Source organism: Scyliorhinus canicula, chromosome 13, assembly GCF_902713615.1.
Source record: "Scyliorhinus canicula chromosome 13, sScyCan1.1, whole genome shotgun sequence".
NCBI classification, from domain to species: Eukaryota; Metazoa; Chordata; class Chondrichthyes; order Carcharhiniformes; family Scyliorhinidae; genus Scyliorhinus; species Scyliorhinus canicula.
The window spans coordinates 5,358,691-5,430,291 of record NC_052158.1 but is presented as its reverse complement, the minus strand read 5'-3'; the positions used below and the strand labels follow the sequence as shown (position 1 = coordinate 5,430,291).

Below are 71,601 nucleotides of genomic sequence, written 5' to 3'. Positions count from 1 at the left end.
TATGTACAGTATCACACCTCCAGCACGTGGCTAAGAGCTAGTCTGGTTCAGTCAGACAGAGTAACCACATTTAGGTTCGCAGAGAGTCGAACTCATAGAGAACTGTGCTAACTGTGCTACTGGTTCAATAAATCAGATTGAACTCACTTCAGGGTCTGGAGTATCTTTTGGGGAAAGCTGCATCCAGTTGCAGCCTGTGTTATCCCAGAGTACATAACACATCAGTACCCTGACACTGCTGGTGCCACCCAGGCACCCTACCACTACCAGCCTGGCATTGCCAAGGTGCCCAGGTGGCACGGCCAACCTGATTCTCCACAGACAAACCTCTACCTTAATCCTCTCCCTGGATGTATAAAAGATATTCATCCAGAGTGAGTGCAATGTTTCCTCAAGACAATTGAGAAAATGGGCTTTGCTGACACTTTCAGGAAATGGATTGCAATCCAGGGCTTGTTCCCCAGGTCCACAGTGAAGACCAGCTGACTCCATCCCCCTCACCACTCCTCCTCCCTCAACAGGCAGACAAAGCCTCATTCCCAGGCTTCCTGTCCTAACCTTGGCCATGGACATGAGTCTGGTCCACAAGGTGGAGATGTATCAGGAGGATGAGGATTGTAGAGGAGGAAAGGTTCAGCTGGGAATGGCGGAGTTTCCACTTGCTGAAGTTTGTAAAGTATCGATGGGTTCTGGAGACAGAGCTCCATCTGAGAGTTCCTGTATTGGTGATGTTTAGGGAGCTGACAGTTTCAGCTGACCAAGCTGAGAATGATTTTTAGAAAGTGGATTAGTTGCATGAATCAGACTTTAATTCCAATCAGGACCATTTTTATCCTCATTTCTTTATAACAAAGCCCTTAAACATTCTCTCTGCCGACGGATTCTCCGTTGCGCCGGCAGCGCTCCCACGCCCGCGGGTTTCCCGGCGGTGTGGGGTGGCCACAATGGGCAATCCCATTGGCAGGTGGCAGAGACGGAGAATCCCGCTGCCGGTGAGGGCCGCCGCCCAGGAAAAGGGGGCTGGCGGGCCGGAGAATCCCGCCCGGTGTCTGTGATATTTATATGGATAATGATTCAAATATAAGATATAAATCAGGACAGAGGAACTTATCTGAGTTTTACCAGGGTTAATGACATCCAGCATTTCTCTCCACATGAGGAACGGTAAAGGGCTGTTGAATTTCCCGATGGACAGGACACCATCTGCTAGTGACAGCTTTTTACCCTCATCGCTAATCCTGTAAATATTAAAGAGTTGATTATAAATTGACCATAAACACTTTGCTGAGTAATTTTACCAACTTGCCCTGAGTTTCAGTAAAGTTCATGTCCTACCTCCTCTTCCCAGATGCTCCCTCCTGAAATAAACAAAACACAAATCTGAGTTGACAGAGACGGACTGTCTATATCCAGAAAGCAGAAATAACCCTCACATTGTTACAAGCTGCTGAGAATTGACAATTCCCATTGCTGCAGACATGGAATAGAAAGAGGATGTTCCACAAAGGATATTGAAGCACAGGAGAAAGTATCAAAAAGATTGACAGCAACTGAGAGGCTTCAACTAACAGCAAAGATTGATCAACTTTACTGTAGAAAAGAGAAGACCTGATAGAGATCTTTCAAATGATGAAAGGGGCCGGGTTTGAGAGATTCAGTGAAGATGTTTCCACTTGTAGAGAATCCAGAAATAGGGATAGAAACATAATCTAGTTACAAATAAACCCAATCGGGAGTTCAGGAGAAACTTCTTTCCCGAGAGAGTGATGAGAATGTGGACCTGACTATCACACGGGTTGGAATTTACTCCAGTCTGTCACAGCAGTGAGCATGGTGTCCGGACATAGGGAATCACACGGGAGGTCACGGATCAGTCTGTCGATGGCAGGAAAACCTCCCGGGATTAAGTCAGAGTCGGGAAGGGGTCAATGTACCGGACTAGGGGCAGGAAGTTAATTATTCTCATTAATGAGTCTGTGAAACCAGTTTAAACCTGATTTCAGCATCATTAACTGCTGCTTTTTCAATTCAGTTTAAACCCCATGGGTTGGATTTTATGAGGGTCCCACTTCCCGTGATCGGGAACGCCGTGACCCTGGGATTGAAAATGACTGTGTAAAGAGATTGAAGGGCGCTGAGCACTGACCCTCCAGCAGGATGGCTTCAGGAAATGTGTTTGTGATATTCCGATAAGAATCATCATTAAAAGGACAAGATCCAAGGGTCTGGCACTGCAGTCAAGAAGGAGGGTCAAGAACGGTCAACCTGGCTCCCGGGCCTACAATTCACACCAGAAGGAGCAGCCGGGTGGGGAATTGGAATTTATCAGCCAAATCCCAGGGGGATTGGGGCTGAGGTTTTCAAAATAACTTCAGGGTAACAACCAAATCCTGGGGGGATTTGGGTTTGAATTGAGGAAGGTTTGGGCTGAAATGTGGGGTTTTGTCTGTGGATTTTCAGGAGAGGCTTTTTAATAAGTTGTGGTGATTTGTGTGTTTATGTGGAAGCCGAGGTTAAATTGTGGAGGGATTTAAATCAGAAAAACCAATTAAATGCTGTGTAATGTTATTTACACTAGTTTAGAGCTCTTTGTATTCGGTGTTGGGAGTGTTTTTACTAAACAACAAGTTTGTGGTTGAGCCAATCCCCGTGTCTGTGTAATTTTGTTTGTTATAAAATCCTTGAGTCAAGAACCATCAGTCAGAGGAAACGGGAGTGTGAACCTCTGACAGTCCCTCAATCAGGTACACAGTGCAACTGAACAAGGGCATTCCCTCTATCCTCAATCCCACCACCTCTCGCTCACCCCCTCCCAGAATCTCATCAGTAATCCCAACAGGGTTTGATTTTCAGGCTTCCCGTATTGTGAGACCCCTGCTCATTGCTGGGGGAATACCAGAGACAGCAGGATGAGAACATTAATTGCCCTGTTAAGGGGCTGAATTGGTTACAGGAAGGCTATCCCACAAGACTTATCACCACGGACTTAATCTGTGTAGAGATGGAAAGACAACAGAAACTCCACACAGTGTCATTCCCCATGTCCCCTTCCACTCACCCCACACCCTGACTAAATGTACCCTGGGGAGGAACAGCATTAAATTCCACCCACCCAGGGAAAGCCAGGGATACATTTAAGGAGAAGCTGGATAAACACATGAGGGAGAAAGGAACAGAAGGATATATTGACAGGGAAATGAAGTAGGATGGGAGGAGGCTCATGTGGATCATGTTGTGACTGTGAACTTTCACTGAACTAAACTGAAATATAATCCCTCACCTTCAGAAATCTCACTCCGTCTTTTTGTTCCAACTGCTTTTCCAACTTTGAGAGTTTCTCCTCAATAGAATTTAAATTCTCCTGAATTTCACAAAGATTTTCCTCCATTGTTTTTAGAATTTGTTCCTCTTCTTCGCTGAGATCTCGGATTAAACGCTGCTCTTTCTCAGTGAGAATCTGGTGCATTTTAGTGAACTCGGATGTGATGTGGCTCTGCAGACTGACCGACTGTTTCTAAAAGAAGAAACATTAAAAATAATATGTTTCTGTCATAAAAACAACAAAATAATGAATTAAGTTTGGAAGCTCAGCACAGGGAGACTTTACCCTAATTTGGGAAATCTTCTGTTTCTGCTGCTGCTCCATTTCTAGAACCGTCGATTTCTTCTGTGTGAGAGAATCTAAGGAAGATTTCACCCCATCCTGGGATTGGGAGAGAAAATCAGAAAATAAAAGTGTTAGATCCTGAAAATGTGATCAAATAATCAGGGGATCAAATCTGTTCCCTTTTACCTTGCAGATTTCAACAGCTTCTTTAATCGGGATGAAGCGGTGTGATCTGTGTTTCTGTGAAACTACACAAATCACACAGATCAATTTCTTGTCAGTTTCACAAAACAGCTTCAGTTCTTCCTGATGTTCCTCACAGTAAAGTTTACTTTCCTTCTGTTTCCGATTCAGCTTTAATTTTCGAGCTTTCGCAGCCAGATTCACTAAGGCCCGATTGGCTCTGAGGATTCTTTCTGGAAACTCCTGTCGACATTCCGGGCAGGAGTTTCTCTCCTTCTTTTCCCAACGCTGGGTGATACAGGAGCGGCAGAAATTGTGTCCACACTCCAGTGAAACCGGATCAGTGAAGTAATCAAGACAAATGGGACAAATTGCATCCTCGGACAAACTTTCCTCCTGTTGTCTAGAAGCCATGTTCACACTCAGCACTTCCTGATTCAAACCACTTTCAGTTCCAATGTTCCTGCTCTGCTGCTGAACACATTCAGTTCAGTAATTCCCTCATGACGTTCACTGCAATCCTCAAGGAATTAATGTTATTTACTGCTCTAGCTACCACCCACTTTGAGACCTGGAGACAAAGCCAAAGCAGAATTAAGAATAAACATGGTGAGAGGGACCAACAGGGAATAATTGAAGGAAAATAATGCAGGCGCTGGAAATCCGAAATAGAAACAGAAAATGCTGGGAAAACGAATCCAATCTGGCAGCATCTGTGGGGAGAGAAAGAGAGTTAATGTTACAATTCTATATGACTCTTTTTCAGAGCTGATTATTCTCTGGGAATAATTGAACCCAGGCGATGAGAGTGAAGGTCTGTTAGTGGTGGGGGTGGGTGGAGAGAGGATGGGAGGAGGTGGGGATTTTGTCCTGTGAGTGACTGGCAGCCTGCTGCTCTCCTTCATTAACTTCTGTCTCAAAGCAGCCCCAGGCATGGATGGTCAATTGTGTTTTACTTTTGATGTACCATCAATTGAACACGAGATGAGTTGCTGGACAAAAGTATGGCTTTAATCAGCTAGATGTTAATCCTGCGGTCGATTACAGTATAAGGACGACCGCCGGAAGTACTGGGTATTTATACCCCGCCACCACTCAGCCTCTCGACCAATCGGGGAGCCGTCACATGACTGGTCTCAACCAACCGGTCAAGAGGCACATGACCGGTTGGTTGCAGGATGTGCAGGAGGCCGTGCAGGATGTTGGGGTGGCCGGAGCGGCCGTGCAGGGTAAGCCGGTGTTCTGCACCAATGGCAGGCAGCTATGCTAATCATACCACCACAACTTTGTGGGAAACACAAACTGAAACATATTGTCCAGCTCCTCCTGACCTGTCCCTTTACGTAAACCCCGCCTGACTCCAGCTCAAGTTAGATATTTGGTAGTTAGGGTGGTGTTTATTTATTATAAATATGTTTGACTGAAATTTATATTATATCACTGTGAAAATTAAGATTTATCTGATAAAAATCAGCTTTGCAGAATTACAAGGTTGTTTGAATTTTTTCCATGAATAATATTTGAATTGATTCACTTTCTTTTGGTGGAGTTTGTGGCTGCTGAGTACTGGGTGAGTGTGATTGTTGGGTTTTTATTCATTCATTGGATTTGGGTGATTCTCACATCACATTTATTGATGTTTAATTGCCCTTCTCGATGCAGTCAGTGAGTATCCAGAATTACCAAGCGGCCGTGCAGGATGTTGGGGTGGCCGGAGCGGCCGTGCAGGGTGCTGGGGTGGCCGGAGCGGCCGTGCAGGATGTTGGGGTGGCCGGAGTGGCCGTGCAGGGTGTTGGGGTGGCCGGAGCTGCCGTGCAGGGTGTTGGGGTGGCCGGAGCGGCCGTGCAGGGTGCTGGGGTGGCCGGAGCGGCCGTGCAGGGTGTTGGGGTGGCCGGAGCTGCCGTGCAGGGCGTTGGGGTGGCCGGAGCTGCCGTGCAGGGTGTTGGGGTGGCCGGAGCTGCCGTGCAGGGTGTTGGGATGGCCGGAGCTGCCGTGCAGGGTGTTGGGATGGCCGGAGCTGCCGTGCAGGGTGTTGGGGTGGCCGGAGCTGCCGTGCAGGGTGTTGGGGTGGCCGGAGCTGCCGTGCAGGGTGTTGGGGTAGCCGGAGCTGCCGTGCAGGGCGTTGGGATGGCCGGAGTGGCCGTGCAGGGTGTTGGATTGGCCGGAGCGGCCGCGCAGGGTGTTGGGGTGGCCGGTGCTGCCATGCAGGGTGTTGGATTGGCCGGAGCGGCCGCGCAGGGTGTTGGGGTGGCCGGAGCTGCCGTGAAGGATGTTGGGGTGGCCGGAGCGGATGTTGGGGTGGCCGGAGCTGCCGTGAAGGGTGTTGGGGTGGCCGTGCAGGGCGTTGGGTTGGCCGGTGCGGCCGCGCAGGGTGTTGGGGTGGCCGGAGTGGATGTTGGGGTGGCCGGAGCGGATGTTGGGGTAGCCGGAGCTGCCGTGCAGGGTGTTGGGGGGGCCGGAGTGGCCGTGCAGGGTGTTGGGGTGGCCGGAGCTGCCGTGCAGGGTGTTGGGATGGCCGGAGCTGCCGTGCAGGGTGTTGGGGTGGCCGGAGCGGCCGTGCAGGGTGTTGGGGTGGCCGGAGCGGCCGTGCAGGGTGTTGGGGTGGCCGGAGCTGCCGTGCAGGGTGCTGGGGTGGCCGGAGCGGATGTTGGGGTAGCCGGAGCTGCCGTGCAGGGTGTTGGGGGGGCCGGAGTGGCCGTGCAGGGTGTTGGGGTGGCCGGAGCTGCCGTGCAGGGTGTTGGGATGGCCGGAGCTGCCGTGCAGGGTGTTGGGGTGGCCGGAGCGGCCGTGCAGGGTGTTGGGGTGGCCGGAGCGGCCGTGCAGGGTGTTGGGGTAGCCGGAGCTGCCGTGCAGGGCGTTGGGGTGGCCGGAGCGGCCGTGCAGGGAGTTGGGGGGAATGGGGAGGGGGGGAGGGGCTGGCTACGTGGGGTGGGGGGGGGTGGAGGGGCGTTGGAGGGAATGGGGAGGGGAGGAGGCTGTGTGTGTGGGGGGGGGTTGCGGGGGGGTGCTGATTATTTGTTCATTTGTGTCAGAGTTTGCCGATGTTCAGTTTCTCAGAGGTTTGCTAGTTTAAACAATAAACATTCGTTCTGTTCTGGCTGTGCTGTGTTGGTAGATTGGCAGAGGTCAGGCAGAGGTCAGAGAGATCACCTGCTGCCCCTTTGCCTGAACAAGCTGATGCTGGAAAGGCAATGTCTGCCACAATGCCACATGGGAAGTTGCTCCTTGCTGATGATGTGGGATGATATTTGGTGATGGCCTGTTTGGAGGACTGGTGCCTGTTTTAGAGCTTCCGAAACCACATGTTGTTCTGCTGGTGAATTCCTGCCCGCAGCTGGTGTTTTGCATTGACTATCAGCTGGAGCTTCCCACTTCGTCACGGTTGATGTTGAGGGTTTTCATGCCTTTCCTGACAGCATTTTAAAATCTGAGCTTTGGATGCGTTGCTGGTCTCTGAGAGGGGGCTGCCTCCCCGTATCCATATTGATGTGGCTGCCGCTGGCTGACATCACATGCACATGTCTAAGCCAGTGACGGCTATTTTGCCTGATCAGTGCTGACATTCTTGCTGTGTTTGCCCTGGAATGGAGACCTTTATTGGCGACTTTGTATTCCCATGTGATGCCGAAGATGCATCATAGACACTGAAGTACCTTTGCAACCTCGATTTAAAGCTGGAACTAATGAATTACACAAACGTTTAGTAAGTCGGGAAGCAAAATGTGGAGCCAAGGTGATTCTTTGAGTTTTACTTCTGAACAAATAGTACACAATTGTAAATCAGGCATCCTGTAACTCTGTCTTTGCTACAATGTCAGAATGGCTGACAGCAGCCCTCCTGCCTCTGAGTCAGAAAATTGGGATTCAAACCCGACATAAGGGCTCAATTTTTGCCGGGATTTTCCCAATCCCTTAATTTAGGTGAAAATTCAATTTGACAATCTCGGCATAATAGTCAGTGAGTGCTCCACTGTCATTTGGGTCTGCTTTTAACCTCTGTTCAGGCAATATTTGAAGAAAACTTCACAAACACTAAATCCTGGTTATTCATCTCATTGCTGTTTGAAGAATCTGTCTGTGTGCAAGTTAATTGCCATATTTTCTGGCTTAATAGTGAATGACCTTCAGAGGTAATCCACTTTACAGATATCCTGAGGCTGCAAAGGTCATTATACAAACGTGTGGATGCTTTACCTTAACGTTAGCGTTAGCTTGAAGTTCTGGTTCTGTTCACGGTGGTTGGTCCTGTGCCCAGAGTAAGTGCGGGCACAGACACAATGGGTTCCAGAGGCCGTGGGCTGGATATGTGTGACGGACAGAGAGTGAGATTCCAGAGATCATGTTTGCACAGCCTGCTTGGTCTTGTGTGGACTGGCGGGTTTAACCCTGAGGGATCGATAGCTTGTACTTTGATGTGACTTGAAGAGTGTTTAGAGGTGCCTGGTATTTTAATGTCTCTAACGATCTGTTGATGTTTCCCTGTTGTTCCTATCCAAACTAAATCAAACTACAAAGTCATTTGAGTTGTAAGTTTGAATTAACAGGAATAGGCTGAATCTTTATCTTACATGTGTCAAATTTCGGATTTTTCTAACTGCTATGTCCAGTTTAACAGCTGCATTGTTTCACTTCCGCTCTTTCATATCCAGAGTGATTTACTTGGTAGCTGCTGGGCCAGTTTCCACATCTGATTAATGGCCAGTGAATTCTGCCACATTTTGCATGTGAGTGTGGCAGTATGACTAGGGACATTATGTTACCCTAGAATCGAGCTGCCATTGGTGCAGAAGACTCGCTGCCCATTGGCCCAGGCAAGTCATGTTCCTCTCTGCCGATTGGTTGTGGCAAGTCATGTGCCTCCCTGCCAATTGGCTGAGAGGTACGTAGTTCCACATACGAGGCGGAGTATAAGAACCCGTACCGGCTGGCAGCCGGCCATTCTCTCTGTACGTCTACTGCCGGGCACATATCTTGTGCATTAAAGCCTGTCGTTTGGAACTACTTCGCGTCTCGTGTCCGATTGATGGTGCATCAATTTAATGCACAAGATTTTTTGAAATGGAGCTTCGAATCAAGCCAGACTGCCTCCGAATCAGCCCGCACACCACAAATGCGTCAGCAACTTTTAAACACTGGCTGGCGTGTTTTAACAGCTACCTCAACACAGCAGAAAACCGCCAGATGAGGGAACAGAAACTCCACATCGTCCATTCGTGCGTGGGCACCGCTGTCTACACTCTCATTGAGGATGAGCCCGACTATGAGGCAGCTATGGACCTGCTGAAGGGACATTTCATCCGGCCCGTGAACCAGGTCTACGCACGGCACCTCCTGGAGACAGCAATTCCCCGGTGAGTCCCTCGACGAATCCTACCGGGCCCTCATTGTCCTGGGGGAGAAATTGCGCCTGCCCGCAAGTCTCTGCGGCCGAGCATACCGAACGTTTGATCAGAGACGCTTTCGTTGCGGGTATGCAATCGTCCCAAATAGGCCCGAGACTCCTGGAAAAAGACACTTTAAGCCTCGCTGAGGCAAGGACACTCGCATCCTCCTCAGATCTCGCTGACCGCAACGCCCGCGCGTATTCTCCTGACCGCGCGGCGGCCCCCTGGGCAGCGTGGAACATGACCCCCCTCACCTCCGCAGACTCGGACCCCCCCCCAGGCCTGCGCTGCGGGATGCCCCGATAAACCCACGGGGCCCCGCTGCTACTTTTGCGGCTAGGCCAAGCACCCCAGCCCACGCTGCCCGGCCCGAACCGCAACCTGCAAAAGCTGCGGCAAGAAGGGCCACTTTGTGGCCGTCTGTCAATCAAAATCGGTCGCTGCCGTCCCGAGCAGCGACCGCGGGTCCCCCCCCCCCGCGCTCCTCTAGGGCCCCGTGCGGCCCGCTGACCTCGCTGCCCCCACCCCCCACTGCCACGAGTGATCCCCGTACGCCGCCATTTTGGGCCCCCGCCGCCACGTGCGCGCCGTCAGGCAGCTGTACACGAACTCGATCAGTCTGGACCAGGTCGGGAAGATCTGTGGCATGAGCATCGTACGCTGACTTCTGTTGGGCCCGAGACTGCTGCATCCTCTGTATGACCAGGAAGTGGTCAAGGTCGGGAATGTGGAGGGCTGGAACCGTTGTTCGCAGAGAGCGGTTCATTAGCATCTGTGCTGGGGACAACCCAGTGGACAGCGGGGTAGCTCTGTATGCCAACAGCGCCAGGTTGAAGTCGGAGCCCGGGCCTGCAGCCTTACACAGTAATCGTTTGACAATGTGAACCCCTTTTTCGGCCTTCCCGTTTGACTGTGGGTACAGGGGGCTGGATGTGACGTGGCAAAAAATAGTACAGCCGGGCAAAGTCAGACCACTCCTGGCTGTAAAAACAGGGGCCGTTGTCACTCTTCACCTTGAGTGTTATCCCATGTCTGGCAAATGTTTCTTTGCACGCCCTAATCACCGCCGCCGACGTGATGTCAGATAGTCTCACCACCTCGGGGTAATTGGAAAAGTAGTCGACCAGGAGGACAGAGTCACACCCCTTGGCATGGAACAGGTCGACACTGACTTTGGGCCACGGGGAGGTTACCATCTCAGGTTGCTGAAGAGTTTCTTTAGGCTGAGCTGGCTGAAATCTTTGACATGTAGGGCAGTTGAGGACCGTGTTGGCAACGTCCTGGCTGATGCCCGGCCAGTAGACTGTCTCCCGAGCTCTGCGTCGACATTCCTCGACCCCCAGATGGCCCTCGTGGAGATGGCTGAGCACCATAGCTGGCATGCTCTGCGGAATCACGATTCTATCCAGCTCCATGAGGATGCCGTCCACCACCGTCAGATCGTCCTTGACATTGTAAAACTGGGGACACTGTCCCTTCTGCCAGCCATTCGTGAGGTGCTGCATCACCCGCTGGAGCAGTGGATCCCTGGCCGTGTCCTCACAAATATGAATGACCCTTTCATCAGAGGCTGGAAAGTTGGAGGCACAGAATTGAACCTGAGCGTCGATTTGACAGACGATGTCAGTTTGCTCACACGGTTTGGTGATAGGCCTGGAAAGGGCATCACAACAATGAGGTCCTTGCCTGAGGTGTAGACCAGATCAAAATCGTAGCAGCGGAGCTTGAGAACGATTTGTTACAGCCGTGGCTTCATGTCATTGAGGTATTTTTGGATGATGTGGACCAATGGCCTGTGGTCCGTCTCAACCGTGAATTTAGGGAGGCCATATACATAGTGGTGGAACTTATCGATGCCCGTTAGCAGGCCCAGGCATTCCTTCTCAATCTGAGCGTACCGTTGCTCAGTGGGTGTCATGGCTCTGGAGGATTATGCAACTGGGGCCCAGGAGGAGGAGTCATCCCGTTGGAGGAGCACTGCCCCAATGCCATCCTGGCTCGCGTCGGTGGATATTTTTGTCTCCTTGGTGGGGTTGAAAAATGCCAGCACCGGGGCTTTGGTGAGTTTCGCCCTCAGCTCACGCCATTCTTTCTCATGAGCAGGCGGCCACCGGAATTCAGTCAGTTTTCTGACGAGATGGCGGAGGGCTGTGGTGTGTGACGCCAAGTTGGGGATGAACTTCCCAAGGAAGTTGACCATCCCGAGAAAGCGGAAGACCGCCTTCTTGTCCTCTGGGGTCTTCATGGCTTTGATCGCTGAAACCTTGTCAGCATCCGGCTGCACGCCTTGCTGCGAGATGTGGTCGCCAAGGAATTTGATTTCTGATTGACCGAATGAGCATTTGGCCCTGTTGAGTCGGAGGCCATGCTCGTAAATCCTGTGGAATACCCGCTGTGTTGTTCCTCGTGTCTTAATAAAGCTCGTAGTCTCAAATGTGGAGAAGATGCTCTATTGTGAATTCGTTCTCTCTTCAGACCTTAACCTACGGCTACCTCAAGTGCTACTAGCTGGTGTGTCTGTGCCCTGCTACGAGTTCTGCCTTCTGTGAAGTGTGTCCTCACTTCCTGTCCCGGTCTATTTATATGGCTCTCCCGTGCTCCCTCTAGTGTTTGCTCAGTTGTATTGCATCTAGTTAACTTGTGATCACCACATCCCCCTTTTTCTCTTTACATATTTTCTGTACATCGTTAAAGAAAATTGTACATCCTGTCCCGGTGTATTTATAGCTCTCCCTCTAGTGTTTGCTCAATTGTATTGTATCTAGTCAATCTACGATCACCACATCCCCCTTTTTCTCTTTACATATTTTCTGTACATCGTTAAAGAAAATTATACAAAACAGTTACTTATGATATGCGTATCTATACAAGTGATGGTGCTATTGCATATTTTACAAAGCCAATGTATTTATGAGTCCAATCTTAATAAAACATTTATGAGTCCAAACTTGATGAATTTGTTCAGTTTTTTTTTTCTTTTTGTTGTTGATGACGTGGTGATATTGATATTGCAACTCCGTTGTGAATGTTGTTGGTGTTCCTTGTTATCTTAAGTACCCAATGCGTCATCCCGAGGTGTTTGCATGGTCACATCACTGATGTTGACTGGCATGGACTTTTTTCTGTGCTTGTGGTATTGATTTATTATCTCATCCGCCTTGGATGCTGGTGTGCTTGCTTGTTCTGGAGCAGATGTGAGTTTGTGCGATTCGTTGTCATCCCACGACATGTTTGTAGTCTTGTCATCGTTTTGCAGTGTGCTGTGGCATTGTCCTTCATGTGCCGAGTAGTACCATTGTGTACAAGTCGTTGTTTCATTGCTGTTGTTTCTGTCATTCCTGTCTTTGTTGTTTTCGTTGCCGTACTTGTTGCTGTTTTTGTTGTTTCTGTCTTTGGTGTTGTCGCCGTCTTTGTTCCTGACTTTGTTATTTTCGTTGCCGTTCTTTGTTGTTTCTGTCTCTGTCGTTGTCGCTATCTTTGTGCCTGACTTTGTTGTTTGTCTTGTCGCGCTTCATGTTGCTTTTGTTCTTGCTGTTGTTGTTCTCGTTTCTGCTGTGCTTCTTGCTATTCTTGTTGGTCTTGTCGCGCTTCATGTTGCTTTTGTTCTTGCTGTTGTTGTTCTCGTTTCTGCTGTGCTTCTTTTGACTTTTGTTTTTCTTGTTATACTCTATGAGTGTCCCGTGTGGATAATTTGAGTCATTGAGCATTTCGTCTCGAGAGTGGTGCGAATGATCTGATGTTGCATCGGTGCTGGTGACATCAATCATTTGTGGAGGATTTGATTCCTCATCTTTGCTTTCTTGGTGCTCCTCTTCTGGAGTCAAATTCTTCTCGATTTCATTTGACGCGGTGTCTCTGGATTCTTGGTGCTCCGCTTCTGGAGTTAAAATCTTCATGATTTCTGTTGATGTTGTCTCACTGGACTCCAGGTGCTCCTCTTCTGGAGTCAAAATCTGCATGGTTTCTTTTGGCGTGGTCTCTCTGGACTCCAGGTGCTCCTCTTCTGGAGTCAAAACCTGCATGGTTTCTGTTGGCATGGTCTCTCTGGACTCCAGGTGCTCCTCTTCTGGAGTCAAAATCTGCATGTTTTCTTTCGGCGTTGTCTCTCTGGACTGTTGGGTGGCCCGACTCTGTGCTTCTGTACAGACAAGCTGAGAACTGTCAGTCTCGCTGTGATCCTGTACGTCGAGTGTGATCACCTTGTCACTGTTTTCGCATGCAGTAGGTAGAGGTACATTGTCTTCTTCTTGTTCATGTGAGCTTATTAGACTTTCATAGTCTGCTTGTGGTTGCTCAGATACGGCGGGTTGACCTTCATGGTCTTGTTCATGCATGGTGTCAGTGGTTAGATGTCCGTTGTCTTCTTCTTGTTCATGTGAGCTTGGTAGACTTTCATAGTCTGCTTGCGGTTGCTCAGATACAGCGGGTTTACCTTCATGGTCTTGTTCATGCATGGTGTTCGCCAGGGAGTGTTTGCTTGCATCCCTGTTGGAGTCTGTCATCACTCGCACTGTGGAGCCTGTCATCGCTCGCTCTGTGGAGTCTTTCTGTGCTCTCTGTGTGGCGTCGTCTTCGTCTTGGGTATTGCTGTCATCCAATGTATCGACGAGCTGCCATGGCATCATGGTGTTGGATTCATCTACCACGAGTAGATTCGTGTTGAGCTTTGCAACGGTGTCGCTGATGCTGTGATCAGCATATCCAAATAACTCAGCCATCTCTGAGTAGTATTCTTTGAAACCCAAATCATCTTGGTTGGCTTCTTCTACCACGAGTTGGTTCGTGTTGAACTTTGCGACCGTGTCGCTGATGCTGTAATTAGCATATCCGACTGACTCAGCTATGTCTGAGTAGTATTCTTCGAAAACCAAATCATCTTGGTTGGATTCTTCTACCACGAGTTGATTCGTGTTGAACTTTGCGACCGTGTCGCTGATGCTGTGATAAGCATATCCGACTGACTCAGCCATGTCTGAGTAGTAATCTTCGAAAAACAAATCCTCTTTTGTTGTTTCGGAATTCTTTTTGTTCTCTTCACTTTGGGTGGTGCAGACTGCTTTTTTCAGGGTGTTGTGCAAGTTGTTTTTAACTGTTGGTTTAAGTTCAGGCGTTTTTCTGTGTTCTGAGGCAAGAAAATTTGCTTTTACCACTTTAAGTGTCTTGTTTTCAATTTTCGGGCATTTCCCTTTTAAGTAGGCGTGGTCGGGATGCTCAGACGTCATGACGTCACGCGTAGGAATGAATTGCGCACGCGCAAATCGGCCTTCCCCCTTCAGTGCGGTTTTGTGTCCATTGCGCATGCGCGGCGTGCGCATGCGCATAACGATCCGCGACCAAAACTTTTTGAGACTGCGCATGCGTGGCTTGCGCATGCGCATAACGATCGACACCGCGACCTTTTTTAAACTGCGCATGCGCGGCTTCCGGTTCCGGCGCATGCGCAGACGCAATTTGTAGTTTTTTGCTTGCCCGAGACTGCAAAATGTGCTCCGACGCCATTTTATCGCGGATCTCAGCGTTTTTTCTTTCTAAAAGTTGTAAGTTACCTTTTCTTTCCGATCTGGACTGGATTTCAGCGTTTTGGCTTTGTGAAAAATTCATGTTATTTCTTCTTTTTGATCTGTACTTTTCATTCGCGATTTCTTGTTCTTTTCGTGATTTTTTAAGTTTTGCATCACTCAGCCTCTCTGCAGTTTGGCCTCTGAGCTTGCCTTGCTGTTCAAATTCCTTACAGTACTCTTCGAATTTGTTTAGTATCGTTTGTAAGCTGTTTCTGTCTTCATCTTTTGAGTATTTAAATCCATTATAAACTTTCGTAGCTTCATGTCCTTCGATGAGAATTGCTATTTTAATTTCGTCTGAGGCTGCTGCTGCATCATATGCTATGATACCGAAATCGAACCATTGTTTAAACCTTTTCCAGACACTTCTTACATTTCCAGTCGTGTCCAGCAGAAGTGGGAATCCAAGGCACATCCTCCCATCAGCGATGTCTTCCCAAGTCGAATGTCCAGTAGGAGATTTCCATGCCATTTTGTTCTTTCTGTGTCTGCCACTGAGTTGTCCTATAGTAAGCGTCTGAAGCCACTCCTGGGTACCATGTGTTGTTCCTCGTGTCTTAATAAAGCTCGTAGTCTCAAATGTGGAGAAGATGCTCTATTGTGAATTTGTTCTCTCTTCAGATCTTAACCTACGGCTACCTCAAGTGCTACTAGCTGGTGTGTCTGTACCCTGCTACAAGTTCTGCCTTCTGTGAAGTGTGTCCTCACTTCCTGTCCCGGTCTATTTATATGGCTCTCCCGTGCTCCCTCTAGTGTTTGCTCAGTTGTATTGCATCTAGTTAACTTGTGATCACCACACCCGCTTGAGGCGATCAATGTGTTCTTGAGGAGTTGCGGACCAGATTATGACATCATCAACGAACACTCGCACCCCCTCGATGCCCTCCACCATCTGTTCCATTGTGCGGTGAAATACCTCTGAGGCATCCAGTTGTAGCAGTAGTGATCGAACAGGGTATTGAATTTGCACAGCTTGCGACTGGAAGTGTCCAGCTGTATTTGCCAGAACCCCTTGGAGGCGTCTAGCTTCGTAAAGAATTTGGCATGTGCTATCTCGCTGGTCAACTCTTCTCGTTTTGTTATTGGGTAATGTTCCCTCATGATGTTGCGATTTAAATCTTCGATACAGATTCGAAGCTCCCCAGACGGCTTCTTGACGCAGACCATGGAGCTTACCCAGTCCGTGGGTTCTGTGAACTTTGACATGATGCCCTGGTCCTGGAGGTCCTGCAACTGCTGCTTGAGGTCGTCCTTGAGGGGTGCCGGCACCCGACGTGGTGCGTGAACCACAGGGGTGGCGTTTGGTTTGAGCAGGATTTTGTATCGGTATGGGACTGTGCCCATACCTTCGAACACGCTGAGGTACTGCGTGATGATGTCATCAATTTCAGCCTGGAAGTTTTCATCAGGTGAGGCGGTCGCCTGTGAGGATGACATGGTGCGGACTCGCTGAACCAGGTTCAGGGGTTTGCAGGCCCGAGCACCGAGCAGGGAAGCTCTGTCAGGCCCGAGCACCGAGCAGGGAAGCTCTGTCAGGCCCGAGCACCGAGCAGGGAAGCTCTGTCAGGCCCGAGCACCGAGCAGGGAAGCTCTGTCAGGCCCGAGCACCGAGCAGGGAAGCTCTGTCAGGCCCGAGCACCGAGCAGGGAAGCTCTGTCAGGCCCGAGCACCGAGCAGGGAAGCTCTGTCAGGTCCGAGCACCGAGCAGGGAAGCTCTGTCAGGCCCGAGCACCGAGCAGGGAAGCTCTGTCAGGCCCGAGCACCGAGCAGGGAAGCTCTGTCAGGCCTGAGCACCGAGCAGGGAAGCTCTGTCAGGTCCGAGCACCGAGCAGGGAAGCTCTGTCAGGCCCGAGCACCGAGCAGGGAAGCTCTGTCAGGCCCGAGCACCGAGCAGGGAAGCTCTGTCAGGTCCGAGCACCGAGCAGGGAAGCTCTGTCAGGCCCGAGCACCGAGCAGGGAAGCTCTGTCAGGCCCGAGCACCGAGCAGGGAAGCTCTGTCAGGCCCGAGCACCGAGCAGGGAAGCTCTGTCAGGCCCGAGCACCGAGCAGGGAAGCTCTGTCAGGCCCGAGCACCGAGCAGGGAAGCTCTGTCAGGCCCGAGCACCGAGCAGGGAAGCTATGTCAGGCCCGAGCACCGAGCAGGGAAGCTCTGTCAGGTCCTACGATTTCAAATCCGCTTTAAATTACTTATTGGAAACTCCGAGTTGGCATGAGCCACTGTCAGCAATGGCATTGCTATTGTCATCAAGGAGCTGGCATGCGGGTGGAAGAATGCTTGGTCTGACGCGGAAGGTGTCGAGATGGGATTTCGAAATGAGGTTCGCTGGTGTCCAGCTTGAAACGAATGCGAGCCTTGTTAACTGTGAGGACAGCACACCACACATCGTCAGGATCCACGCTTAGAATTGGGAGTTGTTTCACCATCTTTGAGAAAGGCAGCTCATGCTTAATAATGATGCCCACCCGGAATGGGGATTTAAGGCACTCGGCGTCAGGATCTGTTGGGCTGTCGGGGTCGGAGTCTGGCACGGCTTCTGTATTGACCGGACGCTCCTGCGCTGTGGCTGGGATCGCTGGATGCTGGGCAGTGGAGCAGATCTGCAAAGGGCTGTGTAGTGGCCAAGCTTGCCACACTGTAGACACAGTCGTGATTTTGCCGGACATTGCCGCTTTAAATGGGCGGAGCCACAATTCGGACACGTCATGACGCCGACGTCAAGACGTTCCATGCGCCACTGCCTATGTGCAGTGCGGTCGAACGACGTGCGCACTTGCACGGGCTGATCGTCGGTTTTGCCGTCTCCTCGGTCGTGGCGCACATGAGCTGGAGCCCGGGAAAAGCGCGCAAAATGGCCACTCTCATCCAGACTAAGGCCCTGGAGCTGTTTGATGGCCTGCACCCGTTCTGCCTTGTGGGGGTTTAGCTTTGCCGTTTCTGCCGCCCTGATGTGGGAGTTCCGGTTATTATGCTCGTGGAGGACGCACGTTTCGATGGTGATGATGAGGGTGAGCTGCTTGTCTTTCAGGAGCTGCTGGAGAAGAGAATCGGAGTGGACCCCGAAAACGATCTGATCCCGGATCATGGAATCAGTTGTGGAGTCATAGTTACAGGACTGCGTGAGGATGCGGAGATGGGTCACAAATGATTGGAAAGGTTCATCCTTACCCTGAAGCCTCTGCTGGAAAACGTACCGTTCAAAAGCTCTAATTCACCTCAATGTCGCAGTGGCTGTCGAACTTCAGCAGGACTGTTTTAAATTAGTGTCCAACGGTGTGTGGGTTTGGTGAGGTTACAGGGATAGCACAGTGGGCTAATTAGCTGGCTTGTAATGTAGAACAAGGCCAGCAGCGCAGGTTCAATTCCCATACCGGCCTCCCCGAACAGGAGCCGGAATGCAGCGACTAGGGGCTTTTCACAGTAACTTCATTGAAGCCGACTTGTGACAATAAGTGATTATTATTATTATGGAGTGGGCCAGTGCAGACTTGATGGGCCGAATGGCCTCCTTCTGCACTTTAGCAATGATTCCCTGATTTCTTTGATAAAGTCTGTCTCCAGTCTGTCTGAGAACCACGTCCCAGACCCAGAGTCTAAGCCAAATAACCCAATCTCAAAGAACAAAGAAAGGTACAGCACAAGAACAGGCCCTTCAGCCCTCCAAGCCTGCGCTGACCATGCTGCCTGCCTAACTTAAAAAATTTTACACTTCTGCTGACTGCTCACTGTGACTTGAAAATAACAGATATCTGATTTAGCAGCTCCAATTAACATAACTACTGTTGCATCCAACTTTTTTCTGAATTTACGCATATTTTACAGCTAGAATTCTCTGCTCTCTCCCCTCAGGGGGGTCTGAGGAGGTGGCGGGAGTGAGGCGGGAATTTACTTGGATGGGATTCCCTCCAGATTCCCACCCATCCCGACCCTGCAGTGATTTTACACTGGGTTGGGCAGAACCTCAGACGGGAAACCTGCCCTTGCCCCAATTAATGGCCACTTAAGGGCAGTTTTACGGCCAACCTCAACTTTTAGACTGGCAGGCGGATGCCAGCCCAGGATGGGGGAGACCCGGGAACAAGGAATTAAGGAATGTTAACACTCAGCAGGAAATACAGCGGAGGGGAGGCAGTGGCTCCATCAGAACCCCAATTCTGGTCATGGTCACCTCCCCACCTTGAGGCCCGATGACCTCTGGACCTCTCTATCCTCTGGCCCATCCCCCAAGACCCCGATTTCCCCTTTCACGACCACCCAGGCCTCCCCTACCCTCCCCGCACTGGGACCCCTTTCACTGACCTGTGTCTGCCAGAACATGGTGGCAGCTCAGAACAGGTGGGTGTCAATGGCAAAGCCAGCATTTGTTGTCCATCCCTAATATCTACACAGACTAATGGAGCCATTCACTGACACAAACATTAATGCTCCCTTCTGTGATGATCGGAATACCTTGCCCCTTTAAGAGGCTTGGCATTGCCCCTTTAAGAGGCTTGGAACCCTGGGGGACTCCACCTCTGGCTACGCCCCCTGGGAAACAGTATTTAAGATGAGACCCCATTTTGCGAGCACACTTCTCTTGGATGCTGCCATTGTTCAATGCTTATTAAAGCCTTTGATTACTGACCTAACTTTCGCGTCGTAATTGAGAGTGCCTCAATTTAATAAGCATTTCACATCAAGATGGACAGCGGTCTGAAACCAGAGAAACTCAACCTGGATGGCAGGACGCCTGAAGCCTCGGAAATTTTTAAACATTGGCTCTGGTGTTTTGAGGATTATCTGGACTCCTCACCGTCTGATGTCGACAGCGCTCGCAAGCTGCGCTTCCTACATGGCCGGGTGAGCCACCGAATCTCCGCCATGATCGAAACCGCTACGACCTATGAGGCGGCGATCGAAATATTGAAGAGACGCTTCATAAAGACTACCAATGAGGTACATGCCAGGCATTTGCTCTCGACCTGCAGCCAGCGTTCCGGGGAAACGCTGGACGAGTTCGTGGAAAGACTCACCGCGCTCGCGAGGAACTGCGACCACAAAGCAGTGACGGCTGAAGAACACAGGGACTTACACATCCGCGATGCCCTTGTGTCTGGCATCAGGTCATCGTACATCCAGCAGCGGCTCCTAGAAGACGGGGCGAAGGATCTCCAAGGCACGGTAACGCTCGGCTTTTCTCTCGAAACGGCCCACCGTAACCTCCGTACGTACTCCGCGGACTTTACGAATCCCTCTCGATCCCCTCCAGACTCGGCCACGCTACAGGCCTGTGCCACGCGTCGATCCACTCACTCCGGGGGCTCCCCATGCTATTTCTGTGGGCAAGGCCAGCACCCACGCCAGCGTTGTCCGGCCCGATCCGCGATCTGCAACGACTGTGGGAAGAAACTTTGCGAAAGTCTGCCTGGCTGGGCCCAAAGGCCACAAACAAAAGTCTCACCGGGCCCAGAAATCAAGCTCCCGGCCTCACAGACCCCGCAACGCAGCTGAGCTGCGGCCAGACACGCCCACTTCTGACGCGTCATCGACCTCGTGCGAGATATGGGAGCGGCCATCTTGGTGGCGGCCATCTTAGAAACCCGACACGTCCGACCGCCAGCGACGGCCATCTTGTGACTCCGGGCGGCCATTTTGTGAGTCCGACTCTGACGGCCCACACCTAGGAGCGATCACGCTTGATCAATCACGGCCGAAACACCTGCGAAACTCGATGATGCGGGTGCGAATCAACGGCCAAGACACTCCCTGCCTGTTCGACTCCGGGAGCACGGAGAGCTTTATCCACCCAGACACGGTAAGGCGCTGCTCTCTGCGCACTCACCCCGCCTCCCAAACTATCGCCCTCGCCTCAGGGTCCCATTCGGTACAAATCACGGGGTATTGTGTCGCTGACCTCGCAATTCAAGGCGCTGAATACACCCGTTTTAAACTCTACATCCTCCCTCACCTCTGCGCCCCCCTGCTGCTCGGTCTGGACTTTCAGTGCAGCCACCGGAGCCTGACACTGAAGTTCGGCGGACTCCTGCCCCCACTCACAGTCTGCAGCCTGGCGACACTCAAAGTTGCGTCACCCCCCACTCTTCGCGAACCTCACTCCCGACTGTAAGCCCGTCCCCACCAGGAGTCGGCGGTACAGCGCCCAAGACATGACTTTTATCAAGTCAGAGGTTCAGCGGCTACTAAAAGAGGGGGTCATAGAGGCCAGCAACAGCCCTTGGAGGGCTCAAGTATTGGTAGTCCGCTCCGGGGAAAAGCAACGAATAGTAGTGGATTATAGCCAGACAATAAACCGCTTCACACAACTCGATGCGTACCCACTTCCCCGAATAGCTGAAATGGTGACCCAAATTGCCCAGTATCGGGCATTCTCCACGGTTGACCTCAAATCGGCCTACCACCAACTCCCTATTCGCTCAGAGGACCGCCCCTACACGGCTTTTGAAGCAGCCGGTCGGATGTTTCACTTCCTCAGGATACTCTTTGGTGTGACAAACAGAGTCTCCATTTTCCAGAGGGCGATGGATCAAATGGTGGACCAGTACGGCTTACGGGCGACCTTCCCGTACTTGGACAACGTCACCATCTGTGGCCATGACCAGCAGGACCACGATGAGTGCCTCACCTTCACTAGTTATTGTCAGTAAACAGTCAACAGAATCGTCTCCCCAAAAAGAAACAGCTGTGTTCTAGCACCACCATGTGGCCAAAGCCAGTAATGCAGTGTTGCTCCATGCAAAATCGGATTTTTATGTTAAAAACATTTTTATTTATTTACTCGAACAAAGATCAAAACGCAGGAACCCTGGGGGAAATGTCATCAGATACTAGTGACTGATATCACATTTGGAGCTGGAAATGAGGTTGTGTGAACTAATTGAACTTGAAATAAATTTGAGGACCTGAATAACAAAGATTCTGAGAAATTACTGGGTTAAAAATAAATCCATAGACAGTTTGTGGTTTTAGGTTTACTGTTTGGCTGACAAGTAATGTTGTTGCATCAAGTAAACTATATTTATGCAATCTAACAATTTGATCTGTTGTAATAAAAACAAAATACTGCGAATACTGGAAATCATCTGAAAAAGATTCATATTCCACTCGATACGTCAACTCTGTTTTTCTCGGGACAGCACGGTGGCTCAGTGGGTTAGCGCTGCTGCCTCACGGCGCTGAGGTCCCAGGTTCGATCCCGGCTCTGGGTCACTGGCCGTGTGGAGTTTTCACATTCTCCCCGTGTTTGCGTGGGTTTCGCCCCCACAACCCAAAGATGTGCAAGGTAGGTGGATTGAACACGCTAAATTGCCCCTTAATTAGAAAAAATTAATTGGGTACTCTAAATTTTAAAAAAAACTCTGTTTTTCTCTCCGCAGACCGGACCTGCTGAACATTTTCCAGAACTTTCTGTTTTTATTATTAATTTGATCTGCTGGTTAATTGAACAGGGAAACATGTTGTTCCAGTCTCACCAGGAGCTGCTGCACTGGTTTAAAAAAATCTAATGTTATAGCTGCAATACCATTCTCAGCCAGGGGAAGGTGGTGTTGCTCTGGAATTGGGAAGTTCACGCTGATGTTTATTTCTCCTCCTTTGTTTCTGATCCAATTCTCTTTCAGTTGTGAAGAAAGGTCCTGTCTGAATTCTCTGATCAGCGAGTGTTTGAGTCTTTGGGGTTTTTGGTATTCCTGCCAGTACCAGGTTTCCAGCAGCAGGTGGCGATACTGCGCTGTAAAACTTTACTGATCTTTGTACAGCTCAACATCACCATCGTGTGGCTGATATTGGCACTACAATGAACTGCATGGGAAAGTTCAGGATATTTAATTTCCTTTTATTTTAATCCTCTGACATTTCTATTTGTGTGGTTTTTAATTACAGTCTGATTGAGATTTTACAATTTGGAAATTAAATTACATATTCAGTGACAACCTGTTGTCAGTGGTGGTTTCTGACCCCGACCCTGACCTCTGCCCTGACCCGAATCACGGGGTCAAGTCATTGTGACGTCAGGGATGATGTCACCACTCCGAGGCTCCACCCCTTTCCGGATCCGAATCAGAACCGGAGCAGATTCTCAGAAAGTGCTTTAAATCCAAAGTCCAGAAGAAAGGATAAAGTTTCTCAGTGAATTTATTCCCAGTGAAGGTGTGGAGATTGGACTTGGTGTCCACGTTGTAAAATGAAACTGTCCCAGACTCATAACTGAGATAAACTCCCACCTTCCCGGGGATCTGACCGACACGGAGATGGGATCGAGGAGAGGAATTTATATAAAACTGATCATCAAACCGCCCAATGGTCCAGAATCCAGTCTCTGGGCTCAGACTGACCCAGTCCTTCCTCTCCACAGACTCTGCGGCTACTCCCAGACTCCAGCCCCGACTCCCCGTCACCTCCACCTCCCAGTAATGTCTCCCCGATGTGAATCCCTCTGATCCCAGCACACAGAGCCAGTGTGTAAACCTCTTCCTGGTGTCAGGGAGTCTCCTCTGGGTCCGGGTCCATCTCAAACTCTTCAGATCCTCAGACACCTCGAGCCAGGGATTCGCGGTTTCCACATCCAGGGTCACAGAGACTGGCAGAAGACTCACTGGGGATCCGGTGGAGGCGGGGGGTGACTCACTGGGGATCGGGGGAGAGACTCACTGGGGATCGGGGGGGGGAGACTCACTGGGGATCGAGGGAGACTCGCTGGGGATCGGGGGGGAGACTCACTGGGGATCGGGGAGAGACTCACTGGGGATCGGGGAAAGACTCACTGGGGATCGGGGGAGAGACTCACTGGGGATTGGGGGGAGACTCACTGGGGATCGGGGAGAGGCTCACGGGATCGGGGGAGACTCAATGGGAATCGGGGGTAGAGACTCACTGGGGATCGGGGGAGACTCACTGGAGATCGGGGGGAGACACACTGGGGATAGGGGGAGACTCACTGGGGATCGGGGGAGACACACTGGGGATCGGGGAGAGACTCACTGGGGATGGGGAGGGACTTACTGGGGATCGGGGGGAAAGACTCATTGGGGATCGGGAGGAGAGACTCATTGGGGATCTGGGGAGACTCCATAAGACCATAAGACATAGGAGCGGAAGTAAGGCCATTCGGCCCATCGAGTCAACTCCACCATTCAATCATGGTTGAATTCAACTCCATTTACCCGCTCTCTCCCCATAGCCCTTAATTCCTCGAGAATTCAAGAATCAAGACTCACTGGGGATCGGGGAGAGACTCACTGGGGATCTGGGGGAGAGACTCACTGGGGATCGGGGGAGACTCACTGGGGATCGGGGAGTGACTCACTGGGGATCGGGGGGAGAGACTCACTGGGGATCGGGAGAGACTCACTGGGGTTTGTGAAGGTTCCCTCCTCGATTTCACCATATCTGATTTGATTTCCTGTTCCTCAACATCAAAAGGATCTGCCCTGAGGGGAGGAAACACACTCTGTTGGACTGTGTGAGTGACATCATCAAAATAAAGTCATCTCTTCTTCAATACCGACTGAGAAATTTAGATCCAGATCCCAACACCGAGATATTCCCGGCCATAATATTGAATATGAGGCCACATGTGGAGGTGGTTATTCAATGTGATTCTCCACAGACAAACCTCTACCTTAATCCTCTCCCTGGATGTATAAAAGATAGTCATCCAGAGTGAGTGCAATGTTTCCTCAAGACAATTGAGAAAATGGGCTTTGCTGACACTTTCAGGAAATGGATTGCAATCCAGGGCTTGTTCCCCAGGTCCACAGTGAAGACCAGCTGACTCCATCCCCCTCACCACTCCTCTTCCCTCAACAGGCAGACAAAGCCTCATTCCCAGGCTTCCTGTCCCAACCTTTCTGTTGACACAATTTTCTTCCTTTAATGGAGCCGGTGAATGGACCCTGGAAACATTCAAGTGGTTTCATCCGGGGGGAAGGATCGGTAAAAAATGAAATGGAAATGAAGTGTAAGTATAAAGGAAGGTGAAGGAGGGCGGAGAAGCAACTAGACTAACCAGCAACTAAATATCCAGCCAATAAATAGAGTTATACAACAGGAGAGTAAAGTCAGAATGAAAACTGAAAGAGGATAAATGCAATTTGCTAATTGCCGCCCCATCAGTCTGCTGGAAATAATCAGCAAAGTGATGGGAGATGGATGTGATGGACAGAGATCTCAAATGACACTTTCTCAGCCACAACTTTTAATGGTCCATTAAATAGTCCGTCCCGCCCGCCCCGCTTCCCTCCCTCCCACAAAGAATATGAGCAGTTTGAATGGAAATGAATGTGCGAGTGATGGCAAAGGGCTGCCAGGGAGTTTTGTTTGTGGATGCAGACATTTCCCTGAAGGATGTGAGTGAAATATCAAAGAGTGAGGGGGGTAAAGCTGCAGCTGTCCCTGTGCAGCTCCCCCCCCCCCCCCGGCGCTTCTCCATTTCCCGGCTGCCCCTTTTCTGATCAGGTGGCTCTGATTTTAAACGGTGTTTAACTGCCGAGCAGAGGAGCGCGCGCGCGGCCCCGCTGCAGACTGAGTGAAGGCGGCTGGAGAGCGGCCGTGAGCGAGCGCGCGTGCGCGAGCTGAGCGCTCAAAGCCCAACGGTCACAGCGCGAGCGAGCGGCTGGAGAGAGTGGGAGAGACAGAGGCTGTGATTGGAGAATCAGTCAGCGGCCTGGCGGGACTGAGGCTGTGATTGGAGGATCAGTCAGCGGCCCGGAGAGACAGAGGCTATGATTGGAAGATCAGTCAGCGGCCCGGAGAGACAGAGGCTGTGATTGGAGGATCAGTCAGCGGCAAGGAGAGACAGAGGCTGTGATTGGAGGATCGTAAGAAGTCTTACAACACCAGGTTAAAGTCCAACAGGTTTGTTTCAAACACGAGCTTTCGGAGCACGGCTCCTTCTTCAGGTGAAGGAGCCGTGCTCCGAAAGCTCGTGTTTGAAACAAACCTGTTGGACTTTAACCTGGTGTTGTAAGACTTCTTACTGTGCTCACCCCAGTCCAACGCCGGCATCTCCACATCATTGGAGGATCAGTCAGCGGCCCGGAGAGACAGAGGCTGTGATTGGAGGATCAGTCAGCGGCCCGGAGAGACAGAGGCTGTGATTGGAGGATCAGTCAGCGGCCCGGAGAGACAGAGGCTGAATTACGGGCGGATATGTTGAAGTTTAACTCAGACATGGGCAGGAAAAGGGTATCTGCAATGAAGGGATACTTTTAAAATTAATCTTATTTGGGCCAACTGAGGGGGCTGAATAAAGAAAGGGAGCCAGTTCCTTCTTCCTCACCCGGGGCACAACAACTTAGGGATATCCTGTCCGGAATCAGAATAAATTGAGGCTCGTGCCGAGATAGTTCCCACAGAAGGGGACGGAGGGGAAGGAATTTGGTGACCTCGCCCAGGGACTGGTCAGAATAATAAACTTCAAGAGAACATGGACTGGCTGCTGGAATGGGCAGACTTGGGGCAGTTGTAATTTCATGTAGGTGTTATGGGCCAGGGTTTGGAGAACCCCAAAGTGCATCATGGAGTTCACCTGACCCACAACTTTTAATAGATTGTGGTATGGGGAGCACATGGCCCACTCTACAGGTGTGGGTACAGCAGAAATGGAGAAGTATTTTTAAAGCAAAACAATGTTTATTCTATGAACTCAAGTTAACCTTTTTAAAACATACAGTGAACATCTTAGCAACCATTAATTCAAATATAACCCCAAAGAATACAACACTAAATAATCCTTAAGCTGTCCTGTTAACATCCATAAGACTTTTTAAAAAACCTTTAAACAGAAGCACATCAGGTTAAAGTCACTACTCAGAGCAGTTATTAGTTTTAAATCACAAAAGGATTGATTTACAGTCTTTAGATTACAGAGAGAGAGACTAATACCCCTTCTGGCCGTGACGGCAGCTATCCAGCTCTGAAAACAAAACTAAAACCCACCCTGCAGCAAACAGTCTAAAACGAAAGTAAAAAGCTGACAGACAGCCCAGCTCCACCCACTCTCTGACATCACTGCAGCAATAAACGCCTATTTCTTAAAGGTTCTCTCACTACAGATATTTATATACACACCCATTTCTTAAAGGTACTCTGTCATGACGTAGGGAAGTGTTCTACTTAATGGTGGGATGGCAGGATTGGGCTGGAGTCAGGGCCACGACCTCCTGAAGCAGGCCCAAGGGAGGAATGGAGGAAGCCGATGCTGAAGTGGACGGGATTGAAGACCCACTTCTATCTGCTGGGACATCAGCTCAGTTCCGAACATGAGGGTCAGGCAGCACTTACCACTCACATCGCTCCACCACTCCCCACCCCCCACCACTCCCCACCCCCACCCCCACCCCCAAGACCTCTCCATTCCCTCATACCCACTCCATATCCCCATGACCACATGCACTGTCAGGGGGGCAGTGCACCGGGCATCACCCTCACCCTGAGTGATGCATTCACCTGAGCTCCTCTGGGAGGTTTGCTCACCAGCAGCACGTTGTGGGAGAGCAGGCGTAACTCACACCGGTCTGCCCTCACGCTGATGTGAATGGACTTTCTTACTGGAAAAGTGGTTCCGTTGAGGGGCCGTATCAATGTACCTGAGCAGTTGAATGGACAGGCCACAGATTTGTCCCTGCACATTGTTAAAGGAAATTATCCAGCATTAATGTGGAGAACCTGGCTGGAAAAGATCAAACTAAACTGGGCCCAGGTGAATCTCATGTCAGATTCCGGAGCAGGTCACCGAAGATTTTAAAGAAACAAACCGTTGTCTTGAATGGAGAGTATGAGGGAGATCTCAGTCAAGTTAAAGATTCAGTCAAGCAAGATGCTTAAAGGTGAGGTAAGTGCCTCTGCCTCTGATTGATGGTTTATTCATTGGGTTGGCTGGAGGCCAACACTTCAGGAAAATTGACCAGAGTCAAGCTTCACTCCAGATGAATGTGGATCCAGATTCACAATTATCTTTGACAATCGTGACACACAATGGGCTGTCCAGATATTAAAGTCTTCAATTTGGTGTCACGTCCACATCTGAGATGTTCCAACGTGTCATGGATCAAATTCTAAGTGGATTAGGAGGCCAGTTTTACTGAGATGATATCTTAGTTCTTGGAAAAAATTAGGAAGAATCTCCCAAACCGAGATGCTGCACTCCAGAGCCTAGAAGATTACGGATTAAGAGTGTGGAAAGATAAATGTGAATTTTGCCAATCTTCTATTGAATATCTGGGTCACGTCATGGACACAAAGTGACTGCACTAATCACCTTCAAAAGTCAAAACCATTGCTGAGGCATCTACGCCTCAAAATGTCAACATTTATTCTTTTTTGGGATTATTAAATGTTTTTGATCATGTTATGGTGATACTGCAGTGTAAAGCTGTAGCTCGGATTTCTTCTGTGTTTCCATTTCTCACTCAGCTCCTACACTTGACTCCAGCGCCTTTTGTGACCTGTGATCACAGTGAAAATTCAGCCCAGAGAGATTAACTTTCCCTTGCAGTTCATTGTAGTGCCAGTTTCAGCCACACGATGGTGATGTTGAGCTGTACGAAGATCAGTAAAGTTTTGCGGTGCAGTATCGCCACCTGCTGCTGGATACCTGAACTTCCCACTTCCATGTTCCTGTCACACACCGAATCCCTATCGGGAAATTCCACACAGCCGGACTGCACAATGTTCAAGAAAGCCCAGGTTGGGAAAGTGAAATTTCCCAGTTTGGGGTCTTGCTGTGGGCCAGGAGCTGAATTCACAAATCTGGGCCTGTATTCCGAGTACAGAGAGGATAAGAATGTCCTCCTGGTTTAATAACTGTGACATTGGTGGACAGTTAGAATGCGAGCATGAAAGTGAAATTAGATAGAACAACACCACCTCCCCCTGGCTGAGAATGGTATTGCAGCAATAAAATTAGATTTTTAATAACCAGTGCAGCAGCTCCTGGTGAGACTGGAACAACATGTTTCCCTGTTCAATTAACCAGCAGATCAAATTAATAATAAAAACAGAAAGTTCTGGAAAATGTTCAGCAGGTCCGGTCTGCGGAGAGAGAAACAGAGTTGACGTATCGAGTGGAATATGAATCTTTTTCAGATGATTTCCAGCATTCGTAGTATTTTGTTTTTATTACAACAGATCAAATGTTATAGTGTATAAATATAGTTTCATTGATACAACAACATTACTTGTCAACAAAACAGTAAACCTAAAACCACAAACTATGGATTTATTTTTAACCCAGTAATTTCTCAGAATCCTTATGTTATTCAGGCCCTGAAATTTATTTCAATGTTCAATTAGTTCACAAAACTTAACTTCAGTCACTAATATCTGATGATATCTCGCCAGGGTTCCTCTGTTTTGTTCTTTATTCAGGTAAATGAATAAAAACATTTTAAGCATAAAAATCCTGTTTTGCATGGAGCAACACTGCCACCCGCTGGCTGAGATCGGGACTCCACAGATTTATTTTCCCTGCATTCGTGACTTTGGTCACCTGGTGGCGCTAGAACACAGCTGAATGCCAGAGGTGAGGTGAGAGTGACTGCCCTTGACATCAAGACAGGTAAATCATTCACCATATCGCTATCAACCTGCTGGAACTCTCTCACTCAATGCACTTGTTTCACAAACATTCACAGCAATGGGCATTCTAGCATCGCTGAACTGAAAAGTAAGATTGTTTTACATTGGCTAAAATAACACGGCAAATGGGAGTAGGGTTAAAGGGAGTTGGTTCAGCTCAGTTGACTGGACGGCTGGTTTGTAATGTAGAGCGATGCCAGCAATGTGGGTTCAACTCCCATATCAGCTATGGTTATTCAGGAAGGTTCAACCTTGTTTCTCGCCTGAAATAGAACATAGAACAGTACAGCACAGAACAGGCCCTTCGGCCCTCGATGTTGTGCCGAACAATGATCACCCTACTTAAACCCACGTAACCCGTATACCCATAACCCAACAATCCCCCCATTAACCTTACACTACGGGCAATTTAGCATGGCCAATCCACCTAACCCGCACATCTTTGGACTGTGGGAGGAAACCGGACCCTCAGGTTAAACCCACCACCAGTCAGCTCTCTCTCAAAAAGGGGAAAGCAGCCTCTGGGACTGCAGCAACTTGTGTTTCTATTCAGTGTCTGAGAATCCTGAGGGGTGGGGAAGCTGACAACTAAACTTCAGTTTCAAATAAAAAAGTTAACCTTCTTCAAAGCTGCCTTTTACTCTGCTTAAAACAAAGAATTAGTGCCTTTTAACAGTGATATAAAATAAACTAAATTCACACCACGCACATCATTTAAAGGAAAATACTCTATTTGTTTCATGACTTCAAAGGTCAATCAGCATCTAAAAAATTTCACAGCCACATTGATTGAGAGATAAATATTGACCAGGACACGGGGAGGAACTCTCCCCAACTCAAAATGATTCAGTGGGATCCTAGATATCCACCTGAGTAAGCAGGCAGAGTCTTAATCGGCCAACATTCAACATCGTAGCTAATGGGGTGGTTTAGCTTAGTGGGCTAGACAGCTAGTTTGTTAATGCAGAACAAGGCCAGCAGCACGGGTTCAATTCCTGTACCAGCCTCCCCGAACAGGTGCCGGAATGTGGCGACTAGGGGCTTTTCACTGTAACTTCATACTTGTGACAATAAAAGATTATTATTCAGATATTGAAGCAGTTCATGTCCGAATGCAGCAATCTCCAGGCTTTGTAACATTTATATTCTTCCATTATGGGTTCTGGACATCGCTGGCTAGGTCAGTATTTATTGTCCATCCCTAGTTTCCCTTTGACAAGGTGGTGGCTGAGCTGCCGTCTTGAAGCCTCTGCAGTCCCTGGATGCAGGTACACCCACCGTGCTGTTAGGGAGGGAATTCCAGGATTTTGACCCACGTTAATGAAGGAAATTCCGATATGTTTCCACGTCAGGATGGTGAATGACTTGGAGGGGAACATTGGGGGTGATCCCAGGTATCTGCTGCTCTTGTCCTTCTAGATGGTGGTGGCCGTGGGTTTGGAAGGTGTTGCCTGAGGAACCTCGGTGAGTTCCTGCAGTAAATCTTGTCGATGGTGCACACGGCTGACACTATCCATTGGAGGTGGAGGGAGTGAATGTTTGTGTCCAAAAATGTTACTGTGTTACGGGGATAAAGGGGCTAGGGTGGTAGTGTGGGGCTCTTTCCCAGAGCTGGTGCAGACTCAATGGGCTGAATGGCCTCCTTCTGCACTGTAAATTCTATGATTCTATGGGTTTTGCTTCATTGGAGATAAAAAGATACCAGTTAGGAGTTAAAGTGTTTCACTTTCTTGTTAAGCATTGTAAGCTATTTTTTATATGACGTTAAAGTTAGTTTAAGACTGTGTTAGTAATAAAGTTTGTTTCAATATAACATATCCTTAATTGTGTGGAGTCACACTTCGAGCAAAGTATCCTTTCCTCGCATCTTACAAATTAAATTAAACATTGGGGTTTCTGTCCGGATCCCAGCAACTATTGGGGTCTGGTCTGAGATTGTTAAACCTGTATCGCTGTTCCAATTTCAAAACCCATTTCCTATTCTGACAAAACTTTTCTGAGGATTTGTTAAACATTTCTACAGGTCTCCCAGTTAATTTCCAACAATTAGCTTTAGTTTGTCCAGGTTTATTTCAATGTAAGTATATGACCATTTTCCCACATGTAACTAGCTGTGTAAATATCAGCCAAAAGCACTACTTCTTGGGTCTTTAATACTTAATGCTCATCGAATTTGATTATAATGGTTACTGGAATGTTGTTTCAGAATTCTTCTGTAATGTACGTAAATTAAGGTTAAATGATTAGTTTAGTTAAGTTATAATCACACAATTAATTGATTAAAATGTGAGTATTGTGTGACTTATCTTAAAAGCTGTCAGTGTTATTTGCAGGGTGCTGTTATATCAATGCAAGGTTTGCAATTGTTCAAGTTTGAACGAGCAATATCCTCTCACTTTGCTGATTATCGCTACTCATGACTATCGTCCATTTTACTGCAAAACTCCGCACAGGCAGTGATCCCAAACCCATGACCACCACCATCTAGAAGGACAAGAGCAGCAGATACCTGGGATCACCCCCACCTGGAGGTTCCCCTCCAAGTCACTCCCCATCCTGACTGGGAAATATATCGGCCGTTCCTTCAGTGTCGCCGGGTCCAAATCCTGGAGCGCCCTCCCTAACAGCACGGTGGGTGTACCTGCACCTCAGGGAGTGCAGCGGCTTCAAGACGGGATTTTCACAGTAACTTCATTTAATTGTGACAATAAAGATTTTTTTTTAAAGTCCAGGTTAATGTTTACTTTCCCTCCTTTGTTTCTGATCCAATTCTCTTTCAGTTGTGAAGAAAGGTCCGGCCTGAATTGTCAGATCAGCGAGTGTTTGAGCATTTTTTGTTTTTTTTATTCCTGCCAGTACCAGGTATCCAGCAGCAGGTGGCGATACTGCGCTGTAAAACTTTACTGATCTTTGTACAGCTCAACATCACCATCGTGTGGCTGCAATTGGCACTACAATGAACGGCAAGCAAAAGTTCAGGATATTTAATTTCGTTTTTATTTTAATCCTCTGACATTTCTATTTGTGTTGATCTTATTTACAGTCTGACTGAGATTTTACAATTTGGAAATTAAATGACTCATTTAGTACAACCTGTTGTCAAGAGTGATTTCGACCCCGACCCCTGACCTTGTGATGTCAGGGATGATGTCACCACCCAAGGCCCCGCCTCTTTTCAGATCCGGATCAGAACCGGAGCAGATTCTCAGAAAGTGGTTTTCATCCCAAGTCCAGAAGAGAGGATAAAGTTTCTCAGTGAATTTATTCCCAGTGAGGGTGTGGAGATGGGACTTGGTGTCCACGTTGTAAAATGAAACTGTCCCAGACTCATAACTGAGATAAACTCCCACCTTCCCGGGGATCTGACCGACAGGGAGAGGGGATTCAGGAGAGGAATTTATATAAAACTCATCCTCAAACCGCCCAATGGTCCAGAATCCAGCCCCTGGGCTCAGACTGACCGCGTCCTTCCTCTCCACAGACTCTGCGGCTAATCCCAGATACCAGCCCCAATTCCCCGTCACCTCCACCTCCCAGTAATGTCTCCCCGATGTGAATCCCTCTGATCCCAGCACACAGGGACAGGACCAGGGTGTAAACCTCTTCCTGGTGTCAGGGAGACTCCTCTGGATCCGGGTCCATTTCAAACTCTTCAGATCCTCAGACACCTCGAGCCAGGGATTCGCTGTTTCCACATCCAGGGTCACAGAGACTGGGAGAAATAACAGAAAATTAGAGACTGACTGGGGATCGGGGGGAGACTCACTGGGGATCAGGGGAGAGACTCACTGGGGATCGGGGGGGGGAGACTCACTGGGGATTGGGGGGAGACTCACTGGGGATCGGGGAGAGACTCACTGGGGATTGGGGGGAGACTCACTGGGGATCGGGGAGAGACTCACAGGGGATCGGGGGGAGAGACTCACTGGGGATCGGGGGAGACTCACTGGGGATCGAGGGGAGAGACTCACTAGGGAATGGGGGAGACTCACTGGGGATCGGGGGGGAGAGACTCACTGGGAAACGGGGGTAGACTCACTGGGGATTAGGGGGATACTCACTGGGGATTAGGGGGATACTCACTGGGGATCCGGGGAGACTCAATGGGGATTGGGGCGAGAGACTCACTGTGGATTGGGGGGAGACTCACTTGGGATCGGAGGGGGGAGACTCACTGGGAATCGGGGGAGAGACTCACTGGGAATCAGGGGAGAGACTCACTGGGGATCGGGGGGAGACTCACTGGGGATCGTGGGGAGTGACTCACTGGGGATTGGGGGAGACTCACTGGGGATCGGGGGATAATGCTCACTGGGGATCGGGGGAGAGACTCACTGGGGATCGGGGGGGACTCACTGGGGATCGGTGAGAGACTCACTGGGGATTGGGGGGAGACTCACTGGGGATCGGGGAGAGTGATTCACTGGGGATCGGGGGAGAGACTCTGGGGATCGGGGGGTCACTCACTGGGGATCGGGGGAGAGACTCACTGGGGATAGGGGGGACTCACTGGGGATCGGCGGGAGAGACTCACTGGGGATCGGGAGAGACTCACTGGGGATCGGGGGGAGAGACTCACTGGGGATCGGGGGAGAGACTCACTGGGGATCGGGGAGAGGCTCACTGGGGATCGGGGGGAAACTCACTGGGGATCGGCGGGAGAGATTCACTGGGGATCGGGGGAGAGACTCATTGGGGATCGGGGAGAGACTCATTGGGGATCGGGGGAGAGACGCACTGGGGATCGGGAGGGAGAGACTCACTGAGGATCTGGGGAAGATTTCACCATTTTTGATTTGATTTCCTGTTCCTCAACATCAAAATCGGCAGCACGGTAGCATTGTGGATAGCACAATCGCTTCACAGCTCCAAGGTCCCAGGTTCGATTCCGGCTTGGGTCACTGTCTGTGCGGAGTCTGCAAATCCTCCCCGTGTGTGCGTGGGTTTCCTCCGGGTGCTCCAGTTTCCTCCCACAATCCAAAGATGTGCAGGTTAGGTGGAAAGGCCATGATAAATTGCCCTTAGTATCCAAAAATTGCCCTTAGTGTTGGGTGGGTTACTGGGTTATGGGGATAGGGTGGAGGTGTTGACCTTGGGTAGGGTGCTCTTTCCAAGAGCCGGTGCAGACTTGATGGGCTGAATGTCCTCCTTCTGCACTGTAAATTCTCTCTGAAAATAAGCCGACCTGATGTGTGTGTGCGTGTGTATGTGAGAGTGATCATCCAAATAAACTAATCTCTTCTCAAATTTAGATGAAGATCTCAACACCGAGATGTTTCCGTTCTGCTCCGTGGAAACAAATATGGCGGGTTCTCCGCTTCACGACACCGGAAGTGCGATCGGGCGGAGAATCGGGCGTAATGCACAAATCGAGGTTTGTGCCCGGCACTGATTCCGACGCCAGGCTCCAGTCCCTCCCTGGCGGTGAAATCAAAGTTTGTGCCCTGCAGCGGGCCCATGTAAAACCCTAATTTACATAGATTTAAATCTAATCAGCTGATTGGACACAGTATGCTCCGCCCTTCCACGATGCTCCGCCCTCTCAGGCAGACGTCACGCGTGTGTGAATTAGTGCAAATATTTCCAAACGGGGACTGGGCTCCATGGCTGCTGAGGGGCAGAGAGAGGGTAATAAACTCTCAAAAAGCCTCAATAATTGTCGGACTTGCTGGGGGGGGGGGCTGCCTGGGCCGGGGGGAGTAACGGGGAGCGACTTGGTGACAGGTCTGTGCACTCGGGGTGTCCCCCTCGGGATCGGGGTGGCCTGGCTCAGACCCCCATTGCTGCAGTCTGGGTTTTAAACACACCCCTTTGCTGCTTCTCACAGGCCCCTGGCTGCTCACTCTGCTGACTTCTCACTGTGTCCTGGAAATGTTCACAGAGCCTCTGGTTATTTGGGAGCCCACCCAGGCCGCCCCTCTGGAAAGCCTCAGACCCCGGCTGAGCCATCACCGGGATGGGCGTGGCCAAGCTCAATCAGTCACACACCAGGTGCTGCCACTCCTCAGTTCCCTCATCAGAAGCTCAGCCCCACTGCAGGGGAAGCAGGGGAATAGCAGAGCTCACCCAAACAAAGGACACATGCACCGTGGCCTTTGGCACCCTCCCTGGCACACTGCCCCTCTCAGGGCAGAGGCCTCACCAGTCACACTATCAGCCAGCCCACCCCTCAGGACCACCAGCTGTCTCCAAGCCCTGCCTGCCCACCGCGCCCCTGCTCCCATCCACCCTGCCCCCGGACAGGTTGTAACAACCTGTGTGTCACACCCAGGACCCACATCTCACTGCAGCTAAGCTCCCAGCAGACACACACTTCCCTGCCTCACCCCCATCTATAGGACCTGCCCACACACAAGCCTCTAAGCATGGAGGCGATTGGTGGCACACGGTGACCCTCTCCACCCCACAACCAGGTGCCACCCTGCTGGTGGGATAACACACGGCCCACCCAGTGAGGAGACCCACAGTAAACCCCACTGGAGGAAACAGGACACAGGCCAGAGAGCCTGTCGCTGACACGGGTTTCGTCACCCACCGGTACCCCTGTCGACAGGGATGGTCAGTGAGGATAGAGCCTCCCCACATCACAGGCCCGGTCCCACTCACTGATGGGGACAGGGGTGCAGTGCGGACGGCAACATATCGGGGGGGTTGAGGGGTGGGGGTGGGGTTTGTGGGGACAGGTGGAGGGTGGAGCTGAAGTACAACTCAGGGTCACCGTGTAGCCTGTTGGATTGGGATGGGTTTGGGAATACTCATCGTGCTAACATGTCTTCTCTATTCCCCCCTGCTGAGAATGAATTTTGGAGCGGAGCCAGGAATGCTCGCTATCTACCTGGCCACAGCTGCCGTTACGGACACACGGAGGCTGGAGGCACAGGGCCTGCTCAGGGAGGATCCTGCACAAGAGGAGCCGGCCCCAGAAGAGCAGGACCCAGCCCATCAAGTCTGCACCGGCTCCTGGAAAGAGCACCCGACCCAAGGTCAACAACTCCATCCTATCCCCATAACACAGTAACCCTACCCAACACTAAGGGAAAATTTGGACAAGAGACACGGTGAGATCTTGGGAAGGAGAGGTCTGTGGGAGAGGGGGTCAGCGAATCAGACACCAGCGGGAATGGGAATTGCTCTGATTCCCGTGGGAAGAGCACTGGCCCATTTGGATGTCCTGACTCGCTTCCTGAATAGCGCCCCCAAGGGAACGGGAAGAGCCGCAATTCAGTCCCCACGGCAACACTCAGGGCGCGATCCAATGGCCACGCTGCGCCCGAAAAGCAGCTCACCGCGGCTCAGCGTGGACGATAAAAGCCAGGAGACCCCGCTCTCGGGATCTACCCGGCTCACAACGTCCCGTGACATCTAACGTGATCTCTCGAGACGTTGTGATGTGAATCCTGCCCATTGTGGGCAGGGTCACTTTGCAGAAATTGACATACTAAAGCGAGGCAGCTGGTCTCACTTTAATATGCAGATTCCTCAGTTTCCCGAGGTGTGGGATCAATCTCCCTTCCCCTCGGAGACCTCGGGTGGGCGCCGTTCGGTACTGATTTCCACAAACAGGTACCAGGCAGAACGGCATCGTGGGGGTCTCCCAGGGGATCAGAGGCTCCCAGGGGCAAGCCCACTGGGCAGGGTACCTGTCACGATATGCAGACATGCAGATAATGATATACAGACTGAAGGATCTCAATAAGAATATAATGCGTGAACACTACCCCATCCCGAAGCGGGAGGAACTCACCAGTCAGATGGCACACGCACGTTCTTTCACCAAGTTAGATGCGGCACATGGATTTTGGCAAATCCAGCTGGATGAGTCCAGCAGAAGTCTCTGCACCTTCAACACACCGTTTGGCAGACACTGCTATAACCGCATGCCGTTTGGCATTGTCTCGGCATCAGAGATCTTCCATCGCATCATGGAGCAGATGGTGGAGGGTATTGAAGGGGTTCGTGTGTACATGGACGACATCATCATATGGCCCACGACCCCTGAAGAGTATGTTTCCCGTCTCCAGCAGGTATTCCGCCGTGTCCATGCCAATGGCCTGAAGCTGAACAGGGCCAAATGTTGCTTTGACATGTCGACACTCAAGTTCCGAGGTGACCAGATCTCTCAGCAGGGCGTGCGCCCGGACACAGACAAGGTCAAGGCCATCAAAGCCATGAAGGTCCCTGAAGACAAGAAGGCGGTGTTGCGCTTCCTGTGCACGGTCAATTTTCTGGGCAAGTTCATCCCAAACATGGCCTCACACACCATGGCCCTACGAAACCTGGTGAAAAAGTCCACTGCCTTTGAGTGGAAGGCAGCCCATCAGGCAGAGTGGTTGGAGCTGAAAGCCAAGCTCACCACTGCACCCGTTTTGCCATTTTTTGATCCAGACAGGGAGACGAATATCTCGACAGATGCGAGCCAGGATGGCATCGGTACGGTGCTGCTTCAACGCGATGACCCTTCATCCTGGGCACCGGTAGCCTGTGCATCGAGGGCCATGACGCCCACCAAAACAAGGTATGTGCAAATAGAGAAGGAATGCCTGGGTCTTCTCACTGGCATTCTCTTTTTTTTTTTTATAAATTTAGAATACCCAATTAATTTTTCCAATTAAGGGGCAATTTAGCGCGGCCAATCCACCTAACCTGCACATCTTTGGGTTGTGGGGGGTGAAACCCACGCAGACACGGGGAGAATGTGCAAACTCCACACGGGCAGTGACCCGGGGCCGGGATTTGAACCCGGGTCCTCAGTCACTGGCATTCTCAAGTTTCACGACTATGTTTACGGCCTGCAGACATTCACTGTCGAGACGGATCATAGGCCTCTGGTCCACATTATCCACAAGGACCTGAACGACATGATGCCTCGGTTGCAGCGCATCCTCCTTAAACTCAGAAGGTACGACTTTGACTTAGTGTACACGCCTGGCAAGGAGCTCATCATCGCTGATACATTGTCCCCCTCCCTCACATTGCCTAGTGAACCACTGAACGTCATCCGGCAGATTGAATCACAGGTGCAGCTGTGTGCTAGCACCCTCCCGGCGTCTGATGAGAAGGTGGTTCATATCCGCGAGGAGACAGCCAATGACCCCCTCTTGTAGCGTGTCATGCACCACTTCGCCAATGGCTGGCAGAAAGGGCAGTGTCCTCAATTTTACAATGTAAAGGATGACCTGACGGTGAGTGATGGTATCCTCCTCAAGCTGGACCGGATTGTCATTCCACTCAGTCTCCAGAGCTCGATGCTCTGCCAAATCCATGAGGGACACCTGGGTGTCGAGAAGTGCAGATGCAGAGCCGGACAGGCTGTCTACTGGCCCGGTATTAGCCAGGACATCTCGAACATGGTCCTCAACTGTGCGAACTGTCAACACTTCCAGCCAGCACAGAGCAAGGAGACGCTCCAGCAGCATGAAATCTAGACCTCCCTGTGGTCCAAGGTTGGCATCGACCTCTTTCGTGCGAATTGTCATGACTACGTTTTGATTATTGACTATTTCTTGAACTACCCTGAAGTCGTGAAGCTCTCAGACCTCACATCTCGGACCATCATCAAGGCCTGTAAGGAGACATTTTCCAGGCATGGTATCCCACACTGTCAGGAGTGACAATGGCCCGTGCTTCAACAGCCACGAGTGGTCTATGTTGCCAAGTCATACCATTTCAAACATGTAACTTCCAGCCCACACTATCCGCAGTCCAATGGGAAGGTTGAAAATGGGGTGCACATTGTGAAACAGCTCATCTGCAAGGCCGCGGATTCTGCTTCTGACATCTACCTTGCGCTGCTTGCGTACAGGGCATGTCGCCGGCTCAAATCCCAATGAACAGGGACCTGCGGACGACACTTCCAGCCATACACTTGCCCAACCTGGCTCACCTCCCGGTGCTGCAGAAGGTGCAGCAGCTCCGAAACCAGCAAAAGCAGGGCTATGATGCTCATGCCACTGATTTGCCCGTGTTATCCCCGGCAGACACTGTCAGGATCAAGATACCGGATGGTGGCTGGTCAACTCCAGCTGTTGTTATTCGACAGGCAGCGCCCCGCTCGTATGTTGTACATATGGCTGATGGTTCTGTTGTGAGATGAAACAGACGGGCACTGTGCAAAGTTGCCTGCCCGCAACCGCTTTCTTCTCCATTTCCGTCTGTTGTTTTGCCACCTCCTGATACCTCGAACTACGAGGCCAGCAGTCAGGCTTCTATCCCGCCTGTCAAGGCTCCGTCGTCCCCACCACCACCTCTCCGGTGGTCGACAAGGATCAGACGCAAGCCCCAGAGACGGGACTTATGAACATTTGTTTTGTTTGCTATATTCTGTTTTCTCACATTAGACAGCTGTCTTCACATGTAAATACGTTCACATATGCCACCGCTTGTAAAGATGTTAATATATGCCACCACATGTAAGTACGTTCCCAAATGCCAACAAAACATAAAAAAAAGGGAGATGTCGCGATATGCAGTATGCAGATAATGATATACAGACAGGTAGCTAATGAACACAGAGAACAGGACATGACCAATGGGCAGGCAGGACACTGAGGGGTGGTATCTCACTGTAAAAGGCACGAGGCACTCACACTCCGCCTCTTTCCACTGATGAACATCTACAGAGTGAGTCAGGGTGTATGTACAGTATCACACCTCCAGCACGTGGCTGAGAGCTAGTCTGGTTCAGTCAGACAGAGTAACCACACTTCGGTTCGCAGAGAGTCGAAATCATAGAGAACTGTGCTAACTGTGCTACTGGTTCAATAAATCAGATTGAACTCACTTCAGGGTCTGGAGTATCTTTTGGTGAAAGCTGCATCCAGTTGCAGCCTGTGTTATCCCAGAGTACATAACACATCAGTACCCTGACACTGCTGGTGCCACCCAGGCACCCTTCCACTACCAGCCTGGCATTGCCAAGGTGCCCAGGTGGCACGGCCAACCTGATTCTCCACAGACAAACCTCTACCTTAATCCTCTCCCTGGGTGTATAAAAGTTGTTCATCTAGAGTGAGTGCAATGTTTCCTCAAGACAATTGAGAAAATGGGCTTTGCTGAAACTTTCAGGAAATGGATTGCAATCCAGGGCTTGTTCCCCAGATCCACAGTGAAGACCAGCTGACTCCATCCCCCTCACCACTCCTCCTCCCTCAACAGGCAGACAAAGCCTCATTCCCAGGCTTCCTGTCCTAACCTTGGCCATGGACATGAGTCTGGTCCACAAGGTGGAGATGTATCAGGAGGATGAGGATTGTAGAGGAGGAAAGGTTCAGCTGGGAATGGCGGAGTTTCCACTTGCTGAAGTTTGTAAAGTATCGATGGGTTGTGGAGACAGAGCTACATCTGAGAGTTCCTGTATTGGTGATGTTTAGGGAGCTGACAGTTTCAGCTAACCAAGCTGAGAATGATTTTTAGAAAGTGGATTAGTTGCATGAATCAGACTTTCATTCCAATCAGGACCATTTTTATCCTAATTTCTTTATAACATAGAACAGTACAGCACAGAACAGGCCCTTCGGCCCTCGATGTTGTGCCGAGCAATGATCACCCTACTCAAGTCAATGTATCCACCCTATATCAGTAACTCAACAACCCCCTCCATTAACCTTAACCTTATTTTTTAGGACACTAAGGGCAATTTAGCATAGCCAATCCACCTAATCCGCACATCTTTGGACTGTGGGAGGAAGCCGGAGCACCCGGAGGAAACCCACGCAGACACGGGGAGGACGTGCAGACTCCGCACAGACAGTGACTCAGCCGGGAATCGAACCTGGGACCCTGGAGCTGTGAAGCATTTATGCGAACCACCATGCTACCGTGCATATATTTTAACAAAGCCCTCAAACATACTCTTTGCCGACGAAGTCTCCGTTGCGCCGGCAGCGCTCCCACGCCCGCGGGTTTCCCGGCGGTGTGGGGTGGCCACAATGGGCAATCCCATTGGCAGGTGGCAGAGACGGAGAATCCCGCTGCCGGTGAGGGCCGCCGCCCAGGAAAAGGGAGCTGGCGGGCCGGAGAATCCCGCCCGGTGTCTGTGATATTTATATGGATAATGATTCAAATATAAGATATAAATCAGGACAGAGGGACTTCCGGTGGCGACCATGGAGGAGTAGGTCGCACATTTGACAGCTCCCGCCTGTGACGGACGTTTGGACCCTTTCCCCTGTTTTTTTCTGGATTTTATTGGATAAATCAGTGAAGATTGCGATGGTGGTACGCTTTCACCGATTCCTGGACAAGGAACACATTCTGCGGTGGGCCAAGAAGGAACGGAGCAGCAATGGGAGAATTGTGAGCTGCGCGTTTATCAGGACCTGGGCGCGGATTTGGCCAAGAGGCGAGCTGGATTCAATCGGGCAAAAACGGCCCTCTTTAAGAAGGGGGTGAAGTTTGGGATGCTGTACCCAGCCCGTCTGTGGGTCACACATGAGGAACGGGAATTCTACTTTGAAACACCTGACAAAGTATGGACTTTTATTAAAGAAAAGAGGCTGGGACTTCCGGTGGCGGCGATGACGTAGGAAGCCACACATTTGGGAGCTCCCGTTTTAAACGGACTTTACGGCTCTTTTTAGAGCCCAAGACGGAAATTTTTCGATGTCTCCCGGTGGGAGAAGGTGTGCTGAACGACTTTCCCCGTAGTCCATGACTCGAACTTGGAGTGGAAAGGGGGAAAAAAACAGCAGCAGCACCCCAGAAAAAACGGCGGAAGGAATCCAAGATGGCGGCCGGCGGAGCTCCAGAGGAGTGGAAGCAGTGGGCCCAGGAGCAACAAGCTGCTCTCCTGCGCTGCTTTACAGACTTCAAGGCTGAGGTACTGAGCTCTCTGCAGGAAACAAACAGAAGGCTGTCGGAGATTCAGACGACCCAGGGTGCTGTCATCAAGGAGTTGCAGACGCAGGCCACTGAACGAGAGGAGGAGGCCGTAATCCTCGTGAGTAAGGTGGAGGGGCATGAAGCACTCCACAAGAAGTGGCAGAAATGCTTCGAGGAGCTTGATCACCGCATGAGGCGGAAAAACCTGCGGATCTTGGGCCTTGCGGAGGGGCTGGAGGGGTCGGACCTGACAACCTACGTGGCTATAATGCTGAACTCGCTAGTGGGGGCCGGGTCTTTCCATCTGCTCTTGGAGTTGGAGGGAGCGTACAGGGTGCTGGCCAGGAGGCCTAAGGAAAATGAACCCCCGCGTGCGGTGCTGGTGAGGTTCCACCGGTTCAGTGATCGGGAGTGTGTGCTGCGCTGGGCCAAGAAGGTGAAGAGCAGCAAGTGGGAGAATGGGGTAGTACGGATCTACCAGGATTGCACTGCGGAGGTGGCTAAGCGGCGGTCCGGATTTAATCGGACGAAAGAGGTGCTTTACTGGAAAAAGATAAAGTTCGGAATGTTGCAGCCCGCGCACCTGTGGGTAACTTATTCGGACCGGCATTATTATATCGATTCCCTGGAGGAGGCGTGGGCCTACGTGTGGACGGAGAAACTGGACTTGAACTAGGGGTTGGGGGTTGCAGGATCAGTTGTAATACTTTAGTGCTGGATTCTGCTGTTGCTGTGTTCTCTTTTTTTTTGTACTTTTGCAATTTTGATATGGTTATTTATGGAGGTGTTGTTCTGCTATGTTTTTTTTGCTGTGGGGCATTGTTTGAGTTTTGTATCTTGCGGGGAGGGTTGGGAGGGTCTGTTTTATTCTATATCGGGTTGGGGGTATGGAGTGGGGCTGGTATTTGGGAGCTGTGTCAGAAGGGTGTGGTGGGGCAGTGCGAAAGCGCGGGCTTTCCTCTGGTTTCCCGCGCTGCGGGGCTGGGGGGCGGAGACGGTGACGAGGGGAGGCGGGGCCTTAACTGGTTCTTCCCCACGCTGGAGCGGTCCCTGGAGGAGGGATAGATTGGGGGATGATCCCACTTTGGGAGGGATCAGATTATTGACGGGAGTTTCCGGTGTCAGCAGAAGTTAGCTGACCCACGGAAGTACAATGGAGGACGGTTCGCGGCTGGGAGGGTTCCTAGCCTGTGGGGGAAGGGAGGGGGGGAAAGGGGAATACCGCGTTGCTGCTGGTAGGGTCAGGAAGGAGCCGGTGGGGGCTGGGGGGACAGTGAGGTGTTGTCGCTGTGGGGACTGGGTCGGGCAGGGGGTGCTGGCCTGGGGCGGGCAGTCGACAGGCTATGGATAGTCGACAGGGGGGGGGGGGGGGGGGGGGGGGAGACACCCTCTGATCCGGTTGGTCACCTGGAATGCGAGAGGGTTGAATGGGCCGGTGAAGCGGTCGAGGGTACTGGCTCACCTGAAGGGGCTAAAGGCAGATGTGGCAATGCTTCAGGAGACCCACCTGAAGGTGGCGGACCAGGTCCGTCTGAGGAAGGGATGGGTGAGGCAGGTTTTCCACTCTGGGTTGGATGTGAAGAACTGGGAAGTGGTGATTCTGGTGGGGAAAAATGTGTTGTTTGAGGTATCGGAGGTGGTGGTGGATAAGGGGGGTAGGTATGTTATGGTTAGGGGCAGGCTACAAGGAGAGAAGGTGGTACTTGCTAGTGTGTATGCCCCAAATTGGGACGATGCAGGCTTTATGAGGCGTATGTTGGGACGGGTCCCGGATCTGGAGGCGGGAGGTCTGATCATGGGGGGGGCTTTAATATGGTGTTGGATCCTACACTGGATCGGTCCAGCTCTAGGACGGGTAGGAGGCCGGCGGCGGCCAAGGTACTGAGAGGGTTTATGGACCAGATGGGTGGGGTGGATCCATGGAGGTTTGTGAGGCTGAGGGCACGCGAGTACTCTTTCTTCTCCCACGTACATAGGGTCTACTCTCGGATAGACTTCTTCGTGGTAAGTAGGGGACTGATTCCGAGAGTGGAGGAGGCCGAGTATTCGGCTATTGCAATCTCCGACCACGCTCCGCATTGGATAGAGTTGGAGATGGGGGAGGTGCGGGACCAACGTCCGTTATGGCGGTTGGATGTGGGGTTGTTGGCGGAGGAGGTGGTGTGTAGGAGGGTCCGGGCAAGTATTGAGGGGTACCTCGAGGTGAATGATACGGGGGAGGTTCAGGTGGGGATGGTCTGGGAAGCCCTGAAGGCAGTAATTCGTGGGGAGCTGATATCCATCCGGGCACACAGGGATAGGAGCAAGAGGAGTGAGAGGGATAGACTGGGTGAAAAGATGCTGGAGGTGGACAGGAGGTATGCAGAGGCACCAGAGGAGGGACTGTTGGGGGAGAGGCGCAGCCTGCAGGCTAAATTTGATTTGCTGACCACTAGAAAGGCGGAGGCACAGTGGAGGAAGGCACAAGGGGCAGTGTACGAACATGGTGAAAAGGCGAGTAGGATGCTGGCTCATCAGCTCCGCAAGCGAGATGCGGCTAAGGAAATTGCTGGAGTGAGAGACAAGAGTGGGAATGTGGTGCGGAAGGGGGTAGAGGTGAATGAGGTCTTCAAGGACTTTTACGGGGAACTGTACCGGTCGGAGCTAACAGGGGAGAGGATGGAAATGGAGAGATTCCTTGACGGGCTTTCTTTCCCGAAGGTGCAGGAGGAGAAGGTGGAGGGGTTGGGTGCGCCGATTGAGCTGGAGGAGCTAGTTAAGGGGATCGGGCAGATGCAGTCAGGGAAGGCACCGGGGCCGGATGGGTTCCCGGTGGAATTTTATAAAAAGTTTGTGGACCTAGTGGGCCCCTTGCTGGTGTGGACACTCAATGAAGCGTTGGAAGTGGGGACTTTGCCCCCGACGATGTCCCGGGCGCTGATCTCGTTAATTTTAAAGAGGGACAAGGATCCCCAGCAGTGTGGTTCATACAGGCCCATATCTCTCCTCAACGTGCATGCTAAGGTACTGGCAAAAATCCTGGCCACAAGGATAGAGGACTGTGTGCCAGGGGTTGTGCACGAAGACCAGACAGGTTTTGTGTAGGGAAGGCAGCTGAACACGAATGTGCGGAGATTGTTGAATGTCATCATGATGCCGACCATAGAGGGGGAGGCAGAGATAGTGGTGGCGCTGGATGCGGAGAAGGGCTTCGATAGAGTGGAGTGGGGGTACCTATGGGAGGTTTTGGGGAGGTTTGGATTTGGTGAAGCGTTTATTCGATGGGTAAGGCTGCTATATGAGGCCCCGATGGCGTGCGTGGCCACGAATAGGAGGAGGTCGGAGTACTTCCGGCTTTACCCAGGGACCAGGCAGGGTTTCCCCCTGTCCCCCTTGTTGTTCACACTGGCAATCGAGCCGCTGGCGATGGCGTTGAGAGATTCAGAGAGGTGGAGAGGCTTGGTGCGAGGTGGGGAGGAACATAGGGTGTCGTTGTATGCCGATGACCTGTTACTGTATGTGGCAGACCCGGTGGGAGGGATGCCGGGAGTGATGGAGTTGCTAGCTGAGTTTGGGACCTTTTCAGGTTATAAATTTAATTTAGGCAAGATTGAGGTGTTTGTGGTGCACCCTGGAGACCAGGAGGAAGGAATTGGTAGGCTCCTGCTTAGGCGGGCAGGGGAGAGCTTTAGGTACCTGGGGGTGCAGGTGGCCAGAGACTGGGGGACTCTTCACAAACATAATTCCACCAGACTTGTAGATCAGATGGAGGAGTTCAAGAGGTGGGACATGCTGCCATTGTCGTTGGCGGGGATGGTACAGCCCGTCAAAATGACGGTGCTTCCGAGGTTCTTGTTCCTCTTTCAGTGCCTGTCCATCTTTATCCCCAGGGCCTTCTTTAGGAGAGTGACTAGCAGTATTTTGAGCTTTGTGTGGGCACATGGGACTCCGAGAGTGAAGAGGGTGTTCCTGGAGCGAGGGAGGGATAGAGGCAGGCTGGTGCTGCCCAACCTTCTGGGGTACTATTGGGCGGCCAAAGTGTCAATGGTGCGTAAATGGGTGAAGGAGGGGGGAGTGGCGGCGTGGAAAAGAATGGAGATGGCGTCATGTAGAGGTACAAGCCTGGGCGCCATGGTAACGGCACCGTTGCCACTCTCCCCTAAGAGGTTTACCACGAGCCCGGTGGTGGCAGCGACCCTAAGAATCTGGGGACAATGGAGACGGCATTGGGGGGAAACAGGGGGCTCGATGGAGGCTCCACTGGGTGGCAACCATCGGTTCATCCCGGGGAACAAGGATGGGGGATTTAGGGGGTGGCAAAGGGCGGGCATCAGCAAATTGAGGGACCTGTTTATTGGCGGGAGGTTTGCGGGCCTGGGGGAACTGGAAGATAAATTTGGCCTTCCCCAAGGGAACATGTTCAGATACTTGCAGGTAAAGGCGTTTGCTAGGCGACAAGTAGAGGGATTCCCTCTGCTGCCCTCGCGGGGGACGATGGACAGAGTGCTTTCGGGGGTGTGGGTCGGAGAGGGGAAGGTGTCTGACATCTATAAGGTAATGCAGGAGGTGGAGGAGTCGTCAGTGGAGGAGCTGAAGGTTAAATGGGAGGAGGAACTCAGGGAGCAGATAGAGGACGGGACTTGGGAGGATGCCTTGGAGAGAGTCAACTCTTCCTCCTCATGTGCGAGGCTTAGTCTCATCCAATTTAAGGTGCTGCACCGGGCCCACATGTCCGGGACTAGGATGAGTAGGTTCTTTGGGGGTGAGGACAGGTGCACCAAATGTTCGGGGAGTCCAGTGAACCACGCCCATATGTTCTGGGCATGCCCAGCACTGGAAGAATTCTGGAAGGGGGTGGCGGGGACTGTGTCGAGGGTGGTTGGATCCAGAGTCAAACCAGGGTGGGGACTCACGATTTTTGGAGTTGCAGTAGAGCCGGGAGTGCAGGAGGTGAAAGAGGCCGGTGTCCTGGCCTTTGCGTCCCTCGTAGCCCGACGAAGGATTCTGCTTCAGTGGAAGGATGCGAGGCCCCCAAGTGTGGAGACCTGGATCAGTGACATGGCGGTATTTAAAAAATTGGAGAGGGTCAAATTTGCCCTGAGAGGATCAACACAAGGGTTCTATAAACGATGGCAGCCTTTTCTGGACTTCCTGGCTCAGAGATAGGTAACTGGGTCAATAGCAGCAGCAACCGGGGGGGGGGGGGGGGGTTCCTTATTGTCGTTTCTATTCTGTAACTTTATATTGTGTTAATTTGTGTTGTTGTTAAAATGCTGTGTTGTTCATGGAGGTGGGGCGAATGTTTATGATTGTTAATATTATTGTTATTTTTGGTATTTTACTATGGTGCGTTATTGTTGTATAAATTCAAAATTTTTCAATAACAATGATTTCAAAAAAAAAGAAAAGAGGCTGGAGGTGAATTAAAAAACACTGAAGCCTTGGAGATTACTGTGGTGGCGATTTGTTGTGCTGGGCTGTATCAGTATCAGTAGTTCTGTGTGTAATAAGGGGCTGTTTGGATGGCTAAAGGTAACTTTGTCTTGCAGGGAGCTGGTTAGAGGGGTGATGGTCTTTGGGGTTGGTTCTGTTTTTTGGGTGTTTTTTTCTAAAGTGGCTGTTTCTTCACTGTTTTTTCTGATGTTTGTTTCCTGGGGAATATGATGCTTTTAATATGTTTGTCCAAGTGGGGGGAGAGGGGAGAGAACAATGGGGAGACAGACTTCTTGGTGCCAGGGACGGGCGCTATCAAGTCAGCATGGGTCAGCTGACACTCGGTAGCACAGTGGTGGGTTAGCAGGTGTTAAGCTGGAGCAGGACTTGGGGGTTGGTATGCTAGTGTTGTTGTGAGGGGGGGAGGGAGGTGGGTGGAGCTGCTTTGCTGACTGGGGAGAAGCTGTTACTGAGGGACAAATGGGAGGTCGGGAAAGGTGAATGCCCGAGGGGGGGGGGGGGCTCGAGGAAGCGGAGGGCGCGAGCTAGAGGCTAGCCTAAAAAGGGTGATGGCTAGTCGGCAGGGGGAGGTGGAGGGGCGGTAAGCCCCCCGACCAGGTTGACTACATGGAATGTTGGAGGGCTGAATGGGCCGGTCAAGAGGGCTCGCGTGTTTGCGCATTTGAGGGGGCTGAAGGCGGACATGGCAATGCTACAAGAGACACACCTAAAGGTTACCGACTAGATGATTTAGGTCGTGTGGAGACTTAGGCGGAGCGATGGCAGATGAAGTTTAATCCGGACAAATGTGAGGTAATGCATTTTGGAAGGTCGAATGCAGGTCGGCAATATCCAGTGAATGGTAGAACCCTCAAGAGTATTGAAAGTCAGAGAGATCTAGGTGTATAGGTCCACAGGTCACTGAAAGGGGCAACACAGGTGGAGAAGGTAGTCAAGAAGGCATACGGCATGCTTGCCTTCATTGGCCGGGGCATTGAGTATAAGAATTGGCAAGTTATGTTGCAGCTCTATAGAACCTCAGTTAGGCCACACTTGGAGTATAGTTTTCAATTCTGGTCGCCACACTGCCGGAAGGATGTGGAAGCTTTAGAGAGGGTGCAGAAGAGATTTACCAGGATTTTGCCCGGTATGGAGGGCATTAGCTATGAGGAGCGGTTGAATAAACTCGGTTTGTTCTCACTGGAACAACGGATTTTGAGGGGCTATCCGATAGAGGTCTACAAAATTATGAGGGGCATAGACAGAGTGGATAGTCAGAGGCTTTTTCCCAGGATAGAGGGGTCAATTACTGGGGGGCATAGGTTTAATGTGCGAGGGGCAAGGTTTAGAGGAGATGTACGAGGCAAGTGTTTTACACAGAGGGTAGTGGGTGCCTGGAACTTGCTGCAGGAGGAGGTGGTGGAAGCAGGTACGATAGTGACATTTAAGGGGCATCTTGACAAATACATGAATCGGACGGGAATAGAGGGATACGGACCCAGGAAGTGTAGAAGATTTTAGTTTAGACGGGCAGCATGGTCGGCACAGGCTTGGAGGGCCGAAGGGCCTGTTCCTGTGCTGTACTTTTCTTTGTTCTTTGTTCAGACAAGATTGAGAAAGGGGTGGGTTCGCCAAGTATAGGGGCTGCTTTAGCACAGGGCTAAAGAGCTGGCTTTTAAAGCAGACCAAAGCAGGCCAGCAGCACGGTTCAATTCCCGCACCCGAACAGGTGCCGGAATATGGCAACCAGGGGCTTTTCACAGTAACTTCATTTGAAGTTTACTAGGGACAATAAGCAATTTTCATTCATTTCATTTCCACTCAGGGCTGGACTCAAAGACCAGAGGGGTAGCGATCTTGATCAACAAACGAGTGGCATTCGAGGCTGGGAGAATCGTGTCAGACAAGGTGGGGTAGGTACATAATGGTGAGTGGGAAGTTGGAGGGGTGTGGGTGGTACTTGTGAACATATATGCTCCGAATTGGAACGATGTGGAATTCATGAGGCGGGTGTTAGGTAAGATCCCAAACTTAGGGTCACATAACCTGATCATGGGAGGAGACTTTAACACAGTCATTGATCTGGAATTGGAGCGGTCAAAATCCAGGACAGGGAGGAGGCCGGCAAAGGAATTGAAGGGGTTTATGGAACAGATAGTGGGAGTAGACCCATGGAGGTTTGCACGGCCAAGGGTGAAGGAGTTTTCCTTTTTCTCACATGTCCACAAGGTATGCTCTCGCATCGACTTTTTTGTTCAGGGCAGGGCGCTAATACCGGAGGTGGTGGATACTGAGTACTCGGCAATCGCTGGAGCGCAGTCGGGGAGAGAGTGGGTTGGCGCTGCCGAACGTCTGCAATTACTACTGGGCGGCTAATATAGCCATGATTAGGAAGTGGGTAGTGAGGGAGGGGTCGGCATGGGAGTGGATGGAGGCGGCGTCATGTGAAGGTACCAGTTTGGGAGCACTGATAACGGCACCTCTTCCGTTCTGGCCGGCCCGATACTCCACAAGTCCGGTGATGGTGGCGGCTCTGAGAATCTGGGGGCAATGGAGGAGATATAAGAGAGTGGAGGGAGCATCGGTTTGGACCCCGATTTATAATAATCATCGGTTTGTTCCGGGTAGGCTGGATGGTGGGTTCCGGAGATGGCAAAGGGCAGGAATTAGAAGGATGGGGAATCTATTTATAGATGGGAGCTTTCCCAGCTTGAAAGCCTTGGAGGATAAATTTGAATTGCCAGCAGGAAATGGGTTTAGGTATTTGCAGGTGTGAGACTGAGAAAACAGGTGCCGGCCTTTCCGCTGCTGCTGCCATGGGGGATACAGGATAGAGTAGTTTCCAGTACCTGGGTGGGAGAGGGGAATGTCTCAGATATTTACCAGGACGGGGAGGATGCGCAGACTCCGCATAGACAGTGACCCAAGCCGGAATCGAACCTGGGACCCTGGAGCTGTGAAGCAATTGTGCTATCCACAATGCTATCCTGCTGCCCTTTGGGTGGATGCCCTAAGCAGGGTTAATACCTCCTCATCATGTGCCAGGCTCAGCCTGACATAGTTCAAGGTAGCCCACCGGGCACACATGACAGTGGCTAGGATGAGTACGTTTTTCGGGGTAGAGGATAGGTGTGCGAGGTACGCGGGAAGCCCAGCAAATCATGTCCACATGTTTTGGGCCCGAAGCTTAGAGGGTTTTGGCAGGGTTTCGCTAAGGCAATGTCCACGGTACTAAAAACATGGGTGGTGCCGAGTCCGGAGGTAGCGATCTTTGGAATGTCGGAAGAGACAGTAGTTCAGGGGGCGAAGAGGCCGACGTCTTGGCCTTTGCCTCCCTGGTAGCCCGGAGAAGGATCGTGTTAATGTGGAGGGACTCGAAGCCCCCGAGTATAGAGACCTGGGTTAGTGACATGGCTGGGTTTCTCAGTCTCAAGAAAATAAAGCTCGCCTTTAGAGGGTCAATGGTCAGGTTCACCCGGAGGTGGCAGCCGTTCGTCGACTTTCTCGGGGAAAATTAAAATGTCAGCAGATGCAGAATTCCAAGCGGGAGGCGGGGGAGAGGGTCGGATTGTTGTTTTATGGTTGGGGTGTGTGAAGATTGGGATGGGGGTAAATGTTTATTATACCATGTTGATGTCATTGTTAATGTTATTATTATAAAAATTTTCAAATACATTAAAGATTTCTTAAAAAATAAATAAATCAGGATAGAGGAACTTATCTGAGTTTTACCAGGGTTAATGACATCCAGCATTTCTCTCCACACTGGGAATGGGAAAGGGCTGTTGAATTTTCCGATGGACAGGACACCATCTGCTACTGACAGCTTTTTATACTCATCACTAATCCTGGAAATATTAAAGAGTTGATTATAAATTGACCACAAACACTTTGCTGAGTAATTTTACCAACTTGCCCTGAGTTTCAGTAAAGTTCATGTCCTACCTCCTCTTCCGAGATGCTTCCTCCTGAAATAAACAAAACACAAATCTGAGTTGACAGAGACGGACTGTCTATATCCAGAAAGCAGAAATGACCCTCACATTGTTACAAGCTGCTGAGAATTGTCAATTCCCATTGCTGCAGACATGGAATAGAAAGAGGATGTTACACAAAGGATATTGAAGCACAGGAGAAAGTATCAAAAAGATCGACAGCAACTGAGAGGCTTCAACTAACAGCAAAGATTGATCAACTTTACTGTAGAAAAGAGAAGACCTGATTGAGATCTTTCAAATGATGAAAGGGGTCGGGTTTGAGAGATTCAGTGAAGATGTTTCCACTTGTAGAGAATCCAGAAATCGGGATAGAAACATAATATAGTTACAAATAAATCCAATGGTGAGTTCAGGAGAAACTTCTTTCCCGAGAGAGTGATGAGAATGTGGAACTCACTATCACACGGGGTGGAATTTACTCCAGTCTGTCACAGCAGTGAGCATGGTGTCCGGACATAGGGGGCTGGATTCTCCGACCCTGCAGCTATTTCTGCAGGATCCACCTGGTCTTACGACCAGAAAGTCGGCGCTTCGCCTGCACTGATCCTCTGCCCGGTGGGGGGGCTCACAGCCGCGCAGGGTGAAGACCCCAGCTTTACCTGCGGATCGGGCCGGGGAATGGCTGAGTCTGTGGCCACGTGTGCACGGCGGCGGCCTGCGGCCCCTGTAATCAGCCTCGCCAGCCCCGGACCACCCGCCCCCCTGCCAGCGGAACGTCTCGCCCCCCCCCCCCCTGACTGTGAAGGGGCAAACTCCAAGGGTCTGACACTACAGTCAAGATGGAGGGTCAAGAAAGGTCAACCTGGCTCCCGGGCCTACAATTCACACCAGAAGGAGCAGCCGGGTGGGGAATTGGAATTTATCAGCCAAATCCCAGGGGGATTGGGGCTGAGGTTTTTAAAATAACTTCAGGGTAACAACCAAATCCTGGGGGGATTTGGGTTTGAATTGAGGAAGGTTTGGGCTGAAATGTGGGGTTTTGTCTGTGGATTTTCAGGAGAGGCTTTTTAATAAGTTGTGGTGATTTGTGTGTTTATGTGGAAGCCGAGGTTAAACTGTGGAGGGACTTCAATTGGAAAAAAGCAATTAAATTTTGTGTAATGTTATTTATACTAGTTTAGAGCTCTTTGTACTCGGGTGTTGGGAGTATTTTTCTAAAAACAAGTTTGTGGTTGAGTCTGCGTAATTTAATATAGAACATAGAACAGTACAGCACAGAACAGGCCCTTCGGCCCTCGGTATTGTGCTGAGCATTGTCCGAAACCAAGATCAAGCTATCCCACTCCCTGTCATTCTGGTATGCTCCATGTGCCTATCCAATAACCGCTTGAAAGTTCTCTAAGTGTCCGATTCCACTATCACAGCAGGCAGTCCATTCCACAGCCTAACCACTCTCTGAGTAAAGAACCTACCTCGGACATCCCTCCTATATCTCCCACCCTGAATCTTATAGTTATGCCCCTTTGTAACAGCTACATTCACCCGAGAAAATAGTCTCTGAACGTCCACTCTATCTATCCCCCTCATAATCTTATAAACCTCTATTAAGTCACCTCTCATCCTCCTCTGCTCCAGAGAAAAACCATAACTCCCTCAACCTTTCCTCATAAGACCTATCCTGCAAACCAGGCAGCATCCTTGTAAATCTCCTTTGCACCCTTTTCAATGCTTCCACATCCTTCCTATAGTGAGGTGACCAGAACTGCACACAATACTCCAAATGTGGTCTCACCAGGGTCATGTACAGTTGCAGCATAACCTCATGGCTCTTAAACTCAAGCCCCCTGTTAATAAACGCTAACACACCATTGGCCTTCTTCACGGCTCTATCCACTTGAGTGACAACCTTCAGAGATCTGTGGACATGAACCCCAAGATCTCTCTATTCCTCCACATTCCTCAGAACCCAGCCGATGACCCTGTAATCCGCATTCAAATTTATTCGACCAAAATGAAAATGAAATGAAATGAAAATCGCTTATTGTCACAAGTAAGCTTCAAATGAAGTTACTGTGAAAAGCCCCTAGTCACCACATTCCGGCGCCTGTTCGGGGAGGCTGGTACGGGAATTGAACTGTGCTGCTGGCCTGCCTTGGTCTGCTTTCAAAGCCAGCTCTTTCGCCCTGTGCTAAAGCAGCCCCTATACTTGGCTGACCCACCCCTTTCTCAATCTTGTCTAATCATCTCGCACTTATCAGGGTTAAACTCCATCTGCCATTTTCCGGCCCAGCTCTGCATCCTATCAATGTCTCTTTGCAGCCTACAACAGCCCTCCACCCCATCCACTACTCCACCAATCTTGGTGTCTTCAGCAAATTTACTGACCCACCCTTCAGCCCCCTCGTCCAAGTCATTGATAAAAATCACAAATAGCAGAGGACCGAGCTCTGATCCCTGTGGTACACCGCTGGTAACTGGTCTCCAGGCTGAAAATTTTCCATCCACCACCACCCTCTGTCTTCTATCTGATAGCCAGTTACTTATCCAATTGGCCAAATTTCCCTCTATCCCACACCTCCTTACTTTCTTCATAAGCCAACCATGGGGAACCTTATCAAACACTTGGAACACTTCCTCAGTGTTTCCCCCCCTACCCCCTCCTCTAACCAAAAAAAAACCCAACAACCACGGTCGTTGGGAAGCGGGAGCGGGCTCCGGATTTTCAGCGGGAGCAGGGGCCTGTCGTGAAGGTGAGTGAGTGCCTTTAAATTTGCTTATCTTTCAGCGGGAGCAGCCTCCGGATTTACGGTGGGAGCAGGGGCCTGTCAGGAAGGTGAGTGAGTGCCTTTAAATTTGCTTAACTTTCAGCGGGAGCGGCCTCCGGATGTTCGGCAGGAGCAGGTGCCTGTCGGGAAGGTGAGTACCTGTATACAAGTCGGGCCGTTGCTAAACCCGAGACACTACACTTGCAGTATCCCCCCACCCTTCCACCTCCTCTAACCTAAGAGGTTGAGGGAATATCAGGCAAGCTCTTCCTTTCTTTTTCTTGTTTTTTTATCTAGAGGGTATGGCAGGGAAGGCAGTGCAATCTGCCTGATTTCATCTGTGGGAAATGCACCCAACTCCAGCTCCTCAAAAACCATGTTAGGGAACTGGAGCTGGAGCTGGATGAACTTCGGATCATTCAGGAGGCAGAGGTGGTCATAGAAAGAACCTTCAGGGAGGTAGTTACGCCAAAGAATAAAGATAGATGGGTGATGGTGAAAGGGGCTGGGGGAAGCAGTCAGTACAGGGATCCTCCGTGGTCGTTCCCCTTAGTAACAGGTATACCGCTTTGGATACTGTTGGGGGGGTACTTACCAGAGGTCAGCCATGGGGTACAGGTCTCTGGCAAAGAGTCTGTCCCTGTTGCTCAGAAGGGAAGGGGGGAGAGGAGGAGAACATTAGTCATTGGAGACTCCATTGTTAGGGGGATAGTGTAGCCACCTAAGATGGACACTGGGCTAACAAAATGGAGAACTGCTAAGACTGCAGGGAAAAAGCAGTTTAGCCAAGACAAGCAGTCTGCAAAGACTGATTAGCATTCTGCACGTAGCAAAACTAGTTTATGGCCAGGTGGAAGATCTCAACCAAAGGTGTTAATAGCAAAACGCTTTGCATATTAATGAGGCAATCCAGATCTGGGCACACACAATAGCAACATTTGGTTTTGAATAGATACTTTAAGTGGAGGCCCAGACAAAACGGCACCAGAAGTATCCATCAAAAAAGACCCTAGAGACCGCCCCACACATCGAGAAGGGACCCTCAGATTGGGGGATTTGTGAGACATCGATTGGGAATTGATCCAATCAATGCATGACAGGCAAAGCCCGCCCCGAAAAGGCACGGACATTGGGGGCCACTATAAAGATAGACCCCACACATGGTCCTGTCTGTTGTTTGTGCTCCGGCTTGAGCTGTTGTTTCTTGCTCCGGCTTGCTGTTGTATCCTGACTCCGACTCCAGCCTCCAGATCCTGTCTTCTATCACCAGCCGTTGAGCACCAGCCATCGTTCAGTAAGTCCCAAAACGACGCTCGCTACGTGAACTTATACAGTACTCGTCTAATAACGAACAGAAGGTGCAGCCCAGAAAGGAACAAAGGCCTTGTCCCCTGACCTTGCTGGTTCCCACTTAGATAAGTATTTAGTCGTTTAATAGTAGAAATAGGTATTAGTCTTTAGCGTGTGCATGCGTATTTATTATATTTGTATAATAAATATTGATCGTTGGAACTTACTAATCGGTGTATAGTTTTATTACTTTGAACCTGACCTTGAGATACTTGTGAGGTGTTTATATACGACACCTGGCGACTCCGAGCTGAAATTACACATACAGAGCCTAGCAGTGTTAAGCACACGGCCTTTAAACGGAGGCGTGTTAATACACTCCAATAAACGCGTATTACACTCAAGTAAAACGTGCAACAATAGATAGGAGATTGTGTGCGAACGAGAGAGACTCGCGGTTGGTGTGTTGCCTCCCAGGTGCCAGGGTCCGCGATGTCTCGGATCGTGTTTTCGGGATCTTTAAGGGGGAGGGGGAGCAGCCCCAAGTCATGGTTCAGATAGGTACCAATGACATAGGTAGGAAAAGGGATAGGGATGTAAGGCAGGAATTCAGGGAACTAGGATGGAAACTTAGATCCAGGACCAACAGAGTTATTATCTCTGGGTTGTTACCCGTGCCACGTGCTAGCGAGTCGAGGAATAGGGAGAGAGAGCAGTTGAACACGTGGCTGCAGAAATGGTGCAGGAGGGAGGGTTTCAGATTCCTGGACAATTGGGGCTCATTCTGGGGTAGGTGGGACCTCTACAGGCGGGATGGTCTACATCTGGACCAGAGGGGTACTAATATCCTGGGGGGGAGGTTTGCTAATGCTCTTCGGGAGGGTTTAAACTAGTTCAGCAGGGATTTGGGAACCTGAATTGTAGCTCCAGTACACAAGAAGCTGAGAGTAGTGAGGTCATGAGTCATGTTTCAAAGTTGCAGGAGTGTACCGGCAGGAAGGAAGGTGGTTTAAAGTGCGTCTACTTCAAAGCCAGGAACATTGGGAGTAAGGTGGGTGAGCTTGCGGCATGGGTTAGTACCTGGGACTTCGATGTTGTGGCCATTCCGGAGACATGGATAGACAGGGCGAGGAATGGTTGTTGCAGGTGCCGGGGTTTAGATATTTCAGTAAGCTCAGGAAAGGTGGTAAGAGAGGGGGAGGGATGGCATTGTTAGTCAAGGACAGTATTACGGTGGCTGAGAGGAAATTTGATGAGGACTCGAATACAGGTAGTATGGGCTGAGTTAAGAAACAGGAAAGATGAGGTCACCCTGTTAGGGCTTTTCTATAGGCCTCCGAAAAGTTCCAGAGATGTAGAGGAAAGGATTGCAAAGATGATTCTGCATCGGAGCGAAAGTAACAGGGTAGTTGTTATGGGGGACTTAAACTTTCCAAATATTGACTGGAAACACTATAGTTCGAGTACTTTAGATGGGTCCGTTTTTGTCCAATGTGTGCAGGAGGGTTTCCTGATGTAGTATGTAGATAGGCCAACGAGAGGCGAGGCCGTATTGGATTTGGTACTGGGTAATGATTCAGGACAGGTGTTAGATTTGGAGGTAGGTGAGCACTTTGGTGATCGTTGACACAATTAGATTACGTTTACTTTAGCGATGGAAAGGGATAGGTATACACCGCAGGGCAAGAGTTATAGCTGGGGGATAGGCAATTATGATGCAATGAGGCAAGACTTAGGATGCATCGGCTGGAGAGGAAAACTGCAGGTGCTGGGCACAATGGAAATGTGGGGCATGTTCAAGGAACAGCTACTGCGTGTCCTTGATAAGTATGTACCTGTTAGGCAGGGTGGAAGTGGTCGAGCGAGGGAACCATGGGTTACTAAAGCAGTTGAAACACTTGTCAAGAGGAAGAAGGAGGCTTATGTAAAGATGAGACGTGATGGTTCAGTTAGGGCGCTTGAGAGTTACAAGTTAGCTAGGAAGGCTCTAAAGAGAGAGCTAAGAAGAGCCAGGCGAGGACATGAGAAGTCTTTGGCAGGTAGGATCAAGGATAACCCTAAAGCTTTCTATAGATATGTCAGGAATAAAAGAATGACTAAGGTAAGAGTAGGGCCAGTCAAGGACAGTAGTGGGAAGTTGTGCGTGGAGTCCGAGAGATAGGAGAGGTGCTAAATGAGTATTTTTCGTCTGTATTCACACAGGAAAAAGACAAAGTTGTCGAGGAGAATACTGAGATACAGGCTACTAGACTGGAAAGGCTTGAGGTTCATATGGAGGAGATGTTAGCGATTCTGGAAAGTGTGAAAATAGATAAGTCCCCTGTGCCGGGTGGGATTTATCTTAGGATTCTCTGGGAAGCTAGGGAGGAGACTTCTGAGCCTTTGGCTTTGATTTTTAAGTCATCTTTGTCTACAGGTATAGTGCCAGAAGACTGGAGGATAGCAAATGTTGTCCCCTTGTTCAAGAAGGGGAGTAGAGATAACCCCGGTAACTATAGACCAGTGAGCCTTACTTCTGTTGTGGGAAAAGTCTTGGAAAGGTTTATAAGAGATAGGATGTATAATCATCTGGAAAGGAATAATTTGATTAGAGTGTTGTGAAGGGTAGGTCGTGCCTCACAAACCTCATTGAGTTCTTCGAGAAGGTGACCAAACAGGTGGATGAGGGTAAAGCAGTTGATATGGTCTATATGGATTTCAGTAAAGCATTTGATAAGGTTCCCCACGGTAGGCTATTGCAGAAAATACAGAGGTATGGGATTCAGGGTGATTTAGCAGTTTGGATCAGAAATTGGCTAGCTGATAGAAGACAAAGGGTAGTGGTTGATGGAAAAAGTTCTGACTGGTGTCAAGTTACTAGTGGTGTACCACAAGGATCTGTTTCGGGGCCGCTGCTGTTTGTCATTTTTATAAATGACCTGGAAGAGGGCGTAGAAGGATGGGTGAGTAAATTTGCAGATGACACCAGAGTCGGTGGAGTTGTGGACAGTGCAGAAGGATGTTACAAGTTACAGAGGGACATAGATAAGCTGCAGAGCTGGGCTGACAGGTGGCAAATGGAGCTTAATGCAGAAAAGTGTGAGGTGATTCATTTTGGAAGGAATAACAGGAAGACAGAATACTGGGCTAATGGTAAGATTCTTGGTAGTGTGGACGAGCAGAGAGATCTCGGTGTCCATGTCCATAGATCCCTGAAAGTTGCCACCCAGGTTGAGAGGGTTGTTAAGAAGGCGTAAGGTGTGTTAGCTTTTATTGGTAGAGGAATTGGGTTTCAGAGCCATGAGGTCATGTTGCAGTTGTACAAATCTCTGGTGCGGCCGCATTTGGAGTATTGCGTGCACTTCTGGTCGCCACATTATAGGAAGGATGTGGAAGCATTGGAAAGGGTACAGAGGAGATTTACAAGATGTTTCCTGGTATGGAGGGAAGATCTTATGAGGAAAGTCTGAAGGACTTGAGGCTGTTTTCATTAGAGAGAAGAAGGTTAAGAGGTGACTTAATTGAGGCATGCAAGATGATCAGAGGATTAGATAGGGCCGACATTGAGGGCCTTTTTCCTTGGATGGTGATGTCCAGCACGAGAGGACATAGCTTTAAATTGAGGGGACATAGATATAGGACAGATGTCAGAGGTAGGTTCTTTACTCAGAGAGTAGTAAGGGCATGGAATGCCCTGCCTGCAACAGTAGTGGACTCCTCAACACTAAACTGGGGCTGTTGCTGTTTGTCATTTTTATGGACTATAGGGGAATAGTGTAGAGGGACTTTAGAGGGGTTTCACAGGACGGCGCAACATCGAGGGCCGAAGGGCCTGTACTGCGCTGCAATGTTCTATGTTCAAACGCCTTACTAAAATCCATGTATACGATATCAACTGCCCTTTCTTCATCTACACACTTAGTTACCTCCTCAAAGAATTCAATCACATTTGTGAGGCAAGACTTACCCTTCACAAATCCATGTTGACTATCCCGGATTAAGCTGCATGTTTCCAAATGGTCATAAATCCTCTCCTTCAAGATCTTTTCCATTAACGTATCAACCACCGAAGTAAGACTAACCGGCCTATAATTACCAGGGCCATTCCTATTCCCTTTTTTGAACAGAGGAACAGCATTCGCCACTCTCCAGTCCTCTGGCACTAGCCAGCCGGCAGTGAGGACCAAAAGATCAAAGCCAAACGCTCTGCAATCTCATCCCTTGCCTCCCAAAGAATCCTTGGATATATCCCATCTGGCCCAGGGGACTTGCCGACCCTAAGGTTTTTCAAAATTGCCAATACATCCTTCCTCAGACAATCTACCTCCTCCAGCCTACCCGCCTGTATCACACTCTCATCCTCAAAAACATGGCCCCTCTCCTTGGTGAACACTGAGGAAAAGTATTCATTGAATGCCTCTCCTATTTCTTCTGACTCCATGCACAAGTTCCCACTACTGTCCTTGATCAGCCCTAACCTCAGCCTGGTCATTCTTTTATTTCTCACATCAGAGTAAAAAGCCTTGGGGTTTTCCTTGATCCGACCCACCAAGGACTTCTCATGCCCCCTCCTAGCTCTCCTTAGGCCTTTTTTTTTAGCACATTCCTTGCTACCTTGTAACCCTTAAGCGACCCAACTGAACCTTGTTTTCTCATTGTGATGGTCACCACTGTTGTATTTTATTGTATATACTGGCATTACGGTATTATTATGGGTCTCTATCCCGTCTCATCGTAATTCATAGTGCATCACTCATCCTTACATACACTTCCTTTTTCCTCTTGACAAGACATTCAACCTCTTTTGTGAACCATGGTTCCCTCACACGGCCATTTCCTCCCTGCCTGACAGGGACACACATATCAAGGACATGCAGTATTTGTTCCTTGAACAAGCTCCACTTTTCATTTGTGCCTTTCCCTGACAGTTTCTGTTCCCATCTTATGCTCCCGAATTCTTGCCTAATCGCATCATAATTACCCCTCCCCCAATTATAAACCTTGCCCTGCCGTATGGCCCTATCCCTCTCCATTGAAATAGTGAAAGACACCAAATTGTGGTCACTATCTCCAAAGTGCTCTCCCACAAACAAATCTAACACTTGGCCTGGTTCATTACCCAGTACCAAATCCAATGTGGCCCCCGCTCTTGTCGGCCTATCCACATATTGTGTCAGGAAACCCTCCTGCACACACTGTACAAAAACTGCCCATCATAACTGTTCGACCTACAGAGGTTCCAATCAATATTTGGAAAGTTAAAGTCACCCATGACAACTACCCTGAGACATCCACACCTATCCATAATCTGTTTTGCAATTTCTTCCTCCACATCCCTATTACTATTTGGGGGCCTATAGAAAACTCCTAACAAAGTGACCGCTCCTTTCCTATTTCTAACTTCAGCCCATATTACCTCAATAGGCAGATCCCCTTCGAACTGCCTTTCTGCAGCCATTAAACTATCCTTGATTGACAATGCTACTCCTCCACCTCTTTTACCACCTTCCCTGCTCTTACTGAAACATCTATGTCCCGGAACTTCCAACAACCATTCCTGTCCCTGTTCTAACCATGTCTCTGTAATGGCCACTACATCGTAGTCCCAAGTACCAATCCACGCTCCAAGTTCACTGACCCTCAACAGTATCCAAAACGGTATACTTGTTACTGAGGGGAACGACCACAGAGGATCCCTTCACTGACTGCTCCCTCACAACCCCTCTCACCATCACCTATCTATCTTGATTCTTCGGAGTAACTACATCCCTGAAGCTACTATCTATGACCACCTCTGCCTCCCGAATGATCCGAAGTTCATCCAGCTCCAGCTCCAGTTCCCTAACGCAGTTTCTGAGGAGCTGGAGTTGGGTGCACTTCCCACAGGTGAAATCAGCAGGGACACTGACGGTGTCCCTCACCTCAAACATTCTGCAGGAGGAACATTGCACTGTCTTCCCTGCCATCCCCCCAGATAACTTTTTAAAAATAATCTTTATTGTCACAAGTAGGCCTACATTAACACTGCAATGAAGTTACTGCGAAAAGCCGCGAGGCGCCACATTGCATCGCCCCTTCAGGTCAACAGAGGGAGAATTCAGAATGTTCAATTCACCAACAGCACGTCTTTCGGGACTTGTGGGGGAAACTGGAGCACCCGGAGGAAACCCACGCAGACACAGGGAGAACGTGCAGACTCCGCACAAACAGTGACCCTGTGGTGATCGTAGATCTGAGTAGATGCAATACAACTGAGCAAGCACTAGAGGGAGCACGGGAGAGCTATATTTTCACAGGGACAGGAAGTGACGACACACTTCACGGAAGGCAGAACTCGTAGCAGGACACAGACACACAAGCAGACAGCATTTGAGGTAGCCGTAAGTTAAGCTCTGAAGAGAGAACAAATTCACAATAAAGCATCTTCTCCACATTTGAGACTAGGAGCTTTATTAAGACACGAGGAACAACACACCGGAGGAAACCCACGCAGACACAGGGAGAACGTGCAGACTCTGCACAAACAGTGACCCAAGCCGGGAATCCAACCTGGGACCCTGGCACTGTGAAGCAACAGTGCTAACCACCGTGCAAACCACTGTGCCACCCAATGTTTTTTATAAAATCCGCAAGTCAAGACCATCAGTCAGAGGAAACGGGAGCGTGAACCTCTTCCAGTCCCTCAATCAGATACAGAGTGCAACTGAACAAGGGCATTCCCGCTACATCCTCAATCCCACCATCTCTCCCCCCCCCCATCCCCTCCCAGAATCCCACCAGTAATCCCAACAGGGTTTGATTTTCAGGCTTCCCGTATTGTGAGACCCCTGCTCATTGCTGGGGGAATACCAGAGACAGCAGGATGAGAACATTAATTGCCCTGTTAAGGGGCTGAATTGGTTACAGGAAGGCTGTCCCACAAGACTTACCACCACGGACTTAATCTGTGTAGAGATGGAAAGACAACAGAAACTGCACACAGTGTCATTCCCCATGTCCCCTTCCACTCACCCCACACCCTGACTAAATGTACCCCGGGGGGGACAGCATTAAATTCCACCCACCCAGGGAAAGGCAGGGATACATTTAAGGAGAAGCTGGATAAACACATAAGGGAGAAAGGAACAGAAGGATATATTGACAGGGAAATGAAGTAGGATGGGAGGAGGCTCGTGTGGATCATGTTGTGACTGTGAACTTTCACTGAACTAAACTGAAATATAATCCCTCACCTTCAGAAATCTCACTCCGTCTTTTTGTTCCAACTGCTTTTCCAACTTTGAGAGCTTCTCCTGAATACAGTTTAAATTCTCCTGAATTTCACAAAGATTTTCCTCCATTGTTTTCAGAATTTTTTCCTCTTCTTCCCTGAGATCTCGGATGAAACGCTGCTCTTTCTCAGTGAGAATCTGGTGCATTTTAGTGAACTCGGATGTGATGTGGCTCTGCAGACTGACCGACTGTTTCTATAAGAAGAAACATTAAAAATAATATGTTTCTGTCATAAAAACAACAAAATAATGAATTAAATTTGGAAGCTCAGCACAGGGAAACTTTACCCTAATTTGGGAAATCTTCTGTTTCTGCTGCTGCTCCATTTCGAGAACAGTCGATTTCTTCTGTGTGAGAGAATCTAAGGAAGATTTCACCCCATCCTGGGATTGGGAGAGAAAATCAGAAAACAAAAGTGTTAGATCCTGAAAAGTGATCAAATAATCAGGGGATCAAAACTGTTCCCTTTTACCTTGTAGATTTCAACAGCTTCTTTAATCGGGATGAAGCGGTGTTCTCTGTGTTCCCGCGAATCTCTACAAATCAGACAGATCAATTTCTTGTCAGTTTCACAAAACAGCTTCAGTTCTTCCTGATGTTCCTCACAGTGAAATTTACTTTCCTTCTCTTTCTGATTCAGCTTTAATTTTCGAGCTTTCTCAGCCAGATTCACTAAGACGCGATTGGTTCTGAGGTTTCTTTCTGGAAACTCCTGTCGACATTCCGGGCAGGAGTTTCTCTCCTTCTTTTCCCAACACTGGGTGATACAGGAGCAGCAGAAGTTGTGTCCACAGTCCAGTGAAACCGGATCAGTGAAGAAATCAAGACAAATGGGACAAATTGCCTCCTCGGACAAACTCTGCTCGTGCTGTCTGGAAGCCATGTTCACACTCAGCACTTCCTGATTCAAACCACTTTCAGTTCCAATGTTCCTGCTCTGCTGCTGAACACATTCAGTTCAGTAACTCCCTCATGACGTTCACGGCAATACTCAAGGAATTATTGTTATTTGCTGCTCTCGGTCCCATTGCTTTGGGAGTTGGAGATAAAACTCAGAGCAGAATTCAGAATAAACCAGGTTAGAGGGAATAATTGAACCCAGGCGATGAGAGTGAAGGTCTGTTGGTGGTGGGGGTGGGTGGAGAGAGGATGGGAGGAGGTGGGGATTTTGTCCTGTGAGTGAATGGCAGCCTGCTGCTCTCCTTCATTAACTTCTGTCTCAAAGCAGCCCCAGGCATGGATGGTCAAACTGTGTTTTACTTTGTGGGAAACACAAACTGAAACATGTTGTCCAGCTCCTCCTGACCTGTCCCTTTACGTACACCCAGCCTGACTCCAACTCAAGTTAGATGTTTGGTATTTATTTATTAGGAATTATTTTGACTGAAATTTACATTATGTCACTGTGAAAACGAAGAGCTTTTGAAAAAATCACTTTTGAGGATGACAAGATTGTCTGAATTTATTCCAAGGTAATTTTTTTTCTTGATTTAAAAGCGAGTCTGAAATGTCTCTGGTGCTGGCTGACTCCTCCCCCAGCCCTAAGGGCTTTTCATACTGATGATGGGGGTGTTGCTTGAGTTGATTTGTTGATTAGGAGGGACTATGAGACACTCACCATTTGGGACTTTTTGTGAATGAAGAGAATCTCAACTCACTTCACCATCCTGGTCATTCTTTACCCTTTGACCCTTTTCACAATCTATAATTAACTCCTTGCTGCTCTTTGACACATTCCCAATGTAAAGAGCGGCTGGATTTGTTTATTCTCAGTGTCAGCTCGAGGTGATACCAGCACATTCACTATTGTGAAAGATCTTGTGGAACAAGTTCTGTGAGTTGGGGAATTTCAGATGATTAATAAAGATAATGGAGCATAATTTCCACATTGGCCATGAAACAAATCTGTGTTTGTGACGGAGCAGAAAGCTCACATTTCAAATCCATCTACATTTTTCAGACTGGTGGAAAGAACAACAACAGTTAAAATCGTGTTGGAGAAAGTCGTCAATGAGACTGGGATTTGTAAAGTGCCCCTGATTTTAATGGAATTTGAGGAACTATATTCAAAACTTTCTGACTTTTGAAATCGCAATTGGTTATGAAAGAATGTCTCCTGAAATCCCTCTATTCAGTCCAGTGACTGAGATATTAAATCAAACCACTCGTATTGAACCCTTTCAGGGTCACTAACTGTTGGGAAAGTCCTCCCCTTTTCACTTTCCCAATATAGTTAATTACTGACTAAATTCTAATCCAAATGGATAACACAAGGTGTTCAGAAAAGATAGGAAAGGAAGGAAAGGAGGAGGGACGGTGGTATTGGTTCGGGAGAACATTGCAGTTCTGGAGAAAGAGGATGTCTCGGGTGATCCGTGGGTGGCAAGGTAACACAGTGGTTAGCACTGTTACTTCACAGCGCCAGGGTCCCAGGTTTAATTCCCGGCTTGGGTTACTGTCTGGGTGGAGTCTGCATGTCCTCCCCGTCTCTGCTTGGGTTTCCTCCGGTGATGTGTTAGGCAGGTTGGTTCGATGTGGTCTGCACTCGATGCAGTGATGCTACAAACAGACCTCTAACACTGGAGAAGGTCCAACACAGTTTTATTGAACGATAGAACTATTATACATACTCAACTGTGGGTCAACACTATACTGAACTGACTGGAGACCTTGTTCTAGCCTGACCAGACTTACGAGCTACCGCATGGTGTTTGCACTGGCTAGCTCGTGGACTCTGACTGTCTCAGTGGCTGGGTCCAGAGAGAGCGGGAAACCTAGCGCCCTCTGGCTTTACAGTGGTAGTGTCCTGTCTGGTGATTGGCTGCACTGTGCTGTGTGCTTACTGGTCATCCTGTGTGTCAATCACTGCCTGTCTGCACCTCATTATATACGTGAGTATTCCACGAACCGCACGGGGAGATCGATCGGGTTGTCCCCATGGGTCTCGTGGGGGTTACAACAGAGCCTTTTTCAATCGTTGGTAAATATAGTTCGTACATATAGAGCTCCATCTATAAACATACATAATACACAGAATGTGAACTGCCTGTTAAAACATGCTTTCCTCATGCTTTTAGAAAAACAAGCCCATATCAGAGAGGTCAGATGGCTGTGCCTGCCTCTTTCTGCAGGTTATGGGGATCATTGGCAAGAACATGGAGTGATCACAGAAAGCACAGGTACATGGAGCGAGGAAAAAGAGGACAAGGTGAAGATTGGGCCTCCAGCCAACGCTCTTTCATTTCCTCTTGATCATGGTGCCCTGGCCATTGCCTGTCTTGTCTACCCTGTGAACCCCACCTCCTGGAAAATCCCTCTGGACATCCAGGGCTCCACAGTAACCTGTTTGAGAATATTGCTTCATTGCTGGTCTCATTACCAGCCCTTTTGTCTTGCACCATCATTTAAAATAAACATTTGTGTGTCTTCAGTATCTATCACAGATTTCCTTTGTAGTTCTTCCACCTCCCTCCTCCCACGGCCTTCCCCACCTCTGAACCTGTGGTATGTCTAACCTTTTGCAGTTTGATAAAAAGTCATCAATCTGAAAAGCAAATTCTACCTCACTCCACAGATGCTGCCAGACCTGCTGAGTTTTTGTGTCATTCCCTCTTGTTACTTGAATGATTGTGTGTGATTACCTGGGGCTGCTGAGAGTGTGATTGTTCTTGATAAGAACATGATCGTTTTAGTTTAAGTTCGTGCCATGAGAATGTCAGAGATTCAAATGAAACTTTCGTAATTTCTGAAAGTTTGGCTTCTTATGTTTCAAGTTAGATATTTGGCCTGGATTTATTCCGGCTGAGGCTTGTATGAATGATAAAATGCAGAATCCTTTTAGAAAAGGGATAAAAAGCAGCTTTCGAGAATTGTGAAATTAGTTTGAAAATGTTCCTCGTACTTTTTGTTTCTGTTGATTGAAGAGGAAGTCTGAAACAGCTGTCGTATTGATTGACTCCTCCGTCACCACAATGGCTTTTCACAGCACAGAACTAATTAACTCTTTATTTGCCATATTGCACTCCTCAGTTTACAGACATGGGAGTGGATTCTCCGGTCCCCCAGCCGTGTTTCTCGGGAGCGTGCCGATCGCGGAGGGCGCGATTCTCTCTTCCTGCCACTTGTCCATAGGATTTCCCATTAAAGCCATCCCGCACAGCTGGGAAACCCACAGATGAGGGTGCACTTCCAGCAGGAAAACAGAATCTCAACAGCCGGAGGGTTTTAGCTCAGGTTATATGTTTGTTTTTAAGAATCAACTTCAACAATGCCAGCACACTTATTACATTCCTGTGGGAGAAGTGTTGTGCCAGAGAGTTTGAGCTGTTTGATCGAGATAATTGAGCATGAATTGCAGGCCCTATCATGAAATAAATACTTTGGGCAGGATTTAACCACCGTGTTGTGCCCAATGAGGATCTGGGCGCGCCTGGTAAATAGCAGGAAAGTCCAAAATCATGATTCACACCAGGCATGAACCAGTCTGTAATTCACCTGACCCGTACCCGATGGCGAATTTCAGATCTCGCCCAGGAATAGCGAGCATATCATAAACCCTCATCTGCATTCATTTCCCCCAATCCCTCCTTCATCCTCCCATCTCCCATTTTACTCCTTCCCCCAACCCCTCCCTCCCTCTCCCCCCACCTCCATTCCCCACCCCTCTATCACACAGCCTCCTCCCTGACCACTCTCTTCCACCCTCCAAGGGTCTGTGTAACCTCACCCCAGGGTTTGCACTGTTGCCTCGCAGTGCCAGGGTCCCAGGTTCGATTCCCGGCTTGGGTTGGGTTGCTGTCTGTGCGGAGACTGCACGTTCTCCCCGTGTCTGCGTGAGTTTCCTCCGGGTGCTCCGGTTTCCTCCCACAAGTCCGAAAGACGTGCTTGTTATGTGAATTGGACATTCTGAATTCTCCCTCTGTGACCCGAACAGGAGCCTGAATGTGGCGACTAGGGGATTTTCACAGTAACTTCATTGCACTGTTCGTGTCAGCCTCCTTGTGATGATAATAATAATTAATGTTCAGACCCCCAGCTGTGGTTAACACAGACTGAGCGATCCCTGGGCACCACCATTCAAGACGCGGCTTTCCACTGCGGTTACCACTATAGCAGCGTTGGCTTCTTTCCAAGCATTGTTGGCACCATCTCCTGCGTCCTCCAGTGAATGTCATTGCTCTGGCCTATCATCGGCATCAGCTCTGGGACAATCTTGTCCAGTAGCTTGGCATCTGACTGGGACCCAGCAGACCTCCGACTGCTGGCCCCCTTGGTTCCTACCTCCACCTGATGTACATCAGCAACTGTGTGGTGCTCACTGGATTGTACCCCAGAAGCCTGTCCACTAATATCGCCCACCAAGGAGTATGTCTGTGTGCTGGTGGAAGGTGGGGTGATAGCTGTGATCTCTCACCTGGTGTCCCCTCAGAGCTCTGCTCCGAGGTGGTCCCTTGGGTGGTGGAGGGCAGGGAGCGACTCCGGATAGCCCATCAGATGGTGATCACGCCTAACAATGGACATGTGGTCGGTGAGAGGGAAGGATCATTTAGTCTGACCTGAACAATTCATTTGAGACGGATCATCTGGGTGAAAGGGCCATGGATCCTCACCCCGTGGCACAGGCCAACCTCACTGTTGGTTACTGCTCACTCCTCGGACAGCCCCGTGATTTCCAGGGCCCGTTTCTCATCGGGGGTGAGGACACAGATCCCTGGCTATCCTCTCCTCCGGAGACAAAGAGAGGGCATTGTGAGCCGCATGTTCTTTTTAATATAAATTTAGTGAACCCAATTCATTTTTTCCAATTAAGGGGCAATTTAGCGTGGCCAATCCACCTACCCCGCACATCTTTGGGTTGTGGGGGCGAAACCCACGCAAACACGGGGAGAATGTGCAAACCCCACACGGACAGTGACCCAGAGCCGGGATCGAACCTGGGATCTCGGCGCCGTGAGGCTGCAGGGCTAACCCACTGTGCTGCCCGTGAGCTGCATGTTTGATGGGTCAGGGGGGTCTATAGCAGGTGACATGTGTGGGCACTGCACCTGGACATGAAAGGATTGTGCTGGTGGGTGCCAGGGGTTCTGAGGGACAAGCACGAAGATCGGATGTGAGAGGGTGCAAAGTGTCAGCCAGTGATTTGTGGAGAGGGGCGAGGGATTGGGGTTGGAATTTGAGGGGTGGCAGGTGGAACTGATGTCAGGAGAGGGGTAACTTCCCCCTGCAACTCGGTGGAGGTCGTTGGCCTCCCGGCATTGGATGGTGGTCCTCCTCCTGGTCATGCTGCCCGAACTGACAGCCGCTGCCACTGCCTCCCCAGCAGTATTGGTGGTCCTGCTGCTGGCCCTCCGACCCCCCCCCCCCCCCCCCCCCTCAGGGGAACAGGGTGCCCTGACTCACATCCAAAGCATCTGGCCAGGTCGGCATCCCCATAGTGAGCAGCAGGTCTGTGCACTGCCATGCTTGTGTGTTGACTGGGAGTGAATGGTGAGGAACATTTAAAAGCTGCCCACCCTCGTTAGCGGTGAGAAGCTGAGGCACAGGTTCGGTAAATCAGACGGCGAGACAACCAGTAATGGCAAAAATCTTGTGGGGGCTCATCTTCGGCACTCAGTGCTGTTGAATACAGGCTGTGATCTCGCCAATAGTAACACCATCGAGTAACACCCTGCCAAACGTGTCCAAAATGACACTTCAAAATGTTTCCGTTCAATCACGCTCTATATTTAACACAGAATGAGAGAGGTCTTGTGTGACAACGAGTAGCTTTCCTACCTTTGGACCATTAGTTCCAGGGCAAACTCTGAGACTTTATGGCCATGGAAGGTTTGTTCATAACATGGTCAAACAAGTTGATTATTAGCTTGTAGATACTTATAGTATGCCTAATAGCAGGTGGTAAGAATGGGAGAGATGGCCATAATGCAGAAGGCAATGAGAAACCACTGCAGCACTCTGCCAGGAATGATATTGTCCAATCCAATAGAAGTCTATGGTTGCTAATGCATTGTGGGAGGAGGAGAATTGGTATCGAGCAGCTTGAAGGAAAAAACAAATAGAACAATTAAAACTAATTTGGTGAATATAGTGAGATTGGGATTTTAAATTTGGTTTTGACTGTAATTGCAGGAACTGTGTTTATAAGTTCACAAGTGACAACTGTGGACTTTTGAAGTCACAACAGATCCTTAAATTGTCTCCTGAAGCACGTCTATGCTGTTTGACCGACAAAGGAAAACCATTGCCATTGATCTGTCACAGACACTGAATGTTGCAAAAGGTCCCCTTTATAGTTCATGGCTGTGGTTAAATACTGACTAAATTCACCTGGATGGGGAGTTATTTTCTATTTAGATATCTCTTGCTGTTGGATCTTCTTGTGACCAAACAGAGAGGAGGTACCTGAATACCTTTCTAACCTGTGTTATGCCCACAGCAGATGTTAATTGCTGAGCAAGTCACATCCCTGAGGGAATTTGATATATGAATGAAGCCCCGTTTTCATCATATTCTGAAAGGGAGAAGAAATTTCCTGATCTCAGCAGCATCGAATTCCAGTTCCATTTCTTGAGTTTTAAAAATGGTCGGCACGGTAGCACAGTGGTTAGCTCTATTGCTTCACAACTCTAGGGTCCCACCTCCAGGTGCTCCGGTTTCCTCCCACAGGCCAAAGATGTGCACGTTAGGGGATTGACCATTTTAAATTGTCCAAAAAAAGGTTCGGTGGGGTTACAGGGGTGCAGGGATGTGGTAGAGGTGTCGGCTTAGGTAGGGTGCTCTTTCCAAGGGCCGGTGCAGGCTTGATGGGTCGAATGGCCTCCTTTTGCGCTGTTAATTCTACAATTCTATGATTCGATGAAAGGTTTATTAAAAAGAAGTTAAGAAGGCTTGAACACACAAGATTACACAGTCAAAATAGTCTGACAAAATATTCCCCTCCAAAAACCTACTTGATCAGATCCACAAGTAAACACCTTCCAGGCAACATTCCGTGATAGATGTTTAACTGCAAAACTCCAGGAATGTTGCCTGAAGCAAAACTGCTGTCACTGCAGTCAAGGTGTACCACACAACTTCTCAAACTCGCTTCTGCTGTGCTGTAGAATTCCAGGAATCTTCAGAAACAAAACTGCTTTCTCAAACCCAAGAGTTTTCTGGCTTGACTGGGTGGTTGATTCAAACTGTGCACCTTACACAGAAACATACATAGAAAATAGAAACAGGATGGGGCAATTCGGCCCTTCGAGCCTGCTCCAGCATTCATCATGATCATGGCTGATCATCAAGTTCAATACCCTGATCCCGCCTTCCCCCCATATCCCTTGATCCCTTTAACCACAAGAGCTATATCGAATTCCTTCTTGAAATTACACAACGTCTTGGCCTCAACTACTTTCTGTGGTAGCGAATTCCACAGATTCCACTCCCTTGATGGAGAGATTTCTACTCACGTCAGTCCTAAAAGGCCCTTATCCTCAAACAATGAAATCTAGTTCAGGACTCCCCCACCATCAGGAACATTCTTTCTGAATCTACCCTCTCTAATCCTGTTAGAATTTTGTACGTTTCTATGAGATCCCCTCTCACTCTTCTAAACTCCAATGAATATAATCCTAACCCACTTAGTCTCTCCTCAATTGACAGTCCCGCCATCCCAGTAATCAGTCTGGTAAACCTTTGCTGCACTCCCTCCATAGCAAGAACATCCTTCCTCAGATAAGGACACCAAAACTGCTCACAATACTCCAGGTGTGGTCTCACTAATCCCTATACAGTTGTATAAATATGTTGTACAATTTATACAAGTTGCAGTAAAACAT

General features: G+C 49.7%; 1 protein-coding gene and 1 pseudogene across 1 annotated transcript; both read right to left on the bottom strand.

Moving 5' to 3' along the window:
- LOC119975850 overlaps positions 1-4,390 on the bottom strand; it is an 18,395-nt pseudogene extending 14,005 nt beyond the window's left edge.
- A 27,896-nt stretch (positions 4,391-32,286) lies between these two features.
- On the bottom strand, positions 32,287-64,062 carry LOC119975821 (zinc-binding protein A33-like). The gene is made up of 6 exons (XM_038815701.1): positions 63,255-64,062; positions 63,070-63,165; positions 62,743-62,976; positions 51,484-51,506; positions 51,271-51,386; positions 32,287-33,019 (listed from the first exon to the last, which is right to left on the bottom strand). Exons 1-6 carry the CDS (start codon positions 63,663-63,665, stop codon positions 32,391-32,393), a joined length of 1,509 nt encoding a protein of 502 aa, XP_038671629.1. The 5' UTR covers positions 63,666-64,062; the 3' UTR covers positions 32,287-32,390.
- Between the last annotated feature and the right edge of the window lie 7,539 nt (positions 64,063-71,601).

What these genes read in the sequence shown, in the direction of transcription:
- LOC119975821 (XM_038815701.1), bottom strand. Translation starts at nt 63,665, where the DNA reads ATGGCTTCCAGACAGCACGAGCAGAGTTTGTCCGAGGAGGCAATTTGT. An exon ending in ACGGAGTGAGATTTCTGAAG is followed by an intron (nt 51,507 to 62,742) that starts GTGAGGGATTAT and finishes TGTTTATTTCAG; the next exon opens with GAGGAAGCATCTCGGAAGAG. An exon ending in GCTGGATGTCATTAACCCTG is followed by an intron (nt 33,020 to 51,270) that starts GTAAAACTCAGA and finishes TATTTCTCCCAG; the next exon opens with TCTCTGTGACCCTGGATGTG.